At 41.0% G+C, this 72,089-nt stretch overlaps 1 protein-coding gene across 1 annotated transcript; it reads right to left on the reverse strand.

The window, feature by feature from the left end:
• Window positions 1-12,240: 12,240 nt before the first annotated feature.
• Window positions 12,241-58,007, reverse strand: Rala (RAS like proto-oncogene A). The gene is made up of 5 exons (XM_051168087.1): window positions 57,889-58,007; window positions 23,595-23,744; window positions 20,115-20,323; window positions 18,502-18,676; window positions 12,241-12,640 (listed from the first exon to the last, which is right to left on the reverse strand). The coding sequence occupies exons 2-5, from the start codon at window positions 23,706-23,708 to the stop codon at window positions 12,518-12,520; spliced, it is 621 nt and encodes a 206-aa protein (XP_051024044.1). The 5' UTR covers window positions 23,709-23,744; window positions 57,889-58,007; the 3' UTR covers window positions 12,241-12,517.
• Between the last annotated feature and the right edge of the window lie 14,082 nt (window positions 58,008-72,089).

Consider the following 72,089-nt stretch of genomic DNA (forward strand, 5'->3'; position numbering starts at 1 on the left):
TCTTTTGACATTGCTGGTCTGGAATTATACCCTGTGTTCTCTTTAAGTTGGAGTTTCCCTTCTAGTGTTTTCTTTAGGGCTGGATTTGGAGAGAGATATTGCTTAAATTTGATTTTATCATGTAATGTCTCATTTTCTCCATCTATTGTGATTGGATGTTTTGTTGGTAATAGTAATCTGGGTTGGCCTCTGTGGTCTCTTAGAATCTGTAGAACACTGTGTGGGGCGCCTCTGAGAAGTCACAGGTTACTCTAATAGGTCTACCTTTATGTTACTTGGTCTTCCTCCCTTGTAGCTATAATAATCTTTCTTCGCTGTTTAGTTTCTCTATGGTTTGTGTTTTTATTATTATGTGCCAAGGGTACTTCCTTTACCAGTTCAGCCTATTTGGTTTTATGTTTCTTGAGCATTGATTAGGCATTTTCTTCATTAAGTTATGAACATTTTCTTTTATGATTTTGTTGAAGGTATTTTCTGTGCCTTTGACCTGCATTTCTTCTTCTTCCTCCATTCCTATTATTTGTAGACTCAGTCTTTTCATAATGTCCCAGATTCCCTGGATGTCTTCTGCCAGGAGTGTTTTAGAGTTAACATTTTTATTGACTCAGGTATCCAGTTCTTCTCAGGTATCATGTCATCAGTTTCTGAGATTCTTTCTTCCATATCTTATATTCTGTTGGTAAAATTTGCTTCCATGGTTCCTGTTTGAATTCCTTACATTTTATTTCCAGATTTCCTTCCATGTGGGCTTTCTTTATTGATTCTAATTCCACTTTCAGGTCTTGAATGATTTTATTCACTTCCTCCCACTGTTTGTGTTAGCAAAGGTTACTTTAAGAGTTTTATTCATTTCCTCTGTATGAGATTCTATCATATAAATAAAGACTGGTGGTGTTTTTGTCTTTGTTTGTTTGTTTGTTTTCTTCAATTATGTTGGAATATTCAGGGCCTGTTGTGGTAGGGTTGCTGAGCTCTAGTGGAGACATATTGTCCTGGATATTATTGGTTTTGTTTTTGCACTGGTGTCTAGACATCTCCGATTGGAAAGATTGTAATTCTAGGTGCTGATATCTGGTCTTGTCTTTGTTGGGTATGTGTTTTGCTCTTTGGTTTCTCTTTGCTTTCTGGTTCTTAGAAAAGTGTGGTGGCGTGTGCTGTCTGTAGGTCCTGATAGGTGTGGGTACTGGGGCTTCCAGGTAAAATATGTTTCTGAGTGTTGAGACCTGAGACTTAGGAATTGGGACAACTTGGGGTTAGCAGAGGATCGTTACAAGAGGAAAGAAACAGGCTGTTCCACCAGGATCTGCTTAGTTAGTCCCCTGGGAATGGGGCCAGAGAGTATGAAGAGGCCACAGAAGAAGGTCTGTCCTAGATCTGGGCATGAGACTTGGAGGGACGGAGGGAGAGGTGAAGATCTGCAGTTAGCCTACCCACTTCCCTGGCCGGAGTGGCCTGTGTGTCCCCAGGGGGTGCCTGCTGGAGTTGGTGGTGGTGGGGGGCTGGAATAAAGCAGGGAGTAGGGGGAAAGAATTTTGAGGGGTAGGTCTGTGTGGAGATGGGTACAGGAATGGAAGGGAGGCTGCGGCAGATGTTCTGCTGCAAAGCTGGCATGATACTGGGGCATTAATTTGGAGGAGCAGAGGGAGAGGTGAAGATCTGCCCTTGGTTTACCTGCTTCCCTGGCAGGAGTGGCTATGTGCACCCAGGGAATCTCAGCCTGCTTTCTTATAGAACCCAGGACCACCAGCCCAGGACCGCACCATCCACAATGGGCTGGGCCCTCTTCCATCAGTCACTAAATAGGAAGATGTCTTGCAGCCAGGTCTTAGGAGAAGCATTTTCTCAATTGAGCTTTCCTGCTTCCAGTAACTACGGCTTCTGTCAAGTTGACATAAGACTAGCCAGCACACCCCTAGAACCTCGGAGACTTTGGACAGCTTAATTTTAGCTCTTGTCTCCTGAGGATTGTCACAGACTCAGGAAAGACACAGGAGGCAAGGTGGGTTGTTACCAGTGTCAGTCTATTAATGGGGACGTGTGTTTTCTGTTTCATGTCACCAGCTGGGGAAGCCAGGAGAAGGAATGCTCTTCATAATCTGCAACTTTTCTGTCAATCTAAATTTATTACAAAACAAAAACTTATGAGGAACTTCAACATACAATTAAATATGCACTGTGAATGGCATTTAGATCCTGATTCAAACAAACCAGCTGTGAAGAGAGTGTGGGGGTAGGAAGGAGAAAACAACATATGTTTTAAGACAGACCGGGTAATGGTAAGGAATAATATTAAGGCCTGGTTTTCTTTCTTTGTTCCTTCCTTCCTTCCGTGTGTGTGTGTGTGTGCACGTGCGTGCGTGTGTGTGGTGGTGGCGGCTAGTTTTTAATGTTAACTTGACATAACGTAGGGTCTTCTGGGATGAAGGAATTTTTTGTTTGTTTTTGTTTTTGAGACATGGTTTCTCTGTATAGCCTTGGCTGTCGGGGATCATTTTGAAGATCAGGCTGGCCTCGAACTCACAGAGATCCTCCTGCCTATGCCTCCCCGAGTGCTGGGATTAAAGGTGTGCACCACCATGCCTGGCTGGAAGAAGGAATCTTAATTGAGAAAATGTCTCTGCAGGATTGGCTTGTAGGCAAGTCTGTAAGACATTTTCTTGATTTCTGGTTGATGTGGGAGGCTCCAGCCCATTGTGGGTGGGGCCACACTCCTGTACAGCTCATCCTGGGTATATAAGAGGGCAGGCTGAATAAGCCACGAAGAGCAAGCTGACAAGCAGAGCTCCTCCATGGCTTCTGTTGCAGTTCTTGCCCAGGCTGGCCTCAGCGATGGAACATGCCTGAGAGATGTAAGCTGGAACAAACTCTTTCATGGTGTTTATCACAGTAATAAAAACCAAATGAAGACAAGAAGATTCAACCCAGGGCCTCCCACTGGAAAGGCTAGAACTGCATCATTGATCTCTGCCACGACCCTATCCTCTTGTTCTTTGGTTCTATTGTTACAAAATACCCAGAGAGAAACAAAACAAACAATGAAAGCATTTATTGGTAAATTTATAATTCTTTCAGGCTATCTTAAAATGCTCCTCAAAAGTATAGTTGGGGAAAAGGATGGGAAAGATGAACAGAATGCTGGTACTTCCTGACACTGGGTCAAGCTTACTGTGCTTCTCTCTAGTTCTACAGTGGTTAAGATTTCCACAGTATGGCTGCTGATGTAGCTCAGTGGTGAAGTTCCTGTGGCATCTTCAAAGCCCTGATTCCATCACTAGTACCACAAACACACAAAAGAAACTTTTTTTCTTTCTTTCTTTTTATTTTTTTTAAAAAGATTTATTTATTTATTACTCATACAATGCTCTACCTGCTTGTACCCATATATAGGCCAGAAGAGGGCACCAGATCACATTACAGATGGCTGTGAGCCACCATGTGGTTGCTGAGAATTGAACTCAGGACCTCTGGAAGGGCAGTCAGTGCTCTTAACCGCTGAGCCATCTCTCCAGCCCTCTTTCTTTTTTATTAATTAAGTTATTTATTTACTTTACATTCCAATCACAACTTTTCTCTCCTCCCCTCCCAGCCCCCCCCCCCACATTCCCCTTCCTCCCCTTCTCAGAAAATGGAAGGTCTCTTACAGATATCAATCAGCCTTGGCGTATCAAGTTGCAGTAGGCCTTGGCACATCTCCTATGGAGACTAGACAAAGCAGCCCAGTTAGGGGAAAGGGATGCAAAGGCAGGCAGTGTAGTCAGAGATAGGCCCCTCTTCTGCTGTTAGGAGTCTCACATGAAGACTCAGCTGCACAACTGTTACATATGTACATACGTGCAGAGGTCCTAGGTCTATCTCAGGCATGCTCTTTGGTTGGCAATTCAGTCTCTATGAGCCCCTATGGGCCCAGGTTTGTTGAGTCTGCCATTTTTGTTTTTGTTTTTGTGGTGTCCTTCCTCCCCTCTTCCACAGGATCCCCTAAGCTCTGCCTAATGTTTGACTGTGGGTCCCAGCATCTGTTTCTGTCATTTTCTTGGTGAAGCCTCTCTGATGACAGCTATGCTAGGCTCCTGTCTGCAAGTATAGCAGAATATCGTTATTGGTATCATGGGTGGGCTCCCCCCATGGGTCTCAAACTGGGCCAGTCATTGGTTGGCCCTTCCCTCAAATTCTGTTCCATCTTTTACCCCTGCACATCTTGCAGGCAGAACAAATTGTGGGTCTAAGCTTTTGTGGCTGGGTTGATGTCCCAATGCCTCCATTGGAAGTCTTGCCTGGTTAAATAGCAAGAGCCGATCTGTTAAAGTTCATGATTTGTTGGCTCTGGACTTTGCACTCTTTCTTGGTATGTTTTCTCATCTCAGTGGCACTTGAGATGATTTACATTGTGAAGTTTTTATTTTCTCATCTCTTCAGGAAGCATGTCCTGTTTACTGTTCTATCTCTGAACTGACCCTGCTCACTCTGACAGACGCATTTGCGTCCATATTTGGGTGGTGCCATGACATGATAAGGGTAAAAGCCATAAGCCTGTAATCCCAGCACTCAAGAGCCGAGGCCAGAAGATCGGGAGTTCAAAGCTGGCTTGTGATACACAGAGATTATCTTTGTGCTGTTTTTCTGAAACAGGTAAAGCTCTGGGGGCTTCTGAGGAAACAGTGATCACTCACTTGAAGGAGAGATAAACCTGTTTTTGTTATGATCCCAAGTGTGGGATCGGCATGGTCTTGTGAGAGAACAGGTGATGTTAATCCACTAGAAGACCAACCACCTCATGCAGGAGTTTGATTGTTGCTAGCTGAAAAGATCCTGTGAACAGACTCTGGGAGGAGTTATATAAGTGAGCCAAAAACTGGAGGCGAGGCTCTTTGGAGACTTCAGATAGTTTTGGCTGTTCATCACTCAACTTCAAGAAGCCCCTAGAGAGAACCGCTCAAGGAAGGCTTTGGGGAATCCGGCTCCTGCTGAGGTTCTGGTTACTCCAGGTTCCAGCAGAAGAAATCCTGCTGACTACGTTAGGAGAATCGTTCATCGGAACTGATATCCTTATGGTTTTGTTATTGTGTTCTTTAAGCCTCTTTTCATATTTCAGTTAGTCGGGTAATAAGTGATGTATGCTCGGTTAATAAGTTGTAATAAAATATATTGGTTAAGAAAACTGAGCTTACATTTACTGAAAGCTTTGATCTGACCGGTGAGAAGTCATGACCATCATTCCTCACCTAAGATGCTCTTGGATCAAGAATTGACTCAATTAGCACAAAACAAGGAAAAGGCTGTGACCCCCTCCAGGATGTCCATAAAGAAAGAATCTTCTACACTGGACAATACAATGGCTCCAGCTGAGGGCAATGGATGCAGGCTTGGGATGTATGCTTGTCTAGCCGGAACAAGGTTTCTGTTTAGCGCTACAGAACAAAACAACACCCCTACCTTAAACAAAACAAAAAATCAGCTGGGCAGTAGGGGTGCACACCTTTAATGCCAGTAGAAGGCCCAGGCAGGCAGATCTCTGTGAGTTCGAGGCTAGCCTTGTTTATGAGCTCCAGGACAGCCAGTTCTACACAAAGAGAAACCTTTTGTCTGGGGATTAAAAAAAAAAAAAAAAAAAAAAAAAGCAACAGAAAAGCCAAGTTCCCCTCCCCTTGCTGTGGTCTGTGCATGCTCACATTCCAGGTGACATCCAGAGGCCCAGATGTCTCCTCAGCATAATCATTGCTAACAGTTTGGGGCAACTAGCCTGCATGTCTATTTTTAGCATAAAATTTCTTTGAAGTCAGGAAGCAGATGTTGCCTCAAATCCAGTGGCTGGAACCACTGGGTGTCTGATCCAACCAATAGCAACGAGTTTTCCAGTTTGCTTAGACAATCAAGCATGATAATGATGCCACCCCCCACCCCCGCTGGATGGCAGGTGTGGGGGTAGGGGGTGAAGGGGGTGGAGGGAGAGTATGGGGAGTTCTACCTTCGGTTTCAATTTAGTAAAATTGTGTCTGCCTGGGAGGAAAAGAGGATAGTAAGGAAATAAACTCAGGAAACAAATGGTGTTTGCCAAAGAGAAAGGAAAAAGGGCTTTCCTGTCAGCAAGCCCAGATCAGGAGACTGTCCTGAACTGGGAAAGGCCCCAAAGAACCAAAGTGATGGAAATGCAGGCAAGGAAACAAGGAGTCTGGCAGAGAGAGCTGGCAGTCTCGGCTCCATTAAACCCAGGGAGCCTCCATCACTGGCTTCCGGCAGCTGCTGTATCGTTACCGCAGGTTTGGTATAGCTTCCAGCCATGAGGCTCCTTTGGATGACCTTCGATCCAGCAGGGTAATCTAAGTAACCCAATCACATCTCAGTGTTCTTTTCGCCAGGTAAGAGGAGCTCATTTTCAGGTGGCTACACATTTCTAAAGTCACATGTTAATTCTCAGAAAAAAGGGAAACGGTTGAACAGCCTAAGCAAAAGGAGCCATGATCCGACCTGCAGCTCAGTCTCGCTGCTGTCGCCAGCAGGCATGTGGCTCAGAGAGGGACAGCCTAGCTTACCGGGTGAGTCCCCAGGACAGGGAGACACCTTGTCTCCAAACACACGGTAGATGCCCCCTGACACCCCTGAGGTTGTCCTCTGGCCTTCGCATGCATGTGCATGCACATGTGCACCTATACAGACATGCACCTATACACACGAATGCGCGCACACACACACACACACACACACACACACACACACACACACACACAGAATAAAGGTAGTAAAGAGAGAGGGTCTATACCTGACTAGGAAAGCTGTGGACTAGCTTTCATAGTACCAGAAGGTGCTTTGGGGACCACCAAATTGGGGAAGCAGTCAGTAGTCCCACCCAGCTGTGATACTGTGAATCACAATGACCAGTGTCTTAGCCACTGTGGCTATGGCTGTGAAGAGACACCATGGCCACTCTCATAAGAAAGGCATTTAATTGGGGCTGGCATATAGTTACGCAGGCTTAGTCCATTATCCTGTGGCCTGGAAGCATGACAGCACACAGGCAGACATGGTAGCTGAGAGTTCTGTATCTAGGGCTATAGGCAGCAGGCAGAGCAAAACACTGAACCTGGCTTGAGCTTTTGAGACCTGAAAAGCTCCCCCAGTGTGTCACCCCCAGTGACACACTTCCTCCTAATAGTGCCACTTCCAATGGGCCAAGCACTCAAACATATATTCTATGGGGGCCAAACCTATTCAAACCAGCACAATCTCCATTTTCTCATGTTTTCCTTGAGGCCTTTGGTGAGGCTAAGATAGGAGCTAATTGCTCTGCCCATGTATCCATCCAGCTCTATCTCTATTATCTACTCTAGTTGGCATGGCATACTTATCTTTAAATCGTTTTTTCTTGGTATTTAAATAAGTATATAGGAGCTAACTGCCCATCCATCCATCCATCCATCCATCCATCCATCTATCCATCCATCTGTCTTTCTCTATTATGTATCTACTCTAGTTGGTGTGACATACCTATTTTTAAATCTTTTTCTTGGTATTTAGATAGGTATATGTTTTCCTGAGTTTTTTTTTTTTTTTTTTTTTTTTAATATGCCAGGCTCTCAGCCTCTCAGTAAGAACTCCTGGACTTGAATGAGTCCAGGTATCTGGTACTGTAGCTGTGTACAGTTTAAAATTGGTATACGGTAGTTGTGCATATTTAAAGGATACAGGATGTCATTGCCTATAACCAGGCATACTTCTAGGCCAGGTGACACATTTTTCATTCATTTCTGTTGGAAATATTAAAAATCCTGGCTAATGCCTATTAGTTCAATTAATTGTTGTCGACCGTTGCTATCGCATTGTGTCTTAAACATTAAGTTACTCTTCCTAATTATGGCCTGTATCCACTAACCATCCTCTCCGCATCCCCTCCCTCACACTTCCCTGACTCTGATAACCATTTCCTCCCTCTTAGAGATTAACTGACTACCAGCGATCGGCTACCAGTGGCTGCATCTCTGACCTATCCTTCCTGGCTGCTCTAGGGAACCAGGGTTTCCTGGTCTCTGCAGCTTACTTCTTTTTCTTTTTTCTTTCTTTTTTTTTTCTTTTTTTTTTTTTTTTTTGGTGGTTTTTTGAGACAGGGTTTCTCTGTGTAGCCTTGGCTGTCCTGGACTCACTTGGTAGACCAGGCTGGCCTCAAACTCACAGAGATCCACCTGCCTCTGCCTCCCGAGTGCTGGGATTATAGGCATGTGCCACCATGCTCGGCTTGCGCCTTACTTCTTTCTGAGGGTTTCTCTCAGTGCTAAAGCAGAAAACTTAAGTCTCTAGATGGTTCAACTAGTTTTCTAGTCTCCCCACCCCTTTTTATTTTCAACATGCCAAATAAAATAAGTAGATGCCAGTTCTCTAGTTATTTCATAGTTTAATCAGTGTTAAATGGTGTCACACAGAAACTCTAAAGGGGGAAATTAATTTTAACAGTTTAAGGGGCACTGGAAAAATTAGTATACATGCCAGCTCTGCTTTCAGTTGGAGCTTTCACTGTCATTGGTTGGCTTAAACACTCTGTCCTTAGGTGGCTGGCTTAAACACCCTGTTCTTAGGTGTAAACCTGCTTCCAAGTACTTACATGCCTTAGGTGTTTTTCTTTGGAGCTTACAATAAAAGTTGTCCGGCTACCAGATTAACCATGTAAATTATCATGGCTGGAGGCTTCTCTTAAATAGATTTTTGGGGACACAGCTCAGTAGGTAGAATGCTTGCCTTGCATGCAAGATGAGGACCTACATTTGATTCCCAACACCACAAAAACACCCAAACAAAAAGTTAAACCCCTCGCACCCTTTCTCATGCCTAGAAAAGGACCTCAGTGCTGATGGATGACTAAAAGCCCCTTCCTCACCCCTTCACCTCACCTTACCTCCCCCCCTCTCAACCTATACCCCTGCTCACATAGCTCTGTAACAGCTGGAGTTTAGGACTAAGAAATACTTTTGCTAAAGTATTGTAGGACGAAGGCTCAGTGCTGCTGCTTTACTGAAGTGGAGGGGACAGGGAGCACAAGGTCTCACTTCAGGCTGAGCTGGGCACAGCGTTCCCCGCCCAGCGGGATAGCACCCAGGATGCAAGGAGCAGCTTTTCTGTTCCCAAAGCAACATTTGCCAGATTTCTAAAGACAATTCTGGGGAATCTCGGGTGCTTCCCACTTCAGTGGCCTTGAAATGAATTATATGTATTCTCAGCTCCATGATGTGTCTTTCCTAATGAAGTGGTTAAGAATATAAACTGGGGTGGGGGAGGGCTGGGGAGGTTAGCACAGTTGTCAGGGTGCTTGCCCGTGTATGCATGAGCTCTTGGATTTGACCCCCAGCATTCTATAAATTTGGCACATGCTTACAATCCAGGCACTTGTGAGGCAGGAGAATCACATGTTTGTCATCCTTTTCTATGCCCAATTCCTCATGTGCAAAGTAAACAGTAATAAGGGCAACTATTTCAGCAGAATAAGTTAAATTTAAATATACAAGGTTAGTACTTTACTTGAAGGGTATGTCATGTTTGCTACTATTAAATAGATTAATAATAAAGATTAAGAAGAAGCCAGGCATGGTGGTACATACTTTTAATGCCAGCACTCAGGAGGCAGAGGCAGGTGGATCACTAAATTCAAGGCCAGTCTGGTCTACTAATTGAGTCTAGGACAGGCAGGGCTGTTACACAGAGAAACCCTGTCTCGAAAAACTTAAAAAAAAAATTAAGGAGAGGTATGTTTAATCTCAGCTCTCTTCTCTTCACATTCTCTCGTTGTGTGTGGGGTGTATAGGCACTTCCTTTAGTAGCAATTGATGGGATTGTCTCTAACCCAGTTTCCCTTCACTGGCATATTCTCAGCAGTAACACCCAGAAAGGGCTCGCTAGAGACCTGGTGGCACTCAAGAGGAAGGATAGCAGGCTACCAAGAAGAGACTTGATACCCTATGAGCATATACAGGGGGAGGAGGTCCCCCTCAGTCACAGTCATAGGGGAGAGGAGTAAGGGGAAAATGGGAGGGAGGGAGGAATGGGAGGATACAAGGGAGGGGATAACCATTGAGATGTAATATGAATAAATTAAAAAAAAAAAAACCCTACTACTGAAAACTGAAGGCATGCACTGAGGGGGTTTACTGACACGTTCTTGACTCCTGAAGGTTTCAAAGAGCCTTGCGATGTCTCACACTGGATGGGAATTTCAGAGTGCTTTGATAGTTCACCCCTCAGGTTCACTAAGACAACCTGAGTTATAGTGATACTCTGGAGTTTACTGTAAGCAGACAGGGTCAGCACTCAGTGTCATGTTTTGAGGTGTTTCAGTGTGGCTCTACTGTAAACGCAGACCTTCCACCACTGCTTTCGAATTTAAGTATTTAGACAAAGCGCTCTTCTAACTCAAAGTCTAGTCCACAGTTAGTGGCCTTGATATACCAGGAGCTACCCAATGCGAAAGGTAACAGCAAAGCCGTCTTTGGAATGTTCTGATTAGAAAAAGTACAAAATCTGCCATCTGTTCAAAGCATCTGAAGGCAAAGGCAGTTGAGATTCTCCAAACAGCACAGAGCCCATATGCCACCAACTGTCACAGGAGTCTCCCATCCTGAGCAGTGCCTTAAAGCTGAACACCTCCAAATCCTCAATATCCAGCTGTTGGGAAATCTCTGCTCAAGATGTCCGAGGTGATAAAGTGAAAACACCATACCATGAACATCAATTAACACCACAAACATTTTTTAAAAAGGAAGTTTATTGGTCTTTAAATGGCTCAAATTGCAAATAAATGAACCGGGTAGTGGCATCAGCCTAGGACATGTGATGCATCTGTCAGCTGGCTTCATAGCACCTGGTACTCCGGAGAGGGAAAGGTCTCAAAGCAAATTGCAATGTTAGTGGTTAGGACCCCGGCTCAACAAGACTGCAATGAGTGTGCGCAGCCGTGCGGGGCCTGCTGACTGGGCTTACACAGGGAACTCTAATTTTGCACATGGCCTAGCCCGTAAAAATATTAAATCAAACCCTTTAAGGACAACTATTTATGATAAGCTGAATGTAATATCTAGACAGCAGAGTCCCTGACTGTCTCTGATAACTTCATGTACACACTTGTTTCCTGGAATGCCTGAGCGTCTCTTTGACCTTATGAAATTAGGACTGTGCAACAAGATAAACTGTTTAACCAAGTGTCTTAGCCCCACAGAGGAAAAGAAAAATCTAATAGTGGTTTACTTCCCATTGAAACTATGTTCCTCCTAACAGCATGCTTGAATTCTTGCAGCGGAAACATCACAGCCTGACATGTGGTCAGTGTGGGTCATACTTGTTCGACCGTTCATGTTAGGAAAGAAAGATACAGTATTCATTATGAACATGAAGAGACTACAAAGACTCCTCCTATCGCCCAAACTATAACCCATGAGTACACATTTAGAACTGACAGGCGGCAAGCATCCTTCCTCAGGTGTCCTAGTGCAAACCACATGAGCTCTCCTGGGGTCTTCTCTAAGCTCTGCTTCCAGGAGATTACACTTCAATGTGCAGCACTTGCAGAAAGTGATTACTGGGGACCAGCATCCTATGTAAAAGGAGCATTCGCTCAGACTTAATTGGTACTGACACCCATAACCTAAAATCATCATGAAAATATGCTGGCCTTTTATCTTTGACCACCTTATAGTTTATTAAAACCAGCGAAGGAGCTCTGGACCTCTGAGGACCAGAGTATGGCACACATCTTTAATTTGGTCAGACTCCTAGCAGATGGACATTTCTCAGGAATCTTCCTTGTAGCTCCACACTGCCTGGCAAGATAAGACTTTCTGTTACCAGCCACGTGAGCAGTAGCCCCGGAGTGCTGGTGAGAACACACCCGGAGTGATGGAACTGGATTGTTTTTCAGTTTCTAAATTAAGGCATATTAAAAATGTCCATGTACAAGTTCACACCTTTTTTCTAAGTTAATCACCATGTAATTAATATGCAGATTCACAGATGAATTACTCTCAGTTTTACTATATGCAACAACCATGCCAGCAACTTCTTCTAGATTTGCATAACAGCAGTTTAAAAAGTGGTACAGTTAACTATCATGTTCACAATTGTCATTCTTCAAGGCAGTAGAAGTCCAAGTCATTTCAAAATAATATAAAATTTAAGCTTTATGATAAACACCAGAGGAAATGGCCACTCCTCCCACCCCCACCCAATCTCACCTCTTGATTAACAGTTCAAGAAAGACTGCCCCCGCTCCAACAAAACAAAACAAAACAAAACAAGCTTACACGCTACATTCAGGACTGTGATAAATGTAGGCAATTATGAAATAAGTTGAACTCAGCTTCCTGGTGAAGCCACACAATTTCTTTTTTAAGTGAGTTTGACTTCCAGTGCAGTTCCAATTCATGCTTTTAGTGATACATAACAATTTCCAAAATGTTAAAGTAATTTCAGTCAATTGAGCCTCCAATGGCAATGCTTATAAATTATATTTATTAGTATGGTCAGGATAAGAAAGGAGTTTGGGCTTTGATTATAAAATGCAGCATCTTTCTCTGATTCTCTTGGCTAAACTTTTCCTCTTCTTTTTTCCATTCTTTTCTTTGCTGTCTTCCATCTTTCTGGCTCGAATTTCCCTCATTAAATCAAAAAATACCTAGAAATAAGAAAGTAGGGTGAATAAAATGAGCAACAGCATTTTGCAACAAAGAACTCAGTGCTTATGTATCAAAGCAGCAAACCTTTGGGACGGAAGAGTAATGTCTTTGAGCCCTTTCCCCCACCGTCCCAGGGCCCAGCACAGGAGGGCAAGTGCTCAGCCACAGAGATCCCTGCCCCAAGAGGGCTTGTTGGCAATACAAGCAAAGGAGAAAACACAGGTAAGTTGGAGACTTGAGGCAAACAGCAGCTTTTCTGAATGGCACATACTTCTTGGTAAATTGTACAACAAACCCCATCTATTTATTGTAATTTTCAAGATTCAAATGAAAACAGTGCATAAAGTAATGATAGAGCCCAAGATAAAACTCACAGGATTACATGACCCACTTTTGAAAGGTTACTGTTATTTTGTGTGTATGAGTGTTTTGTCTATATGTATGTATGCTGTGCACCAAGGGTGTGCCCATGCCTGACGTGGTGTTCTTGATGGCTGAGCGGTCATGTGAGTGCTGGGCACTGAGTCTGGGACTTCTGCAAGAGCAGCTGGTGTTTTTAACAGCTGAGCCATTTCTCCAGACCACATAAATATATTTTTTGAGCACTCTGTGATCAACAATTATATTTTGCTAATTTATATTTAGTGATTATGTTTGTAATTTAAAAATTAACAGAGTAGTTGAGATACTAAATTTCGATTATAAACCTTTTTTTCTCTAACAAAAAAAAAAGCTCTAGAAAAATGTAATAAGCAAAGTGTGAGAGGGGAGGGTAACTCTCACAGCCCATATTCTTTTTTTTTTTTTTTACAGCCCACATTCTTACACTGCTTGGTTTTTAGAGTCTTGCTGCCCTGAACTCACCAGCTGCCTGTCTAAGCTTCACCAATGTTTACATTTTCTCCAGAAATTCAGTTACTACTTATAGAATTAAAAAACCCAACTTCAATAAGATTAGAAACAAACATGACAAAGACTACAATGTCCGACATGCTTATCTTAATATGCCTTCAGCTCTCAAGGGAAAGACTGGCAAACTGCAAGGTGTAGACCTATGGAGAGGGGTGCTTGTGTGGCAGGAGTGCAGACATGTACATATGCTTGCACGAGCAAAAATGAAGCAATCAAATGAACGACTGACTAGCTTATTGGGAGCACTATTTTCAAGAGCAACAGAAAGAAACTGTAATTGCTGGGCACCTATGAATATCTTGTAACTAATTCCTATAGGAAAATTAAATTTTGTACACTAAGACCATAAATAAAACATAAAAATCATTAAAAACTGGAAACAATGACTATATTCCTAGTTGATGACACAAACATGTCATGGTCATTATTTCATAATCTTTAGAAGACAGTATATGGAAAACTCACCTTAGATGTTAAAGATAAAAACAAAAGCCCAACAACAATATATACAAATATAATGCCTACCATACAAGAGGTTCCAGGCATGATCCTGAGTAACACACACTCTCATATATGTGCACATACACATATATGTATCCAGAACCTCAGCAACAACAAAAACGAAGCTCAGCAAGTCTTATGAGTCCCTCTGTGGCTTACTGTGAAGGTAACTCACACATACACTGCAGGACCACACAAATGCTGCTCTTAGAAGCCAGGATTCCAGAGTGAGTGTCATCTCAAAGAGGTAAGGATTTGTATAGTAAATCTGAATGGGTAATAACCATGTGAATTCACGAGCTTTTCCACTATTAAAAAGAAAAGATTCTTGCCATTGTTCAATGAAGAACCACAGAGTGATAATAACTGAAAAGCAGTGAGAAAATATTCTCAGGTTGAGGCTGCTGTCATAGTCTACCAAATGGAACCAAGGATTCTTGGGCCAATAGTTATTTTTGAGCTGGTGCAAGAAACATAAAATTTAGAGGAGAAAGTGAGGGTGCTATAAATGCTAACGGCTCAATAGCTACAGGAGTGAATGATTAAAAGGGTAGATTCTGGAGTGGGAGCATTCAGTGTTGACTTCTCCCAGGGATTTTGGAAACTTCTGCTTCCAGTTCAGATGGGCCAGCTCAGCAGGAGGTCTTCACGAGAGCCCTCCAGTGCTGGTCTCTACTGCAGACAGACTCAGCACATTATGAGAAGGATGTATAAGAAGGCTTACATTTCTAACAAGTAATGACATTAAAAAACTACCAAAACTAGAAAACATGGTAGGAAATACTTAATGTTGGCATCAGCTAGCGCGATGAATTAAGTCCTGTTTCAAGTGCCAACTAAAGGAAACATCAACGAGGGAAGAGGGACAAAGAACCTACAGCCAGCACTCCCCGCCGCAGAACTGTCAGCTTCTTTCCCACAGTTTCCTCCCCTTCCTCCCTTCTTGTTCTCCTGGGTCCGTCCTCTTTTCTCATTTTAGGGCAACCCAGTACTTATGCAATTTGGCTTTCTAATTCTACACTAACGACCAGAGGAAATACCTTTACGAATAAGTCAAAATAAAGCCAGACAAAACAAACCCACATGCTTATGCCAGACTCAAATAATTTTTTTTATCTGTAGCTGAAAAATAAAAACTGCCTTTACTAGTATTTCCACTTTTAAGTATTTAGTCATACCACAGACTATATTAAAATTTCAAAAGAACTAAGTAAGGAGTTATTATAAAAACCAATACAGAAAAAATACATGTATGTATGCATGTGTGTGTGGCTGGCTTAGAGTGGCTGAAAGCTCTAAGAAACCCATACAATTTAGAAATCACAAAATAAAACACTAAAAGCTGACAGCATAACTCTGTACTTTTTCCATGGTCGAAGATAAAGTGTGCCACAAGAAGACATGCTGCAGATTAGGGGACAACAGTGACAACAAGTAAAGTAGATGAGGATTAATGCTATTACCATAAAGTAGACACAAATCAAAAATTACGAATGCCATTAGATACATTTCAGAATTGGCATAAGATTGACAATTGCTCAATCAATCAATCAATCAGTCAAAGCATGTGCAGTCATATTGGTAATCAGGGTTCACCATTTTCTTGGAAGTTCTAAGGGCTTTTTTAATTGGGTTGATAAGGCTGTCTGAAGATGGTTTCTTATAAAGATGGTGGAACACCAGGGCACTCTTATGGTGGACATTTTGTCATCACAGTTTAAAAAGAAGCCTTGCATTTTTCTAAGCACCTACAGAAAGTTCAGTGCAGCGCTGTTTGTAGTAAAAAAACAAAAAACAAAACAACAACAACAAAACACCTTGTGGCTGTTGGGGGTGAGATGGCTCTGCAGCTAATAGCACTTTTTCCTTTTAATGGTTGGGTTCAGTATAAGGACTCATCACGATTTAAAACAAGTCTGTTATTGGACACATGCAGTTCTAGTCTTTTCTATCTATAAATGCCATTTCAATGACTACCATTTAAACATATCTATGTGTGTATAATTTCCCCTAAAATATTTAATTATTTATTCAATACTTTTATATTTATTTGCTTTACATTTTTCATACACTATTTTGATGATATTCTTCCTCTCCTGCAGGTCCTCCTCGTCTTTCCCACCTCCCTACCCATCCTACTTTATTTTTTCTTTCTCTCTTTCTCAAAACCAAACCAAACCAAACACATAAAGCCACCCAAAGACAAAAAACAAAAATCAAAAAACACCAAAACCACAAACACACACACACACACACACACACACACACACACACACACGCACGCACACACACAGGCACGCAAGAAAGGAAAAACCAAACCAAACCAAACCAAAACCCAAAATCCCCCAAGCCCCAAACCCACTGAATCCTTTTTGTGTCAGACAACTGCCCCTGAGCATGGGACCTGCCCTGGGTGTAGGCTGATACACAGTGAAGTCCACTGGACAAACAGCTTGTTGGTTAGGAGTGGGATTTAGTGCCACTTCCCTTTGTTTATGTTAAGACAAAATATACTTTTAGAATTTGAAGTACTGGGTCACAAATTTGAGAGAGAATTACTATACTCCTCTTCCATAAACATGGAGGCTTTTTCTACATTTCTTGCCAAGAATATTCTTTCATTTTTTTTTTCCCAATGAGATAGGCTAAAAAATATGACATGATATTTTAAAATAGTACTTCTGTTTTTAAAGTAGGACTAAACTCCTACTTAAGCTTAGAGCTATCTACATTGTTTTCCGGTAATGCATTTGGGCTGCTTTCTTGCTGCAGTGCTGGTGGTCTTCTCTCTCTCCCATGAGAGCCTGACCCCAGCGCCATGTCCTCTGAGGTCAGCACATGACTAGCACACGGCTGTGACAGCGCAGCTCTTCTCTGTGGACTGCTACTATTTGCCTCTCTTCCCCTCCCCCCTTCGTCCCAGTCACTTTTAGTGTGTTCACAAGTGCTTAAGACAATTAGGAAGAAAGATATACGTGAGTATACTTTATAAGTACTTTATAGAAAATCAATACAGTATTTGGAACAGAAATATTATAGGACTTACTGTGTGCCAAGTACTCAAAGGCTAACCACATTACTAAAAAATTCAATAAATATGACACATCATAATATCTATTACAAATAAACAGAAATAACCTTTGGCTTTTTTTATAGCCTCATGCTTTCTGCCTCAATTTTTTCTTTGTGTGTGCATATATTTTTCTTCTTGAGACACGTTCTCATTCTGACTATGTAGACTAGGCTGGCCTTGACCTCACAGGGATCTGCCTGCCTCTGCCTCCCCAGTGTTGGGGTTAAAAGTGCATACTGCCATACATGGCCAACCTTAGGCTTTCTGAATCAGGACTCAGGAAACTTATACCTTTAAGTAGAAGCAGACCAGTCTACAAAACTTGTGGCCATCTACAGCAATGTGAGTTTTCTAGAAATGCACATTCTCAGGCCCCATGGTGAGCTTTAAGCCTGTGTATTTGTTAGGATTAAGGGACAACTGGCCTGCAGTGGGCTTAAGGGGCTCCTCTGGATAGTCACAGTACACAGAGATTGGAGAGTATCTCATTGCAAGTCTCCAAGCACCAGAGCCATCTCAACCCTGAAGGTAACCTCCCTAATCCTGGAAAGGGTTCTATACAGTTCCCAAGTAGGGTCACTATGGAGTGGGATGATAAAAGGGGATGTGGAGGATTTCCCTTTGCACTCGGGGAAACAAAGTCTGAGAATAAACAATCATGGTAGTTAGCGGAGACATCAGAACCCCCTTAACACCCAGAAGGCCCTTCAGAGACCTTACATAACCCTAGGCAGGCGTCAGTTAGGGCAAGCACATTCAGTGCTGGCTTGTTAGGATCTAGACAATTTCTTTTACACTACGCAATCCCGTTAAAATGAAGGCAGTAAGTGGAAGAGGAATGCTGTAGTGTCTTGTATCTGAGAAAGTCAAAGGCAAGGTAAAGTATAAAATTTCTAACATGAGTTGGGTGTGGCAGCACACACCTGTAATTCTAGTACTCAGGGAAGCAGAAGCAGGTGGATCTCTGAGTTTGAGGCCAGCCTAGTCTATAAAGCGAGGCCAGGATAGCCGAGATTTATACAGAAAAACCATGTCTTGAAAAACAAACAAAAAAACCATGTCTTCCTTACGCATTTATTAATGATAAAAATCAGTCTGCCAGGGCTGGTGAAATGGCTCGATTGGTAAAGGTGGTTGCCACCAAGCTGAAGGATGCAAGTTCAAGCCCTGGTAGAAGGAGAAAACAGATCCCTGGGAACTCTCCTCTGACCGCCACAGGTGTCCTTTGGCACCCTCCCACCCTCAGTAATAAAAGCAAACTCAAACACACAAAAATTCACTGTATTAAATCTTAGTTTGGATCCTAGACTCTAGATGAAGTAGGGTAACAGGGCCTTATATACATGGTGCAGTAACAATGAAACCACACTTTACCTTGTCGACGTTGGCGCGAGTTTTAGCAGATGTTTCCACGTAGTTAACATTCCACTGGTCAGCTCTGTTTTTTGCTTCTTCTACAGAAACCTGCCTTTTATCTTCTAAATCTGACTTGTTACCAACCAGGAGAAATGGAACATTCTCATCTTCTTTTACTCTTAAAATCTGCTCCCTAGATAAGTAAAAGCAAGAAGAAATATTAACACAATGCGTATACATTAAAAATCCCAAAATAGGGGCTCAGCAGTCAAGAGAGGATCCAGGGTCAGCTCCCAGCACCCCATGGTAGCTCACAAGTGTTCCTAAGCCCAGCTCCATGGGATCCGATGCCCTCTTCTGATCTCTGGGAACACCAGGCACACATATGGTGCACATACCGACATGTAGGCAAAACAGACTCACACATATAAAATAAAGCTAAAAACAAGTGAACAAGCAAACCCCACAAATAAGTAGCTGCCTGCAACCAAGCACACCTTGTAACAAGTTCATCTGTTACCTGCCATCAATTAATTGAGATACACATTCCCTGAAGTGTGTGTTTTGCCTCCTTGTACATCTATGCATCACGGAGGGATGGGTGGGCATGCACCAACACTTATATAACTTTCCATGTCTCTCAGTTTACAACTTTCCAGGATCTGCCATTTTCTATGCAATAATATATGAAATTCCTTTACAGAAACCAACACACTTAATCTTATAAATCAGTTCATCTTGTGCGTTTTCTCAATTGCATACCTGTGTGTGTGAGGTGGGAGACTGTTTTCTTAGATTCCTTTAATAGCTTGAGATTTTCAAGTCTACAAGTGCTCAGTCACCAGGCTCATCTTTTTTGTGAAGTTCTCCCAATCACTCCCTTTCTGTACCTTCTGTAATGATCACTGCTACTGTTCTCTACCGTCCGCTGGGTTTTGTGTCATGCCTTATACCTATAACTAGGCTGTGTAGACCCTGATTAGCAGACATATTACATGCTTCTTTTGTATCTTGTACAAGGAAACTACTAACACAGAAACAAAAACATGTAAGGAAAGAGCATCTTTGATGATACCCTCAGTACTTTCAAGATTACGCTAGAGACTGTTCGTGCTGATGTCTCTCAGAGTGATGCCAAACTCTGACTGGGTACACAGTAAAGAACATATAGTGCAGAGCACAGCCAAGCATGCTAATCCACAGTGACTGTTATTCTCATTTTATAAATTCAATCTTTAAGATTATTTGTATTTTTAAAATTCTAAACACCTATATTGTAAAAAGAATGGCAAAGTCTCTGTGAGCATGACACAAGTGCTGAGAACCCGACAGGAAATGTGGGGGTATCACTGTATTCCTGTGCTATCACAGCAGTAGAAATGCTTTACTCTTAAAGAGAAACAGTTTAGTAAAGCATAAAGTGCCTCTGGGTACTTGAAGCTACAATGTAGTCTGCCCTAGGGCTGCTGTAAGGCCTGAATATGTATGCATACAGTGGCCAGAGTCACACACTGATATCCCACTGGAAAGACACCATTCGAGACAATAAAAGATTAAGAAGCAAGAAGCTTCTATTATCCCTGTTTCTGGAAAGAACTGTTGTGTGAACAAGAGACTAAGCTCAGCCATACCTGAAGTCAGCTGTGGCTGCAAAGGACTCCATCTCTGTGATGGAGAAGACGCAGAGGAAGCCCTCCCCACTTCGGAAGTAGTTGTCTCTAATGGCGGCGTAGTCCTCCTGCCCCGCGGTGTCTAAGATGTCGATCTGCACCTCCTCGCCATCCAGCACGACCTTCTTCCTGTAGCTGTCTGCTTTGGTAGGCTCATAGTCCTCTACAAACTAGAAAGCAGGAAAGACACATCCAGTTTTTAATTAGTATTTTTTTATTTTTAAAACCATCTTACTTAGAAACCACCACTTTTTACCTGTTCTCCTCAAATTGTAAAAACTGTATCAATTTTCATTTTAATTGGCCAGCTTCTTTATCTGCTAAACACTGGGTTAAAGTCTTACTTATACGCTGTTTACAACTTGAAATTAGTCCATTTTCTTTCTTAGAACACTATACATACAAAAAAACACTACATACACATAATATATTTTAAATCAAATTCAGACTCCCACTCTAGATGAATCCAAAGATACAATATTTTGGTACCAAAATTGTGGAAATAATTTATGTGCCAATATTTAGAGAAGTACCACTAAATCTTTCTTCAAAATGAGACAAGTCAATACATTGTGGACACCACTCTAAAAAAAACTTAACCTTTGAGACCCCAAATTATCTGAGCTTTAAACAGTGCCCCCTCCATTTTCATTATTATGTACATACATTATTTTGCTTAATGTTTCTATCAGTTACTAGACTTTACCTTTGACAGCAGGGGCAATGAACTACTACTTACACAGTTCTATAGATCCTAAGTCTAGAACAGGGAATAGTACATGTGGACCAGTGGCTCTCACCCTTCCTAATGCTGTGACCCTTTAATATGGTTGTGCTGACCCCCCAGCCATAAAATAATTTTTGTTGTTACTGTTATTTTGCTACTGTTATCAGTCATAATGTAAATACCTGTGTTTTCTGATGGCCTTAGGTGATTCCTGTAAAAGGATCATTCAACCCCAAAAGGGGCGGCAATCCATAGGTTGAGAACCATTGTGGTAGAGAGTCACAATAATTACTTAAAACATTACGTTTAAGTAACTGTAGAGATTATCCAACATTCTACCATTTTTTTTTCTAACATTATGCTTAATCATTCATTAAAAGTTAAAACAGTGACAGGGGCTGGAGAGATGGCTCAGCGTTTAGTTAAGAGCAGTGGCTGCCCTTTCAGAAGACCTGAGTTCAATTCCTAGCACCTGCATGGCAGCTTACAACTGTCTGTAGCTCTAGTTCCAAGCAATCTCACACCCTTATACAATATACTTGCAGGCAAAACACCAATGCACATGAAACACAGAAACACAAATAAAGAAATGATTGAAACATTGAGAACCCCACCATCTTGTGGGGGTGAAACCAATGCCTCGTTCTGATCAGCCTTTGCTGAAGTCTCTGGCTAGTATCACTTTTTTCTGTATACCATCAAGGAAAAGAAATATCTTTGCGCACCTCTTCAAGGGCCACTTTTCTTTCTTTCTTTCTTTCTTTTTTTTTTTTTTTTTTTTGCGGGGGTGAGGGGCACATTCTCAGGATAGGCTTCAATATTGTAGGAAAGACAAGAAGCCCTGATCACCACTGGCATTCCCACCTCTGGTTTCAGGGTGGTGACTGCTGAGTACAAGAATATCAGCTGCACCGTGTGGGGTGTGGGCAGCCAGGACAAGATCTCGCTCCTGTGGAGCTACCTCCACAACACCCATGGCTTGATCTTCATAATGGACAGCAGTGACAAGAGGATGTGTGAATAAGGTTCCTGAGGAGCTCATGAGGATGCTAGCTGAGGCTGAGCTCTGGGACGCTATTGTGGTGTGTGCCAACAAGCAGATGCCAACTGGAGCTCCCCAGTGCCACAATTCAGCTGAAATCACACATAAGCTGCGGCTGTACTCTCTACGCCTCAGGAACTGATACATTCAGGTGATCTGTCCCACCAGTAGGGATGGCTCTATAGAGGATCAGACTGGCTGTCTGAACCAGACCCTTCGCCAGCTTCCTCTCATGCTGCAAGTGTGACTCCACGGTCCTGAGTGCCAGAGCTGTCTCAGGGGTTGGTCATGTGTATGTACAGTCTACATCAGGTTCATATTTAATGTAAGTAGTTTCTGTTTCTATACAGACAGTTTCTGGAACTCCTCTGCCATATTACTTAGACTTTCCATTCTGAAAAGAGAATCAACTCTGTTAATACTAAGGAGGGATCTGGGTGTCAGGGCGCCAATTCCCAGAGCCAACAGGCTGTAGACCAAAGTCAGAGTCCTTTTTGGTTTTCAACCCAAACTCAAGAGCATTTAAAAAAAAAAAAAAAAAAAAAAAAAGCAAGACAAGAACACTTCAACACACAGAGGGTGCAAATGCCTGGATAAGTTTTGCAGTAACAGCCTAGATTGGCTATTACTGTTTGAGAACAAACCACCATCAGTTGCATGACCCCATCTGCGACCCTGTGACCTGAATGTGTTTGGGTCACCTGCATTCCACAGCTTGCTTGTACTTGTGGTCATAGTCACCCAGGAGTGGGCTGGCAGCCACGGGGTGCAGGGCCTGGCCTTGTCCTTGGCTGGAGAGAGGCTGAGTCAGATGGCACACCGCATTCCCACCTTGATCTTGGGCTTACTTGGCCATGCTGGTGGCAGGTTAGGAGCTGGTCCAAGTTGAGAGGGTAGGTCACTCCAGCCCAGCATCCTCGAGCACCTATCTCCATGTTTGAAGCAGCTGCCTCTCTTAGTTTGCCACGGTCTGATCTGCCATCCAGAGATGACTCTATTATTATTATTTTTTTTCTTTTGTGCTTTACTAAATACTGACGAACTGGTGCTGCTCAATTTGCCTTGGGGAGACTTCAGAACTGGTTTACTTGGTATTGTGCAGCATCTTACTGCTTTTGGTACATAATTAGTAATCAGCTGTTTTGTGTACTTGTTTTTAGTTGTCACTTTGACAAGTACTGTAATTATAGTTATTAGAATGAAGTCTCTTAACTATTTTAAAAAAGTTAAAACATGAATGTTCTTATTTTGGTTTCCTGGCTGGCAGGAAAGGGACTAAAGATGGGCATGGTGGCTCAGGCCTGTAATCTTGCCATGTGGAATGCTGAGGCACACACACTGCCCTCAGTATGGGCTGTGGAGTGAGACCATCTCAAATCCCCACCCAAAAAGGGGAAGGAAGGACTAATACAAATATTAGTTTGAGAGAAGACTAGATATGAAATCAACAGTACAGAAAATATAAATGAGTAAATACATCAGCACTACTTTGGCCTCTCTCTTGAGTTTCTGACTTGTAATATTAAGTAGGTACAAATATTGGCTCTGAACTTAAAAGTAGAAAAAAATTATTAGGAGCTTTCAAGGATTGAAAGAATCTGACCAAATAACACTAAAATTAAGCTAGAGGAACACTCTCTTCAAGCCCAACCTTTGTGAAGCTGGCACTTACCTCATCGTACATGAACTGCAGAGTCAGGGCAGACTTGCCCACACCACCACTGCCCACCATGATGACTTTGTGTAAGGCCAACGAATTCTGACCCTTGGGCTTATTTGCAGCCATCCTGTTTCCCAGAGTCTTCAGAGGATTAAGAAGAATCTAAACCAAATAAAAGAAGGGAGGACTTGGTATACTCCTTAGAACTCCAGTGGAGCAAAGAAACAATGTGCACAGGATTGAAGACACCAGCGTTCTCTGCAGTGACAGTAAGCAGAGTACATGCTCTCCATCAGAGAGTGCCATAGCAATGGACACGTCACTGACTCAAGGATATTTCTCTCCTAATAGATTCTGTAATGAGCTTTGAGCAAATGTAAAATTCCCAGGACAATCTCAAGCTGATGATGACAGAGTACCAGTTACACTGGAGTCTCTTCACACAGAGCATGAAAACAGGCTAAAGGGTCACTTTGTTTTCATGTTAATTCTTATGGGCAAACACTTAAAGAAATGTTCCTCACCTTCGACACAAAATTTGTCCTGCCTACAAGATATGCAGGAACAAAGATGGAGCAAAGACTGAGGAAATGGCCAACCAAAGACTACCCCATGGGAGAAAACCACTTCCTGACACTATTACTGTTACTTTGCTATGCTTGCAGACAGGAGCCTAGCATAACTCCCTGAGGCGGTTCACCCAGCAGCTGATGGAAACATTAGATAGAGCTTTGGCAGTCCTGTAGAAGAGATGGGAGAATGATTGAGAGATCCGGAGGGGTCAAGGCCTCCACAAGAAGCCCTACAGAGTGAACTAACCTAGGTCTGTGGGGGCTCACAGAGATGGATCTACCAACTGAAGAGCATGAATGAACCGGTACTAGGTCCCCGGCACATATGGAGCAGATGCACCGTTGACCTGGGGTCCTCTCTGACTCTGATGCATGCCTTTGGACCCCATTCCTCTAGCTGGGCTGCCTGCAGTGACTTAGTGTGCCAGGGCAGGATGGTACCCATGGGGACCTCCCCCTTCTCTAAGGGAAAGGAGAGGAGAGAATGGGAGGGAGGAGCGTGAGAGGAGGGACTGGAGGAGAGGAGGGAGCTGCCATCACGATGTAAAGTGAATACACAAATAAGTTAATTAATGGAGAGAGAAAAAGGAATGTTTCTCCTAATTTCTGTATGAAACAAGGACTGCCATTTGCATTAAGGATCTCCTTGGAAAGGCTTGCTGTAAGGGAAGAAACCTCATTCCAACAATTGATAACAGACTTACAAATAGGATTCCAGCAGCGCATAACTCAACAACCATGCAATGGGATGTCTGTGGGTTTTGGAGTAATCAGTATAACTTGACTGCTTTAATGTAGCATGTGCTTCTTTTCTTTACAAAACTCATTTGTCTTACTATATTAAGGCTCACAACATGGAGTGCAGATGCTTACAGATGCTGTGGTGGTGATGGGTGCTAACGGCACACAGTTGCCTTTGGCCAGGGTGGTACCAGGGTACCAGAGGAAAAACAGGCTGCAAAGTCACAGCCAACGCTGAGTGTATAGGGCAGCTCAAGCAAGGGCTTTGTTAGGCAATCAAGGGATTACAGCTCCCTCCTTAGTACCTCCTCCACATTTTGGTAACAGCTTTGCTTAGCAGCAGCTCACAAACCTATCCCTCTCTGCCCACCTCTCTGTGCCCTGTGTCTCAGCTCAGCTCAGCTCAGTCAAACCTTCTCTGGTTTCCTTCTGTTCTGGAAACACTCTTCTCTGCTTTCCACCTTTGCCAACAAGCTTCCTGTTTACCCAGCTACCTCCTCTCAGTTTTGGGGTCTCAGCCCAAACCCTGAGTGTAAGTCAGGCTTTCCTTTTCTCTACGATCCTAGGAGGCAGCTGATGCTCTCCTTTTATCACCCTCACCACAATCTGCAACTGCCTAAGTGTGTTGTTGTTCAGCATGGGTTTCCTCGGGTACAGTGTGCCAGAAGCCAATGACTGCAGGCCTCCATATGTATTTGGAAATGTATTTTTAACTTCATTATTAACACATAAGAGCATGCACACATGATGTCAGAATGTAGGTATACCCATGCCACGGTGGACATGTGGAAGATCGAAACTGGCTACCAGATTGCTTGGCCATATTGCTTTGGGCCTGTTGCAGGGAACAAAGTAGAGAATGTGTAGTGAACTGAAGACTTGTGCATCCATTAAGGTCAGGAAGCAAAGACCAAAAGGAGAGGGATGGGGGTTCTAATATTCCTTTCAGAGGCATGCCCCAAGGACCCAACCCCCTTCTGCTAGGTCACAGCTCCTAAGCAGTCTACCATTGCCCAATCAAGCTTTCATGTCTAAGACACGAACTATAATAACTGATCCAGATGTTGTTTTATTTGGCAAACCTCTGAAGTCGCTTTGTACCAGAATATTAAATATATTAGAAAGAGATAATTCCAGTAGTCCAAAGTACAATGAAAAAAAGAAAGGAGTGTGTGGAGATGAAAGGATAAAAGCAGGGAGCTGGATGAGTTTAACAGACAGTAAGACTGCCTTCTCTGAAGAGGGTGGGGCCTTGCAGACATGGCGTACGGAGCACCATCAACTAAACATGAAGGAGCTGGCATGCTCTGAAGATAGGAAAAGCTCATGAAGGTGAAGTCTGCTAAGTGCCTGACAGCAGCTGAGGTGGGACTGAAAGGGAGGCAGAGGCAGGGTCTCAGAGAGCAATCAAAGTCACGGCAAGGTGCCTGGATTGTACTGGGAGTACACCAAGAAGAGCGTAGACATTCTAGGCAGGAGCACGCCATAATTTCATGTGAGGGTTTAAAACGGTTGTCCTGACTGATATGTGCAGAACTGGTGGCAAAAGTGAAGAGCTAAACATATTTGGGAAAACGTGGGAGGTGAAGGCAGGGGACTCAGTCAACAGTTGAAGGCTTGGCTACATTGGAGCTCAAGGTTAGCCTGGACTACAGGGGACCCTGTCTCATCCCCACTCCCTACTCCTCAGACAAAAAGACTTGATAATACAGGGGTTGATCTTAGCTGTACATACAAGGGAGAAGAGAAGCATGGGTTGCAATGCAGGCAGCAGCAGACACTATTGCAATGCTGGTTCTGCCCTCTCAACTATTCTCTGGAGTTAATTCTATGTATACCAGGGACAATAACATTTACTGAGTACTCACTAAGTGCCAGGCATCGATCTGAGTACACTGTGCATGATACCTCGATCTGAGTACACTGTACACGATACCTCGGCCTAGTTCATTTATAGGCAACCCTATGGTATATGCACTGTTTTAATATCCAATGGCAGATGAGTTACGTGAGTTGCAAAGGTGACATGCTCCAATTAGGGCAGCCTGGCCTTTCTAATCACCTTGCTGTCTAGGGCATTTGCAAGAATAACTGACAGTCATGTGGATTTGGCTGGGTGGAGGAAAACAAGACAAACTTTTAAGCTTTTGGCTTAGAAGTGATACTACTACCAAAGATGGGGCAAGCCTAGGAAGAAATATGTCTGGGAAAGAGATCTCAAGCATTACTCAGGCGCGCCCTCTAGGGACCTGGAGGTCAATCTGCAGTTCAAGGTAAGAGAAACAGAGACATAAATTTAAATATCAGTTTTAAGATAACATCTAAAGACACAAAACTGAACAAGCTCTCTCAGGGACAAGCTGGAGATAAGAGATGAGAAGTCAGGAGAGGTGAGAGCCCAGAGCTAACTTAGTAGGCTGGCTTGACTCCTGCTGAGTTAGAAGGGTGCACTGAGACAAGAGGTAAACACAGAATCGTTTATAGCAAGGTGGGGGCAGTTCTAGTGACTAGGGGAAGACTCAATATCAAGGAGGTGAGATGGGGTAAGGTGAGGAAAAAGTGCAGAAATGGAATTTTTCTTTGACAATGGAGAAATAGAGTCCTGGTGTTACCAGGAACTAAGTTTGTCATTTAGTTGCCTTTTAGTATTAGTAAAGGACGTGTCTGTATGGTAATCATCAAAAAAGGGATAAATTCGATGATGCAGAAAAAGGCCAGCTCTAGTATCTAAGGCCTCTAATGGGACCCAGAACGTAACAGGGGCAGGGGCATCTCTCCCAATGTAATGGGTGATAAGGCCAAGAAAGAACGAGGGTACAAATAAAGACTGCACATGGATTTAGTGAGTTCTTCAGTTAATTGTTTTTACATTTCTTTCTTTTTATTTTTTATTTTTTTGAGACAAGGTTTCTCTATGTTGCCTTGGCTGTCCTGGACTCACTTTGTAGACCAGGCTGGCCTCAAACTCACAGAGATCCACCTGCCTCTGCCTCCCTGAGTGCTGGGATTACAGGCGTGTACCACCATGCTTGGCTCTTTTTACATTTATTCAGTGGAATAGATCATACAGATAGTAAGAGAATGAGAATTCAAAAGCAAGCTTGGCTAGTTGACCAATAGAATAGAATGTCTGGAAACTGATGTAAATACATACTGTGATACTGTGCAACAGAGGTGGCACATTACACGCAGGGGTAAGGATAATAACGATGCAACAAATGATCTTAGGACATTTAGCAAATCATCTCAAAAAGAAAAAATGCCAAGTTTATTACACTATATAGCTAAACAAGTTAAAAACTGAGATGAATCAGACAAAAAAATTGCTTTCATAATCTTAGTATAGGGAGGTGGAACTATAAAACTGTGGAAATACCTATCAACTCATTTTTACAGATGAAAGATACGTTTTAGGCTGGTTGTGACAGAACATGCTATAGTTCCAGCATGTGGGACACTGAGGCAGGAGGACTGCAACCTTAAGACGAGCCTAGAGTACATACAAGACCTTATCTCAATACACTAATAAAAGTAAAAGTTATAGTAATAGTTTCCTAATGCAAGAGTTACTGTAAGTAAAATCAATATAGGGAACTGTGGAAAATGAAATGGAATGGTTCTATATAAGTTTAAGGGAAATGCAACTAAAACTATATTGGGATACCAGTTTTACTCATTAGATATATTCTTTCAAAGTCCAGCAAACTTTACCTTTTTGATCTATTTTTATATGGTCAATAAAATTAAAAGTCGCTTTATGTTTATGAAGGGTTGTAAACAAACCAAATCATGATTTTGCAACAGAGAACACAGTCTGAAAGCCTAAAATACTACTGGCATTTTACAGAAATACTTGCCTATCTGAGTCCAAGTCATTTTATGTCTTCTCAGGTTCGCACCAGACCCCAGCCCACTCTGCTTCCAGATGCACACAGAGCCCACAGGACACAACAGCTTTGTGTAGACCCAGGAGCAGATCCGGATTCAGTAAGCAACCCTTCCTCCACCTGAGACCCCAGTGGGCTTCACCTCCAAAGTTGGCCGCCACTGTTTCTCCAGCAGTTAAGAGACCCTGCTCCCGAGGCTGGCCTCTGGCCTTGGCTGGGCTCCCTTGAGACACCCCAAAGCCACCCAGCAAGCCACCCTGCCTTGTGATTCCAGTTTGGGAGGGCTAAAACTCATACTAAAAGGCAACAACACCCTGAATCCAGATAATCACAAACACAAATAATCAATAAAGCAAGACAACATGTCCCATCTCAATCACCAGTTTCATAGTAATGTCCCCTCTTGTAGATGAAGTTCAAGACACAGAATTCAAACGAACTATTATAAACATCTTCAGCTAGTTTAACGCATTTAAAGAAACAATAAACATCTAAACTTAAACAAGACAGGAAAGAAAATACAAGTAAATAGCTGAGTAAAATAATGAAGATAACAGATGTGAAAGTTAAGTGCAAAAAAGAGAAACACTAAAGAAAACTCACACTGAGTTGAAGCAAGGGAAACAAACAAACAAACAAACAAACAAAAACAAAACCCTGCAGTGGAATGCCTTGCCAGCAGCATGGATCATGTGAGGACAGCATACTAAGGCTTTAGGAGTAGATACAGAAACTGGACCGCTCAGTCAAAGAGAATGATAAGTTAAAACACACTACTGGAATATGGATGAATTTTGAAATAGTATGAAAACCAAATTTATGAATTATGGGCATAAAAGGAGACAAATTCCAGGCTAAACATTTAGTTAATGTTTTCAATAAAATCATATTGAAAAAAATACGTATCTAAAGAAAGAGATATCCATCTAAGCAGAAGAGGTTCATAGAAAACACACACACACACACACACACACACACACACACACACACACACACACACGCAGAAAGGAAATTGCCCATCCACAATAGTTAAAACAGCAAAAACAAATACTAAAGTTTGTTTGAAAAGCTGCAAGAGAGAAGGTCCAAATCACATATAAAGGCAGACCCATCAAAATAACAGCTAATTATTTGATGAAAACTTTAAAAGCCAGATGTATTCCAAGTTTTGGAAGACATGATTACCAACCAGACTGTTACACCCTATAAAGATAATTCAATTAAGTTGTAGGAGACATAACATTTTCTATGACATAAACAGACTAAAGGAAAAAATGACTACTCAGCTAGCTCTATAAAGGATCTGGGAAGAAATACTTTGGACTAAAGAAAGGGATATACATGCCCAAGATGGCAGAGGAAGAATAAATAATTCTAAAATTAGTAATCAAAAAAGGCCTAAGAAAACAGTTCAAAATCAACAAAATGAAAAGTATAAAAACACGTTTCAATACTATAAATATTAATAGCCCCAATTTCCTAAAAAAAAAAAAAAAAAAGACACAGACTAGAAGAGTGGGTTAGAAAACAAGACTCATCTTTTGGCAAACTCTAAGAAACACACTCAGGATGTTAAGATAGAAAAGGATACTCTAAGCACACGGATCTACAAAGCAAGCAGGGTTAATTATTCTTCTGTAAGACAAAATAGGCTCTAAAACTAGTTAGCAGAGAAAGGTCATTTTATACTTATTAAAGGAACAATCCATCAAAAGAACAGTATAATTCCATGCATCAAACAGGTACAATTTCATAAAACAAATATTACTATATGCAAACCCCAGGTTAACCCAAATTAACCCCAGATTTCAATACTTAACTGTCACCAAGATAGGTTACCTGCACAAGAGAAGGGGAGGTTGTGGGGGAGCTAAAAGAGAAAAGAGAAAAGGGGGAGGATAAGAATAAAATAAAACTGGGGCTGGAGAGATGGCTCAGAGGTTAAGAGCACTCTCTGCTCTTCCAGAGGTCCTGAGTTCAATTCCCAGCAACCACAAGGTAGCTCACAACCAACTATAATGAGATCTGATGCCCTCTTCTGGCATGCAAGTATACACGCAAATAGAGCACTCATATATTAAATAAGTAAATCTTTAAAGAGAAAAAAAAAAATTAAATGAAACCATAAATCACCCAGACCTAACAGACAGGTACAGAACATTCTACCTAAATGCACATATCTGCAAAAGCTCAGTGGACCTCTACCAATGCTCTCAGGATATAAAGCAAGCCTTAATAAACATAGAAATACTGAAGTAGCTAGGCAGTGTAGTACAGTTTTAATCCCAGCACTTGGGAGGCAGAGACAGGTGGACCTCTGTGATTTAGAGGCCAGCCTCGTCTACAGACTGAGCTCCAGGACAGCCAAAGCTACACAGAGAAACCCTGTTCCGAACCCCACCCCAAAGTTGAAATAACATCCTGTTTTCTACATGATCACAATAGAGTATCACCAGCAGGAGAAACCACAGAATGTACACAGGCTCAAAGACAAAAAGCTCATTACTGGATAATATATGGGTCGCTTGGAAACTAAAAAAATTCTTAGAACTGTATGAAAATGAAAGCATAACATGCTAAAATCTATGAGATATAATAAAGGCAGCCCTAGGAGCATAATGACACACCTGAAGGCCTTAGAAAAAGAACAACAAACTCTCAAACTAGTATATGAGAAATAAAATTGGAGCAGAAATTAGAGAAACAAACAACAACAACAACAACAACAACAAAAAACAAAGAATGAATAAAATGAAAAGGTGGCTGTTTAAAAGATTAAACTACCAACCTCCAACCAAATTATTCAAAAATTAATTAACAAAATTAGAAATGAAAGGACAGATATTACACTAGAAACAAACAAACAAACAAAATCAGAAAATTACAAGGATACATTTAAAGGACAAAAAACAAGGCTCTCTATATCAACATGAGCAAAACTCACCTGAACTCCCAGAGACGAGGCAGCATGCACAGGGCCTGCATGGATCTGCACCAAGTCCTCTACTTATATATTATGGCTTCCAGTTTAGTGTTTTAATGAAACTCCTGTGTATGAACTTGTGGGTCTCTGATTCTTGTGCTTTCTCTTGAGCTCTTTTCTTTCTGTTTATTTTGTCCAAATGTGATAGTTTTTGTTTAACTTACTATATGTTGTTTTGTTGTGTTTTATTACTAGCCCCTGGAAGCCTGCTTATTTGCTAAGGAGACAGAAAGGGGGTGGGTCTGGATGGGAGGAGAGGTGGGAGAAACTGGGAGGAGTAGGAGAGAGACTGTATTCAGGATATGTTACGTGAAGGAAAGAGTTTTCACTATGCAGGACAGCCAGAGCTACAGAGAGAGAGACCCTTGTCCAAAAAGAAAAAAGAAAAGGAGAAAAAGCGGGGAAGGAGAGCGATATTAAGATACAATTCTTTTTTATCTAATTCCTCAAAGACACATGACCATTGCCTTTTGGGTCTAAGTTACTTTACTTAATATTGTGTGTTCTAGTCTAACTCCAAGGTCACTGAAAGACGCTCTCTCAAAGAAATGGGATTTTAAAAAGCTACTTTATCTTTTTATTACATACAATAAAACTGAAGAAATGTGGTAGCATACTATAAACCAAACCCTTCATTTTTCATATGAGGAAACAGAAGCCGCAGAAGACTTAGTCACCTGAAGAAGATCCAGGGAGCTGTGGTAGAATGGTGGTTCTCTACCTTCCTAATGGTCCTCATGCTGTGTGACCCCCACCCAGAAAATTACTTTTTGCTCCTTCATCATTGTAATTTTATCTGATATGCAGGATATCTGATTGAGAACCTCGATGGTACAATTAAGCCCAGACCTGACACAGGATTCAAGGCAGGCTGATATAGTAATTGGACCCTGAATTGATAGTTTCCATAGTCACTAACCTGTCATACTACAAAACTGCGTTTAAGCTGCAGCAGGACTGGCCAGCAAGTAACTTAGTGGTTTCTTACTGAGGGGGCTTCGGACACACCTGGCTGCAGTGGGAGCTTTCTGAAGACAAAGGCTTGTTTTAGTAGACGCCTTAGCAGCTGCATTCCATCGCCAGGGACTCGGCAGCTGCTCTTACATCACCTTTCTCTTCCCCAGTATTTGCTGATCATGAATCAGTACCTGCCTTCTAACTAATCCAAGTGGGCCAGCCTTGACTCTAAGGGCTTAAAAAGAAGAAAATAAAAGAGTAAAGCTCTTTACACGCTCTTTTACGAGAGTGCAAGCATGAACAGATGAAGCCTGGGTTTGTTGAAATCAAGTAGAATAAATCTTTAGGCCTAGTTATAGTTGTTATTGTCATAAACCAAAGGAATAATCAGAACTAAGAAAGATTAAGTGATGCTGAATTTTGAATTGCTAGTTACATTTCAGTCGACAGGACGCAACTATAATGAAGCATGGGGCTAAAAAAGACGGCCGAATAAGGGGTGTTTTGACTTTGACCCTCAGAAACATCTATGGACTAAGGACAATATCAAAGGGACTACAAAGCCTCTTCTGTGAATACTGCCTGCACTGTAACCGAGGGTAAATCTACCTTGTAAAAAAGTGAATCTTGATCACAGGTTAAGATACTAATTCCTACTACCACCTTCCACTACTCTTTTTTTCATTCCTAACATCTTAAATGTTGTGTGTTAATCCTGATGTATTTTGCAATTACTGCTAATGATATTTGGGTCAACCACCAAAATGGATTTGTAGACAGCTGAATACTGGTATCAAAAATAAGCTCTGTTAGGACTGACATGACAACTTGGTATACTCTAATTTACAATACATCATTTTCCAAATGTTACATTTAGATAGGAAAAGAAAGCTTTCATTATCAAAACTTGAGCTGTTGTTACTCTTGTATACTTTAGAATTTTATTTGCAACAGGTTTACAGAAATATACTATGTAGTAAGAAACAGCACATGTTTATACATTTGGACACTATAATCTCTTTTTTCCCCTATATTTCTTTTCTATAACAGATTAGTTGAGTATTTTCTAGTTACATAAAATGAAGTTATGCAATATGTACTGCCTTCTTCTTTTAAATTGGTTTCTTAAAAATTAAAAAAAATGCAAGCCGGGTGTAGTAGTGCACGCCTTTAATCCCAGCACTCGGGAGGCAGAGGCAGGTGGATCGCTGTGAGTTTGAGGCCAGCCTGGTCTACTAAGCGAGTCCAAGGCAGCCAAGGCTAATACACAGAGAGGCCCTGTCTCAACAAAAAACAAAACAAAACAAAACAAAACAAAACAAAAAACACTAAGAAAATTAATTGCTTGTCTGGAAAGCATGGATATACAGAAACCAACAAACAAAATTGTAAAAACTACACATATTTATAGGACAATATACACAGTTTTGTTTGGCTTCTTTGATTCAGCATAACTTTGAGAGCCATTCCTGTTGCTTGTATCAAGAGTCCATTTCCTTTTATTGCTAAGTGGACATACTGTAATTCCTTAACCGTTCACCTTCTGATGGCCATTTCTATTGAAGAGACAAAGAGTAATGAAGTAAAGATGAGCCTTTCAAAAGGGATGCTGAAACAATTAAATACCCATATGTAAACATTAACACACAGCCGTATCTCATACCATATAAACAAGTAACTCTAAGTAGACCATTCTACGTACAAAACTAAACTCATAAATCTGGATGAGAGCATAGGAGTAGGCATGTGACCCTGACTTTGGTAATAACTTATTAACATCAAAAGGAAAATCCATGAAAGAGCAAATGGATGAAGTCACTCTGCCCTTGAAAATACAATTAAGAAAGTTAATAAGATAAGCTATGAAATGGGAGATTTTTACAATTAAAAATTTCTGAGGAAAAGACAAAAATGTGCAGATTTTGTCTTACTGACAAAATCTTTCTAGTTTATTACTGTAAAAATGGAATGAACTGCCTATAAGTGCTCATCAAAGAATTAAGCACAAAAAAATGGGGCAGAAGACTGAACTGGTTAAATTCCTTTTGCTTCTATATACACATTTTGGTTATTTCCAAGATTAAGGCACATTTGCTACAACACTCAATAATAAACACAGCAATAATTTTGTGGTCCATACTGCTCAATCAAGATGTTTTTATTTAAAACAATTGGGGCCGCAGAGGTGGCTCAGTGAGTAAATGTTTGCTGTCCAAATCTGGGGACCTGAGTTTGAATCCCCATCAATCATATGAAAGGCAGGCAAGGGCTGTCGCCGCAGCAACCCTGTGCTGCAGAAGGACAGGAAGATGCTGTGTCAGGAACCCTATCTTGCCCCTGCCTCCCACCTCAGACAGGGCTTCTCTGTGTAGCCTTCCTTGGCTGTCCCAAAACCCATTCTATATACCATGTTGTCCTTGAACTCATGGATATCCTCCTGCTTCTGCCCCCCAAATGCTGGCATTAAAGAAGCATTCCACCACTGCCCAGCTAAGAGAGATCCTATTTTTTGAGAATAAAGTAGAGAGTGACAGAAGAAGACACCGACGTCTTCTCCTGGCTTCCACACACATGAGCATGGGTATCTACACTTGCCCACATGTGCACACAAAAATCAAAGTTTTTTTTTTTCCCTCAAAGTGCATGCCTATAACCCTTGAGGACCGTGAGTTTTAGGCAACCTTGGACTACAACCAAGACAGTCTCAAAAAAGAGGGGCAGAAGGAGAAGGAGAGGGAGAGAAGAGAAGAAAAAGAAAACTTCCTTTTTTTTTTTTTTTTGAGTTTGGTAAAGTGAATTTGCCCATAATGGAAAAGAAAGCAATTTAAACAGAGCTGAGTTGCACAGCTTTCCTTCTTCCTGCCTGCTTTCCAGGCGGTTAATTCCTCAGTTGTTTCCCAGCATCCTAGATTGGATTTCTATCAGTGCTTCTCACAGTGTAATCAGGATTTCCTGGTACAGCTCTGTTTTAATTTATCTAGTGCATTTTTTGTAAAGGAAACTACACACACTCACATTTGGACCAGAGACAACACTAGGAAACAACCTTGAAGAATAGTTTTTTTAATAGTGATAAAACTGAGTTATACGTCAAGACTAACAGGAATGCTCCTTAGAATTCTTCGTTAAGAGTGTGGGATGTAAGCCAGGCCTGGTGGTGCACACCTGTAATCCCAGCACTCAGGGAGGCAAAGGCAGGCAGATCTCTGCGAGTTCGAAGCCAGCCTGGTCTACAAAGCAAGTAGACCAAGTACAGCCAAGGCTGCACAGAGAAACCCAATCTTGAAAACCCGAGAGTCTGGGATGCAGCTCAGAGGTAAAATGACTGCCTAGAATGTGTAAGGAAGGCCCTGGCCCAATTCCCTATTCTCATCCCCAGAAACTCTAACTGGAGGGCTGGGCAGAGGAGGAAGACCGAGCAAGTCAAGGCCCATGAGTCAGACTGCTCCCAGTCTGTACATGCGTATGGAGGACAAACAAGGTATGGAAGCTCTGCTAGCTTTCATAAGGATGTTCCCCAAAATGCCCCTCCTACACGACAGAATTGTCAGAGACAATCCTGCTAGGTTAAGCCAACTTGTATGCAATTTCCTTAATGAACTAATATAAGCACATCAAGTTTATACTACAATGGGATTCTATTTTCTGATATGGCAATCATCAATTCAAATCCCTAGCAAGTGATGTTTCTCTAACAAAGCCTTTCTCTTTATTTTATATAGGTAACTGGAGACTTAGAAGTTTATGGAACATTACAATTGTATAGTTCATATCCAGCAAAGCAGCCTATGTGACATTTATAGTGACTGTGCTGTTTTGAAATTATCTCAGTGTATGAATATCCCAGTTCTCGTTGAGAACTCGACAAATCCTCAACTTAGAGGTTCTATTATGTGCCTGTTAAAAAAATATATTCTATACCCTTGGCAAGGCTACTGCTGAATGTGTATTTGATTTATTATTGAGAATTGGTATTTGGAAGAATAGGATGGCATTCAGAATCATGATTGTGCCTAGGGAATTAATATTTGTATATTGTAGCACTCATAAAAAAGGATTTAATTATGGAAAGCCATACAATGATGACAAAAGGCATTTAGTAATGATGTTGAGAACTGGGTAATAAGAGACAGGCATAGTGGCACACAACTAAAACCCTAGGACCTAGACACAGGAGAGTCTTAAATTCAAAGCCTGGGCTATACATAGTAAGACACTGTCTCAAAAAACAAAGCTCTGAATGTTAGTGCAAATTTTCAAAAAATGCAAAGGCAGCTGTGGTGGTCCGAATGGCCCTCACCAGCTCACATTTGAATACTTGGTCCCCAGTTTGTGGGCTGTTTAGGAAGGATGAGAAGGTGTGGCCTTGATGAAGGTGTGACCCAGGCGCAGGCTTTGCCATTCCCAGTGTACCCACTCTGCCTCCTGCTTGCAGATCTGCATGTGAGCTCTCGGCCATGCCTGCCAACATGCATTTGCTCAGTCATCATGGTCTCTAACCCTCTCAAATTGTAAGCCATTAAACACATTTTTGTAAGTTGCCTTCATTATGGTGCTTTGTGACAGCAATAGAAAAGTAACTAGGACAGAAACTGGTACCAGGAAGTGGGTCTTGCTGTGACAGACTTGACCATGTGGTTTCCCTAGACAAATCTGGAAGACTTTGGGACTTTGGACTAGAAAAGTGGCTAAATGCGATTAGCAGAGCTTAATGGGCCATCATAGTGTAAGCCTGTAAGACAGAAGTCCCAAGAGCAACACAGGCAGCAGAACTTAGTAGTGCTGTCCATGTTGTTCCGGCTTTAGTCATGAGAACCCAAGAGAAAGAGAAAACGTGGACTCTTCTTCTGTAGTTAAGGCGCGCTGTTGAGCGTAGATGTGCAGTGGGGGAACCCCTCCACGTAGGCCCTGAGAGACCATTATGTGAAACTAGGAAAGTGAAGCCTGGATTCTGTTGGAGACTCTAAAATGTCAGAAGGACATCTGTGTTACATCTGCCAAGGAGAGCTGCACATAAGCAGCGGAACCAGCCTGAGAGATGTACACTGCAGGCAGCAAAGCCAGGAGGACAGAGCCATCTAAGCAGCCCTTTGACATCCAACAAGGAACTACAAAATTCAGAATTTGCCCTGTTGTGTTTTCGTCTTACTTTCTTCTCCACTTAGGAATAGTAATGTATACTCAGTGCCACTGTATGTTGGAAGTATGTAATTTCCTGTTTTAATTATCATAGGCAGTTACAGTTAAGAAACTGCCTTGAACCTCAGAAGAGACTTTGGACATTAATAAAAGTGATGAGACTGTGAAAGACTATGGGGACTTTTGAAGTTGGATTAAATGCATTTTGCATTATGATATGGCCAGAAGCCTATGGGGCCAGGCAGTGTAATGTGGTTTAAATGAGAATGGTGCCCATAGGTGGACTGTTCGAATACTTGGACCCATTGGTGGACTGTTTAGAAAGGATTAGGAGGAGTGGCCTTGATGGAAGATATATGCCATGATTTGAGTTTTGTAAGTCTCTTGCCATTCCCAGAATGCTTCCTCTGCCTCCTGCTCTTTGCTATTCCTGCCATCATGCCTTGCCTCCACCATCTTGGATTCTAATCCTCAGAAATTGTAAGCCTAATTAAACACTTTCTTTTATAAGTTACCTTCTTGGTCAGAGTGCTTATCACATCAACAGAAAAGTAACTAATACAGAAGTTTGCAAATAGCATTTATATAGGAACCTTATTTTTAACATAAAAATACAAGTGAAAAATCAGCAAAATAAAATTTCAGTAAAAATAACCTGACTAGTTATACACACAACATGTTTAATTTCCGGGACATTTTGGTTATCTGAATTCCAGTTTTCTACCATGAATGTTACTCACAAAATCAGAGGGGAGAAAAAGAAAAAGAAAAAAATTTGTGAAAACGAAAAGAATTTACAACTGTTTATGACTGTAATGTAACTAAACAGTCATAAATAACTACTCTGGGAATTACAGAAACATTGGTCAGATGGCAATGCTGAGAGAACACAACTTAAAAGAATTTTATTAGCATTCGATTAGGCCAGTATAGGTAATGGTCCCTAAGAAGGTTCCCAAGCAACGTTAGACTAGGGCTGGGCTGGCATGTGTGACCAATACAGTCCAATTGAGATCAAGGCGTGTCATTTCTAGGACATAGTTTTAAAGGACAAACGTGTTTGTACTCTGGCTGTTCTTTCACTGTTTCATTTGGGGGAAAGCATGTTGTGAGTAGTTCTATGGAGTCCCCAGCCTCCTGTGAACAGCATAGAAACTAGGGAGCAGAGTCTCAGGACCTGAGGTCCTGAGTGCTACCTGATGAGACACTGAGTTAGAACAGCATAGCTAAGCAGGCATTAGACTCCTGACTCACAGAAGGGGTGAGAGAAATGAATGTGTGCTGTTCCAAGCAGCAAAGATTGGGGTGATTTTAGTCTAGCAATATATAACTATACAGCTAGTTTACAATTTTGGAGGCTGTTGTGATTTGGATTAAAATGTCCTTTAAAACCTCATGTCTAGGTGGGCAGTGGTGGCAAACGCCTTTAATCCCAGCACTCAGGAGGCAGAGGCAGGTGGATCTCTGGGAGTTCACGGCTACACAGAGAAACCCTGTCTTGAAAAACCAAAACCAACCAAACAAAAAACCCTCCTGTCCTGAAGGCTTGAGTCCCAATACAATAGTTAGAGGACACCTTTTGTTTGCTAGGTAACTGGATTGGAACTCCAATCTCATCAATACATTATCCACCATATGGAGTCACAGCTAAATAGACCACTGGGGAGGGGCTGATGGGAACCTGAGGAGACAAGGTCTTGTTCCTCATTCCCTTTCTCTTTCCCTGCCCTAGCCCTTCCTTGGCCTGTCCCCAGGAGCTGAGTGGCTCTAGTTTGCTATGTACTCCATGCCATGACACTCAGCTTCGCAAGGGCCCAGAAACATTTTTCCTCCTTTTACATTAAATTGTTTTTTTTCCCCCCTGCATTTTGTCATGCAGAAGGAAGCTAACAGAGACTAAGGACTTTCCAGGAACCCACCTTAGGAAAAGTACGTAGGCTGCAAGCTAGTTTGCTCTAAATTCAATTCAGATTTCTTACATTTTGATCCAAACAAAAGATACTTGAATACATTCTTGAAAAAATTCCGTTCCTTTATCTGATTTCTGCTTCTTTGCCTCCTCACTTGTACTTCAACCTCTATTCCTCAGCTACTATGAACCTAGAGCCAGCAAGCTTTCTAGCAAACACTGAAAGCTTTGAAGCAGCATCTACTTAAGTCTGCCACTGGGACTCCAAAGCAGTCACTGACAATACCTAAGTGAAAGAGCATGGCTGTAGTCCAATAAAACTTTTATTCTAAAACCTGGCAGTGGGGTGGACTTGGCTCTCTGCCCCTTTTATAAATGACCTTGGTAACCCTAATGCGTCCACTTATACAGCAGATCCCATTCACTGCAGCTAATTAAACAGACATCACTCCACAAAACTGTCTTCTTGTCATTCATCATTTTGTTTCTCTATGTAGGCTTTGCCATCCTGGAACTTTCTCTGTAGACCAGGCTGGCCTTGAACTCAGGGATCCATCTGCCTCTAGGCAGCCTCTGCCTCCCTAGTGCTGGGATGAAGGCATGGACACATCCTCACTTCATCTTAAAGAACAGAAACTAGTCAGCTCTACTTCTGTGTTTTGAATTCATCAGTGCGTTTCTCTCACTGTTTCCCAACCTCTTCTTACGGACATCAAGAATCACCACTAACACTAATGGTCAATTTTCAATCTTCATTATTCTTCACTTGTTGATAGCCGTTGACCAAAACAATTATTTCCCTCTTTATAAACAATTTCCTTGAAAACATTTTTGCTTTTACTCATGTATGTGTGTTTCTATGGGTGTGGGTGCTCCTGGAGGCCAGAGGAAGGTGCTGGATCCCTGGACCTGGAGTTACAGGTAGTTGTGAGCTGCCTGACATAGCTGCTAGGAATTGTGCTCTGGTTCTCTGGAAGGCAGCAAACTCTTATAGCCACTGAACCTTCTTGTAAGCCCCTCATAAACTATTAAAAACAAACAAACAAACAACGTGATTTCCTTGTTTTCTTTTTTAAAAAAGTATTTCTCTGGGTCGGTAGAAATCCCATTTTGGGAGGGTTCTAACTTCATGACCTAATTACCTTCCCAAAGCTCCATCTTCTAAACCTATCATATTAGAAATTAAGAGATCAATATATGAATATTGGGGATATGTGAACATGCAGTCCATTGCAAACATGTCCAAGGCCACACAGCTAACAGATGTCTAAGCTGGAATTAAAATATGGAGCTAAAATCCCAAAACTACACCAATGCAAGTTTTCGTTCTAGGAAATAATGAATTGGAATAGCCATAGACACCTACAGAATTCTTTGAGCAGAGATAACTAACTAGACTAACAAGTTTACAAAAATCATCTTGAATCATACAAAGACTATTCACAGGGCAAGATTCTTAAGAGCAGAGTCAATATAAATTTCTTCCTAGATGAAACTGTCTCGTAAGTCAATAGAAATGCTTAGAGTTCTCAATCCACACTGATATCCCTGCTTGTTTTTAAAGGAAATGACACTAAAATCTGAGGAAGAATCCTACTGTCTTCTACTATTTTATAGTAGTCATCAAAATGTTTTGTAAAGCAGGAACTAGACAGATGTAAACAAGACTCCTAAGACTGTACACGGAGTTATCTATCTTGCCTCAAAATTCAATATTACCAGTTAAAGATCTGAGGTGATAGAACCCATCTGTTTCCAACTGCTACTGTGGACAGTCATATGCTTGAAATGACTAAAATAACCTGTTCTTTCTCCTACTAGATTCCAAATTTCAGTGGATGGCATTACCATTCAGTTATGTTGAGGTACCCACACCACAAACAGGAAGTTACTCTTGCTGTTTCTTATTAACTCCGCATGTGTAAGTCATTCCCAATCCTTTGCATCATGCCTCAAATCCAGCCACAACTGTACTTAGCTGGAGTTACTCTAAGGATGCTATCCCAGGACAACCTGGTTTTAAGATCTTTTACTCATGTGGCTTGTTGGCAGGAGACCTCAGTTCCTTGCCACTTGGGTCTCTCCCCTGGGCTACTTAAAGGCCATGATGGTATGACAGCTGGCTTCCTCCAGACTGGGTTATCTAAGAAGGCCAAGCAGAAGCTTCACTGCTTTTAAGCCTTTGAAGTCACATTGTAATATTATTTTTCAATAGTCTTTGGCTCTGCAGGTTTTCCATTATTTATTGTGAAAGGAATCACACAGGATTTAAACATTAAGAAACAAAGCTATTTGGTGGACATCTTGGAATTAGCTATCACAAACAACTTTACTAGAAAACTAGGAAACATTGCTCAGAAACCTAAATAATAATAATAACTTAGATTGTTAATGATTAGAGCATAGTGACGGTTAACATCACCAATTTGACCATCTCTAGGCATACTGGTGAGAGATTATGGAGACCAGGTTACCTTTGGGCATGCCTGTGAAGAACTCCTTAGACTTGGTTGACTAAGGTGGGAAGGTGCAACTTAACTGAGGGTGGTAAATAAAATTATAAAATTCTACTGAATTAAAAAGGAGAATTGAGTTGAGCACAAGAATCCTTCTCCCTCTGCTTCCTTACTGTAGACGCAATACGACCAGCTTCATTAAGCTCTTGCTTTCCATGGTGAACCGCTCCTTTGAAGGGTGAATCCAAATAAACTCTTCCTTAATCTGTGCTGTCAAGGTACTTATCACAGCAATGACACAAGTAACAAAGACAAACTCTCATACTGTAGAGATTCCATTCCTATCCCAATTCATCCATAGAATCAATGTGGAAATCAGTCAGTCAGTTTTAAAATTTGAAAACACTAAGCTCTAAGTGCCCAAGACAATACTGAAGAATAGAAGTGAAGAGTGCAGGGTTCAAAGGCTAGGCCCTGTTCTGTTCTGTTCAACAAGCAAGACTTGCACTGTGGTCCACATACTGTTTTCTCCACTGCAAGGCTGCTCTTTAAAGATTCTATACATTTAGTATAGATAGAAACAGAAAGAACAACCAATGGAGTCTTTTTTTTTCCTGGTCTTTTTCAAGACAGGGTTTCTCTGTGTAGTGTGGCTGTCCTGGACTCACTTTGTAGACCAGGCTGGCCTAGAACTCACAGTGATCCACCTGCCTCTGTCTCCCGAGTGCTGGGATTAAAGGTATGCACCACCACCGCCCGGCTTACCAATAGAGCCTTAAAAAACAAAACAAACAAACAAACAAACAAACAAAAAACCACTCAGTCGTTGTCATTTTTCTCTTTCTCGCTTCATTTATGAAGCCATAATGCCAATTCACCCCAGTTTGGGTATGAAGAAAATGCACTTAATAACAACTTTCATTTCAACATATGTTCAGTTTGCTTAAAAAGGAAAAGTCCTTTCTGAACTGTTGTGCCTTCACTTCCCACACCTGGACAAAGTCACAAAATGAGTTTTATTAACTAATATAACAAAAAGGCCACAAAAAGAAAGCTGTCGTTTACCCATGGCCTAGTAACTGTAATATAAGCAATAGTGTTTTTCGTGTGTGTGTTCAGTTCTAAATCCTAATGATATTAAAGTTACAATTATGACTACAATATTTCTAACCAAAAGGCATTTAAGGTTCAGAATTCACCAAAGGTTTGGTTATATTACACTTAATGTATTAATATAATGAAAACAGCAGCAAGTAATTTATGGATCTCTGACATTTTTTTTTTGGCAGTGTGTGTGTGTGTGTGTGTGTGTTTTCAAGACAAGGTTTCTCTGTCTCGAGGCTGGCCTCAAACTCAGATCACCTGCCTCTGTCTCCCAAATGCTAGGCTTACAGGAGTGTGCTATCACCACTACCTGGCCAAACAAATTCTTCAATTTAATAGCACAGTTCTTTAAAAAATTCTGGATGGCCAAAGACCAGCATGATGAAATTTTGTTCTAGTTTGCTTTCTGTTGCTGTACCAAACGACTTTGACCAAAAGTAATTGAGGGGAGAAAGGGATAATTTCATCTTATACTAACAGGTCATAGCCCTTCATGAGCGGAATTGGGTAGGGACTCAAGACAGAAACATTCAAGCAGGAAGTGAAACAAACATATTGCTCACTGGCTTGCTCTAAGGCTCATGCTCAGCTACATTTCTTACACACCCCAGACACATCTGCCTAAGAAGGGTATCACTCAACAGTGGGCGGAACCCTCAAATATCAATTAGTAATCAAGAAAATGTCCCACAGACATGCCCATAGGCCAATTTGATGGAGGAGGGGATTTTTAACTGAGGTTCCCTGTTCCCAGCAGGTGTGTGGACCATCAAGATTAGCCATCATGCATATAAACCTGTTCTTATGGGCACTTTCCCTGGATTCAATAATTCTGGAATATGGAATTCTGAATGCTTCTACTAGTGTTATACAGCACTTCTGTCTTTTGCCTCCCTTTCATTCATGGCCCCTACTGAATACTACTGCTTATATGCCTGCCCACACTCAGTAGTTTTCTTTTACTCCTAAATTATGTGGAAACCACTAGCAAGCATACGCTGGTGAGGTATGGTGGTCCAATGACTTTCTCAAGCATCAACTGAATAACAACCTGTACCACTGGGGCCTTGGCAATATTACTCTGGATGCTGAAAAATATTTTTTGATAAAAAGAGAGAAGGAAGGAAGGAAGGTAGGTAGACTTTACATCTTAATGATGCAGTCTTAAACCTTAGTGGTTTTCTACCACGTGGTGTGTGTTTGGATAAATAAATGAAACACTGAATCCAAAATTGCCTGCTCAGGGCCTAACCACAGAAGGTAGTCTATAGATTCTAGAGACTATATTTGGGCTCTAAAATTTAAGCTTTGAATAAGTATATGTTAATTACAATATTTTTAAAAACTAGGATGTTACAAACTAAAGAGATGAATTGGTGGAGCATGTGGGAAGCACCAGTTTTATAACTACCGTTTCCATTAGTTGAGTAAGGTATATGGCATGGCCAATGGCTACTTTCAAGTCTGTTATGAGATGTACAGTTTAACAAGTCCTCAAATGTGTAATCCAGAAAGCCAAAGAACAAAGAGCAGCCTCAAGATCATGTTTCAGCTCAAAACAAGGACATATTTTATAATGAAACGTTCCCACATGGAGCGTGCTCACAGCACCATTGTAGATGTGTTTAACAATGGCTAGTGGCTTGGGGTACAGATATGGGGGAACTCAGGAAATGTCTCTCTGACCTAAGGGTTTTTGTTGCTGCTTTGTTTTGTTTTTAGCTGAAGGTAGCAATCAAGAGATAGAAACCAAGGGGCAGCTCTCCACCCACCTCTTTTTTGCCAAGAGACAGGATAAATCTTCACTGAGTGGATTCTAGACTCCATCAAAGAAATTCGTAAGCCTTACTCCCATAGTGTCTTCCCATGCACACCGCCTTCCCAGTTTCTTGTCCCTGAAAGTCTAAAACATGTTTTTTTGGGGGGCGGGAGGGAGGAGGGCAGGAGTAGGAGGGTTCTGTATTTTTCCACAAACACATTCTTTGTTGAAGATGCTACATTAGCCACTATTCTTTGCTGAGCTGTCTTCTTATGATGTGTGTCACATACATTAATAAACTTTTCCTCCTATAAACATCTTTTGTTAGAGAACTCAAGACAGTGAAGTACTAAGACTTTCTCCTGCCGGTGGAGAACTATACTAGATGACCTTTCAAATCCCTCTTACATGCTGAAAATAAGTCTTGAAAGATAGTATATGAAAGAAATGCAAAACCCACATAGTATCAACTCCATGAACAACTAGTTGTATTACTGATTCAGGATTTAGAGAAAAAAAATCTGGTTTGAGCAGGAAAATCAGCTACATCAACAGTCCTCATCATTGTCACCAAACCTATCACACACCCAGTCATGAAAATGAACTGGGAACATCTTTCTTTTAAAACTCTTTTTAAAGGTGACTCCTGTAACATATGGACACCAACACAGCTTGCGAACCCCACGTCAGTGAATGTATAAGGGCAGCAAACTAATTACAAAAGGTCGAGTCCAACAATCTGCAGGAGTACAGGGACTCCAACACCCTCTCAGCCCTACTCAGAGAGCTAGAGAGAGAAGAGAAAGAATGGCTAGAAGCAGACATTGTCTCACCTTCACCTCCTAGGGAGCTGGGGAATCACTGCAGGTTTTATCTTAAACCATGTATTACAGGTATTTCAAAAAAGTGCTACTCATAAACTCTGATCAGAGCCAAAATTAATCAGGTAACAAACATGTTTTTATTTGTAAATAATTCTTAATTAACCAATCGTCTACTCACTACAGAATGATGCTACACACTAAGAGAGGCACACATATGATTTTTCTGTGTATCATCTTGTCCTCTTAGAGAGGGAGTTAACAATCCACTCCTCACTCAATCACAACAAACCAAATCAAGAGCTAGATTTGTGGCTGAGTAATAGACATGCAAAGGAACTAAGAAAAGCCTATTTTTACTCCAACCCCCAAAGCACCCTCATGGTTAACATCATTACAGAATGCCAGCACTCTCCAACTAAATCCTTCACACAAAAGACACATATCTAATGAAAAGCTACTGTTCTCAATCTCTCTCTCTCTCTCTCATATAGAACACACACAAAATTTAGTAATAATAAGGTATCAACCCAATTGAAAAAAGGAAAAAGACTGGATTAGTCACTTCACTAAAGCAGTTATATGAATGGCCTCTATGTACATACAGAGACACTTAACACCAAGGTCATCACAGACAGGCAAATTAATCACAAGGAGGGCTAGGGATGTAGCTCAGTCTGAAGATGGCTTGCCTTGCAAAGCACAAAGCCCTGGGACAATCTTCAGTACCACATAAGTGGCCATGAACACATGTATTCTCAGCACCTGGGAGGTGGAGACACAACACAACCACACCAACGCCATGAGATTATCGTTTTATAGCTATTAGAATGGACATATAATACAAAATGACAACAAAACAAGCTATACCCATGGCTGGCAAACATGTTCTTACGGCTGAGCCCTCAAACTGAAGTCCTCAAATGCTGGAGGTGGGAATGAAAAAATAAAATAGTATGTTGCTAATTTAGAAGACAGCCTGGCAGTTTCATAAAAAGTTAAGCAACTCAGCAATTATACACCTGGGTATATACCAAGAGAATGAAAATATATTTTTATAAAGACTTTTACATGAACAGTCACAACAAGATTATTTAATATAAAAATCCATAGAAATAAACCAGATATCCATCAACTGGTGAATGGATGAGCAAAACATAGTAATATATCTACAGGATGAAATACAACTCATCAATAAAAATGGAAAAACTACTAATACATGCTACAAAACTAACAAGCCATAAAAACATGCCAAGTTGGAAAAGAAAAAAGAAAAAAAAAAAAGAAAACCAGTACAAAAGACACCACATATTATATGATTCAGTATTTATAGTCTGTCCAGGAAGAGCAAGGGAAATTCCTAGAAAAGAATATAAAACAGTTGAGATGTAGTATGAATAAATTAATAAAATTACATTTAAAAAAGAATATAAAACAGTAGTTGCCTAGTTCTGGGCAATGGGCATAGGGGCTAACTTGGGCATACAGAATCTTAGCAATTCAGGCTAGGGGTGGGGAGCCTTGACTGGTAAAACACTTGCCTTGCAAGTGTGAGGACCAGAGTCTGATCCCAAGAAATATACAAACGCCAGACATTATGGGGGCACTGGTAATTCTAGTGCGCGGAAGTGGAAACGGGGATCACTGGGCTCCCAGGCCAAGAAGAGACACTATATCAGAGGAGTTCCTGAGGTTGACATCTGATGGCCTCACACACATGGACTCCCCGCACATGCATGTACCCCCTCCACACATACATAAAAAAGAATCTTATCAAAGTTTAAAACCTATGCTTCAAAGATGTTTTAATATTATGTTATGGCAATGCTTTCACAATTCAGGAAGTTACTAAAAATCAAATAAACTTTAAGTGGATAAATGTTATGTCATGTAAATAAATAAAAACAAATTAATAAAAGTTGATGGATCAGGGATACAATTCATTCTAAAAGATAAGGGAATAAAAACATAATTGGGAAAGAGAAATCATAAACTCTAACTGGAACCTAAGACAAGGGAAAAACAGCTATTAAAAACATTAGGAGACAGACAGTACTGCGGAAGCATTATTAAGTTTCTTAGACTTTAGAATATAGAAGTTATGTAGAAAACTGCCTTTATGCTCAGAAGATGCAGCAAAAGAACAAAGAGATTCACTTCTCCATTTACTTTGAAACAGCTAGTCAATGAATTAATCAACAAATAAACAAGAGCCCCTTAACTTTGGAAAGAAAGGGAAATGTAGCCAAGGAAAACCAGGACTGGCATGCAGGGCACCTGCTCAGCAGGCATGCAACTCTGGGTTCAGTCCCCAGCACCACACTGAATAGACGGATGGATGAATGAATACATTTTAAAAATTAACAATCAGTGGATAGTGAATACAGGTGTGGGTTTGTACGTATTCAATGTGCTGCTCTTCTAACAGTTCTGTAGGAGTGAAAAGATTTAAATAAAGCATTCCAAATGGAACTCTCATTTGTCGCTTTATATTAGTTTTACTTTTAGTTCTCAACATCTTGAGTGATGTGGTTAAAACACATTTGTGACCACACCTGGCTTCCCAGTTGATCTTTATTAAATTAGTTTTACATCCATCTATCTATCTATCTATCTATCTATCATCTCTCTCTCTCTCTGTGTGTGTGTGTGTGTGTGTGTGTGTGTGAGAGAGAGAGAGAGAGAGAGAGAGAGAGAGAGAGAGAGAGAGAGAGAGAGAGAGACACAGAGAGAGAGATGTGTAAGTGTGGAAATTGATTCTCTTCTTCCACCATGTTGGTTCTGTAGATGAAATGCACGTTGTCAGACTTGGCATCTTTACTCACAGAGCCTTCTCATTAGCCCTCACTGAATCTTTATATGGAACAAACAGGAGATATAGATAGTCCTATCTATATAGGCATAGTAGCATGGTTACACGTACAATTCCAGTACTGTCCCAAAAAGAAAAAAAAAGTCAAATAACATCATGTATACATAATTAGTTAAGTTCTATGGTGGTTTAAATAGGGATGGCTCCGTAAACTCATGTGTTTGAATGCTTGGCTATACAAAGTGGCACCATTAGGAAGTGTGCTTGGAGTAGATGTTGCCTTGCTGGAGGAAGCATGTCACTGTGGGGATGGGCTTTGAGGTAGTATATTCTCAAGCTTGGCCCAGTGTGACACAGTCTCTTGCTGCTACCTGAGGATCAAGATGTAGAACTCCCCGCTACCTCTCGAGCATCATGGCGGCACACAGGCAAACATGCTTCCCACGATGATAATGGACAAGCCTCTGAACTGTAAGCTAGCCCCCCAACTTAATGGTTTCCTTTGTAAGAGTTGCTGTGATCAAGATGTCTCTTCCCAGCAATAAAACCCAAACTAAAACAAGTTTCATGCTTAAATATTTAGTCATAATATATACTTAGATTATATAACATGAAGCAGTACTATTTTTGACTACTCTAGCCATAACTTGGGCTTTGCAGTTTTGTAACCAACAATACACTATTTACTTAAGAGACACAGCCAGTATTCTCTATGAATACTCTTAACTTTCTAATTTGTCTTGCTACTTGCTAATCCACAAATTCTAACAATGTACTTTAATAATTTAAAATTTTAATAGTGGCACCAGAAAGATGGCTTGGCAGTTAAGGCTGTTCATTGCTTTCCCAAAGGACAGAAGTTCAGTTCCCAACATCTATGTCAGGCAGCTTAAAACCACCTGTAACTCAAGCTCCAAGGGACTCAACGCCCTCTTTGGCCTATTTGAGAGCGCGCGCGCGCGCGCGCACACACACACACACACACACACACACAGCAGTTAAATTCACAGACATAGATACATCACATACGTATATTCATACATACAAACATACATACATACATACATGTTAAAGTTTCAATAGTATGAACCTCATCAAAAATGCTAATGTAAAACATAAATCTTGCTAGTGAACAAAAAAGGAAGTTTAATTAAAAGTTCACATAATTCTTATAATAAAGCATTCTTAGCCTTTGACTTTAAATTAAGCCAAGTAAGAAGAAAAGACATGATATGCTAAAATATAGATTACATTACATACACAGGACTGCTTAGACAAAGCACCCTTGCAGATGAAAGAATACAGAAATTATATCTACTACAGCAGCTATGAGAAAAACTTGGACAACAACAAGTGTTTATACAGATGAAATAAAACTGGGAACACATTGCTAGTTCTTCCATATTTTCACCAAATTGAACAGGCACATTAGGGGATATTCTGACCAATCCTCAAAATGCTAACAAAGTCAGTGGGTACAGTTCAGTGGAAAGACACTAACATAAGCCCTCAAGCAGAAGCACTCACGTAGCAATCAACTAATGAATGGATAAACAGCATAGTCACACAATGGATTATTCAACCATACAAAAATGAAGTATTCATATATGCTACAATGCAGAGAACCCTGAAAAAACACTATGTTAATCTAAGTAGCGAGATATAAAAGGCCATCTATGGAAGCCTAACACATCTGGAATAGGCAAGTTTGTAAAGACATGAAGTACAGGCACCAAGGGCTGCAAGGCAGGATGAATCGCAATGATATCTATCAGATGGGCACTACTTTCTCCTTAGGAGGCAATGAAAGTATTCTAGAATGAGTGATAAAGGTAACACAACTCTTTGATTATACTAATAAGAAACTTTAAAAAGGATGAGTTTATGGTAGATGAATTACATTTCAATAATGCTTTTAAAAATAATTAGTACTTTATTGCAGGAAAAGGGAGCAAAAGAACATAAAAGGACTAATCAGAGAAAAGCAAATCAAATAACCAATAAATATACAAGTTTCAAACAATGTAACAAGACAAATATAAAAAAAGGACTGAATTTTCTGAACTTAAAAAAAAAAAAAAGCAAGAATAAGAAGAGACCAGTTTTTCACTCATTTGGGACTAAGCAAACAACAAATAACAAAATTAGCAAATAATAAATAAGGTAAGGGACAGAGAGACACATCTAATTGTAGCACACAGACAGGAGAATCAGGGAGACCTGAGAGACTAGTAGGGCCGTGGGAAAGGTAGCAATTATCAAGCACTAAGTGATCACAGCTGGTGTCCCAGAAACCTAAAGCCTCAGAAGACAGAGATTTTCTTTCACAGACTGAATGTCTTAGGGAAAAAAGATGAGTCAGCGAGGTGATACATGCCTGCAATCCTAGCATAACCAAGGCAGGCCTCACAAATTCCAGGCTAGATGTCTTGAAAAACAAAGGGGCCATCACACTTCTTAAAAAAAAAAAAAAAAAAAAAAAGGAAATAAAACGTATAAGGACACAGATTTCTCTGGCTAGAGGGCAGTGGAGAGGATGAAAAAGATAAAGAAGATAAAAAAAGAAAAAGAAGTTACTCCAAACTCTGTACTAGGACAGCAACATGTGCCAAAGAGTGAGACCTGAGGTAACCCAAAGTAAGAAGTTCTCCAACCACACCCAAGTCAAATCCCAGGCCAGTGAGGCAGTTAGAAGCAGAGAAAAATGGCTGCACAGGTCACAGGAGAGCAGAGGTGCACAGCAGGCATGGACCAAGATGTCTGGTAAGATGCTATGACCTAGGACACAGATATTATTAACACCCTGACAGCACTCCTAGGATAGTAAGGATAAAGAGGCCAGTGCAGGGACATCTAGGGACAAGTTCTACAGCCTGAGGTCCAAGAAAATAACTGCCTACCATCCTCTGGGGGAGGAAAGATTTAAACAACAGACAATGGGATATGGACTGAACAGAGAGTCACACATAGACCTATATAATCTTGAATTTGCAAGAATCTATTCACTGACTGTGGTGTACCTTCAGTAGTGAGCACCTGCTTAGCATATGCAAGGTCCTAGGTTCAATCCCCATCATCAAACAAGCAAACAAAAAGTTATTCTAGTGAGACATAGTATGTACTAAATAAATATAAATACCTACAATCCCAGTATTTGTGTGGTAGTGGCAAGATCAGAAGTTCAAGGTCATTCTTAACTACATAGCAACTCCAGGTCTACTTGAGCTACATGAGATCCTGACTCAAAACAAAATAAAACAAAACAGGAAATATGTTTTCCATATGAACTACACAATGATGAAATAAACACACTCTTCACAGTTGTGGAAGACGGAGCACTGGTGTGTACTGTCTATTGTTATGAGCAGAATGTCTGCAGCATGCTGGACCAACAACTGATTTCACATCTACACATCATTATAAGCAGAGGGCTGGGCCTGCGTAACTGAAGAAAGTATAACCTCATAGCCAGATGATGCAGGCCCTTGGATAATTTTGTCTAGAACTACCCCATACCAGCATACTCTGAGTTATCCCTGGATACACTCATCAGATTACACATCAGCTTTGCTATATGCGCTAAAGAACCAATGATGCAAGCCAGAGCCACAGCAGGATAAAGTGAGCTTAAGCTCAGGAGGCTGGGAGAAGACAACAGTAACGTCTATAAGAATGCCACAGAGAAGCAGGAATAAACAGGATAGATTTGTGAACTGGGAAACCACCAGGCAGTTTTAACCTTGCTCACCATAGTACTCTGTTGCTCCCCTTAGGAAACTCAAGCTTGAGTGCCTCTCAACATATCTGTCTATAGTGAAATCTCTTTTAAAGAGACACTGGAGAACTGCAATCTTTGAATTGCATATCCATAATCATATTAATACCCAGGTACAATGTATGCATCTACATAGCCACTTAATACTGTTCTAGAGAGACCAGCTAAAGTAATTAGACAACTTTAAAAATGTGAACATGGAGAAGAAGGAATAAATTGTATTTTTAAAAGTTTTTTAAATTTAATTTTGCTTTATTTGCATTGGTTGAGGCCATTAGATCCCTTGGACCTGGAATTACAGACAGTTGTTGAGCTGCCATGTAGGTGCTGAGAATTTAACCTGGGTCCTTTGCAAAAGCAGACAGTGCCCTTAGTCACCGAGTCATCTCTCTAGCCCCCAAGAAGTTGTATTTATAGATGATGTGACAATATCTGGAAAGCCTAAAAGAAAACAGTGTAAAGTAACTTAGAAAGAATTTGGTAAAGCATTAGGAAAATGAGCAGAAATCAACAGTATTTATCTGCATAACTAACAATCAGTTTGAAAATGTATCTAAAAAAAGAATGAAAATAAAATATGACTAAATTTGACAAGAAACATACAAAAGTTGTAATAAAAAACATAAGTCAGTTCTCACAGACATAAAAATAAGCAAGAAAATAAAGACATTGCTTGTTCTATATTAATGTTAAAATGTCACAGTACCATCAAGATGTCAACTGCTCCTAAGTAAATTTATTATGCATAAATTAATGCATAAGAATTGCAACAGAGTCAGGAAAATTGATGATAAAATTCCCAAGGAAAAAAAAATACACCAGAAGAACCAGAGAAACACTGAAGAGAAGCGGCTGCAATGGGTGGGCTGGCAGGGGGAGGGGCTGGCGGGGTGGGGGGCTGGCGGGGGGAGGGGGTCACCCAGTCAAACAGTACAGCAGACCTCAATGTGATATAAACATCTGTGACTAGAGTGTTGGCACAGGCACAGCCCTGGTCAGAAAAGCCAACAGAATAAAACACAGCCAACTTGAAACAACATGTGCCAAATGAACAAAATATTGGTTTTCATCAATGGCACTGACTAACAACATTGGTATTTGAAGGTGGTAATTAAATTCATTTATCACACCATATACAGAAATATGCCCCATGTGGAACTAAACATGAGATGTACAACTGTACAGTAAGAAAGTATGAATTCCTGTACAATCTAAGTGCATAGAGAAGCTTTCGATGATTAAACTCCAGAGGAAATAAGTTTAAGATGAATACAGTTAATTTAATTAATGGCAAAAACAACATAAGTAACACCAAAGGATGGCTAAATATTTTAACATCTGTCAAAATTAAAAGCTAGTGTTCTTTAAAAAAAAAAAGTTGAAAAGATGAAGGAAAAATACCAGGAAAAATTGTGTACAAAACCATGCTAATAACAATAATAAAATGTTCTTAAGCATATTTTAAAAAGTATTCCATTCACTCATAATAAGAGAAATACAAAAGAAAACTCCACTAAGAGCAAGCCCGGTGGTACACACCTGGAGTTCAGTACTCAGGAGAGTCCAACAAAACTTGAAATAAGCTGATGAGAGCATTCTCCAAAATGTCCTAAGTATAGAATAGAGGTCACGGAAGCAGAGTCTCCCCTCACCCAGCAAACTAAGACAGTCTCCTTACTTCAACTTACAGTCGTCCTGACTGTTAAAAAATGACACAGAGATCTTGTGGCTTAGATGCCCACCATCATAATCTTTGTGGAAATGTGATTTTATCTATCTTCACATGGCATCTGAAGTCAAGGTCATTTCATAGTCTTTGGTTTGACTGTCCATAATTGTACTGTGAAACCCTGATACAGTTTCAAAACTGAATCAAACAATAGAATCGGAACTCAGAGTTAAGGAAGTTATGTATGTCAAGTGTTCTGTATCTAATATAGGACACAGTGTGGAGCTTTCAAGAAAGTAGCATAACGTTTCATTTCTACATGACTTACTGGCACTTTTTCCCCTTCAGCTTTTCAAGGTTTTGTTTTTGCTTTTTGCATTCAAGAATATTTATTTTAACCTAGACAGTGGTGGCACACACCTTTAATCCCAGTACTAAGGAGGCAGAGGCAGGTGGATCTCTGAGGTCAAGACTAGCCTGGTCTACAGAGTGAGTTCCAGGACAGCCAGGGCTATACATACAGAGAAACCTTGTCTCAATCCCCCACCCCCTCCCCCCCAAAAAAAAGAAAGAAAGAAAAAAGTTTAATGGTTTGTACAGACTACTCTCTTGACTTGGGGAGATAAACCTTCATTTCCATCTATGATTAATCCAGTGATGAAAATTTTCCTTTTAAATTGTTCTCAAGTTTCAAAAAGTAAACATGGAACACTGTTCCCCCGTGGAGCTAGAGAAGGTGCCATGTTACTTGGAGTGACAGCCTCTCCTTCCCCGTCTTTTAAACCAATGGATGGACTTGATTTAATGACTAAGCCCATTAAAAAAAAATAATTTTTAAACAGCAGGGGAAAGGCAATGAGACCTATAAGAACAGAGTTTTGCAACTCCGCTTGTTTCTTTAAACATTCCTTCTACTGTCCTACCCTTATCCCACCTACATTAGTGGAAGAAAGAACAAGAAAACAAACATGATTCTAAACAGGATGCAAGAACAATGTCCAGCCATTTATCATCTTGACATGCATACACAGACTGTGTGTGTGTGTGTGTGTGTGTGTGTGTGTGTGTGTGTGTGTGTGTGTGTGTGTGTAGGGGGGAGGGAGGGGGCCTCTTGGCCAGGGTCACTAGTGGCTTCAGGCCAAACTTCATGGCTAAGAGTGGTGAGAGCAGTATCTGTTTTCTGGAAGCTCAGTTCAGTCTGAATCACCTTTCCCTTGACTTAGGATTAGCTGAAATTTTCAGTGCTCTTAGAGATTGTTACTGTACTTTTTTCTTTTTCTTTCTTCTTTTCTAGATAGGGTTTCTCTGTGTTGCCTTGACTGTCCTGAGCTCAATTTGTTGACCAGGCTCACAGAGATCCCAGGTGCTGGGATTACAGGAGTGTGCCACCGTGCCTGGCTGTTACTGTACTTTTAAATCTTAGCTCTACTGCATGCTAGCAAGCTAGCTTGTGAGTAGAGATACTGTAGAGATAAGACATATGAGTGGTACTGGTCTCATTACAATTCTCTTAGCACAGTGCTTGATGGGCAATCAATATATAAGAACTATCACTACCAAGATGGTTGTTGAATTAAAGGGAAATACAACTTCTATATAATAATGTTATGAAACCAAAGGCTTTTCTCTCCTTAATCTAAGAGTTATGTTTTATGAAACAATGGAAACTGTTTACTACCTCAAGATTATAATCTCTTCCCCAGTTAACATTTACAGCTTCTTGCTCCAGTATTTGTAAAATGTCTATCCTTGTCACTCATTTATGAAAAAATACAAGAACCTATTAGTTTGGTGGACCTATATATAAAAAGTGATATTGGTACATTTATTTGAGCTCTGTGGAAATAGTGCTTAGAAAACCAGTACAGGGACACCATACACTACAAGAAGAAGATATCAGCAATTTGTCCTTATTTGGACATCCCTAAACTGAGAATAATGCAAACAACGATAGGCCAGAATATTCCCTTCAAAATGGTGAGCAAGATTCTTTCCTATAATTAGCCTCCCCACCCTGAAAACCCTAGAAAAGGTGTTGTAATGAAATAGTACTTAAAAATAAATGTTACACACAACTGCACACTCAGCAGGCAGAGAACATGTGGATCTCAGAACAGACACATGGAAGTGCCTGCTGGTAAAGGACAACAAGGTCACATCGGGGTGTCAGAAGACTTCATGTATCCAGGGCAAAAAACGAGCCCCTCTGAGCAATCCTACGCTGCACCTTGCTCCTAAACAGCAGCGCTACCTCTCAACTTCCTCTTTTTGATTAAGACTGGGTATGGTTATCAACTCCAAGCATACATTTGGCTGCCTTTTGCCAGAAATCTCTTCCTTCTAAGTCTGGATATACTTTAGACGTAAACACGAAACAATGAAATATAAATTATTACACTGTCTAATCACAATCCCTAAGATTTTTAACCTTTCCCAGGACAGAGTTGTGAAGAGCAAACTCTTCCTGACTTGCTCTTTGATCTTCTGGAGAACATGAAGACAAAGCAAATCCTTATGTTCCTGCGAATTTCAAAGGAACAAAACTGTACTCTCGTGAGACTGTCCGGGGCCTTGCTAGAGACTGGGTCTAGTACCCATTGCTTGCTAGAGTACCTACTGTCATTGAGCGACACCCGCAGCTGAAATCAATTGCTCTGGAGAGTGACTATGAGGTGAACTACACATCCATTCAGTCAGTGAAGAAATGTGGGTAATTTCTGAGCACTTTACATGGAAACAAAGAGGAAGATGAGATGGCTCCTACTCTGAAAAAAATTATGCTATAGAAACATATTAAGGGTCACAAAAATCATTTACAAGAATATTGTATCAACAGATACAAACAGCATAAGCCAATAAGATATTCTTAGACATAGTAACATAAGCTAAAAGAAATGCCCTCTATGCTGTTTTGTAATGAATTTGTTTCCAAATTTTGGGAACGTGACCAAAGCTGTATTTACAGGAAAACAATTTACAGAAATAAAGGTTCTCCCTGCACACATACCCAAACTGCAAATTGGGTGCTTTCCAGCTTGACAGGTAGGGCGTGGCACCAGAGTTCTCATAGTAGCTCAAAGACACTTGGCTGAGCTCTCACAAGTCTGGACATTCTGGTTTCAAAGCAAAGGCCAGTTAATGCCTTAATTTTCCCCAAGTCCCCCAACAACACAGCCAGCCACCACACCCGCCTACTCAAACACACATATACCTAGCTAAAGAACACAAATCCTATCTTCTACTGGACACCTTTCAGGAACTTCGGGCGGAAGATAAGCCCATCGCACAATATATACCTACATTGCCTTCCTCTTCTAGAGGCTAAACCTGTACAAGAAGAGCCCACGAGCATTCAGCCGGACGCGGAGCGTCTAAAGACTTCAGACTGAAAAAGCTATTCCTTTAACCGAGACTGGCGGAGAAGCTAGAAAAGCAGATGCTCTGTACCGGCAAGGGGTGGATTGAAAGCGAGGGAGGACAAGGGCGGAGTGCGGCGCAGGGACTGCGGCTGCGGCGGCCCCAGGTCGCAGGCACCGCCCGGGCGCGGCCCTAGGAGCCACCGGCGCGAAGCAGGTGACCTTCGGGAGAGGCCGCCCGCTGTCTGGGCGCAGTCCGGTTCCAGCCCAGGCGACCGGCGGGACAAGCAATCTCGGCGGCCGCGGGCCTTGCCCGTCGGACACACCCCCGCCGCGGCCCGGCCTCCCCGACCGGCGGGCGCTCACCTGCACCGCGAGCCGCTCGCCCCGCCTGCTCTTGGGCCTCGGCTGCGCCGATCAAACCGCGCTCGGCGTTGCTTTCGGAGTTCCGCGCGGGGCGCGGCAGGAGGAGTCGGGAGGGCGGCTTGGGCGGCTTGGGCGGCGGCGGAGGAGGACTCCGGCGCTCCGCTCTGGGGAGACCCACCCTCCTCCCGGCCGCTCTGCAGCAGCCGCCGCAGATCACTTCCGGGGCGCGGGGGTGCTGGGCGGGGCGCCGGACGGCACTTCCTGTCCTCGGGGCGGTGTAGGCCGAGGCTACCGGGAACAAAGGCTCTCCTGGCACGGGCGAGGCGCAGTGGGATAGCTTCCCTGCGGCCCTTCGATGATCCTCTGCGGCCGCGAGGCACAGTCACCCTGCCCCCCAAGGCCCGGCCGCGGTTCCCGTCGTCTCCCCAGTTTACGGAGGGGCTCCTGGGGAAAGTCGGGGAGGGGGAGGCCGCCATCTTGCTCCTGGGGGCTGCTAGGTTCTGTAGCAGGCGTTTTCCAGAGTGTATCCTGGTCGCTTGTCCTAGTTGGAGGATCTCGGTGGTTAGTTACCCTGGACTGGAGAACTGGCCTCTGCGGATGGGCTTCGGGTTCCTCTTGGAGGAGCCTAGGGTCCCCTTCGACACTAGATATGACACTCAGATAAGGCGGTAGCCCCATGACACACTGATTTCATGTCTTAATAGTTTAACTGAACCAACTGTTTTCTTTAAACCCTCTCATAAGTTCGAAATAGTTTGCCTGCGTCTGTTAACTGCCACGCAGTCTTCCCTGGACTTTAAAATTCTCGTTTCCCTTGGCCCCAGATTGAGAACCGGAATGCCCTCTCAGTCAAATGTGCAATCAAAGAAAACGAATAATTGTGTTTGAAAGTGTGTATGAAGGGAAGACTTGATGACTTTACTAACAGTAGGTTAGAGTTTTGAGGACCTTTTCCCGCAGAACAGGGACCACTCGTTCGTCGAGAAGGCTTAGCTGCACTTAGATGTCTTAAAGTTTAACCTGGGCTGCTGAGAAACATGGGGCTGCAGAAGGAGCCTCAAGTCATGAGCTTTCTTTTGTGCTGGGTCATGTACATTCTGGGAGTAGAATGGCTAGATAGATTAAAATTTAAGCTGTCTGTTTGTTAAGTGGAGACCAGATTAGTGGGGGTGTTAAGTAGAACAGCAAGCAGAGTAGACAGCGAACCACCGCAGAAGAGAGGAAGGAGAAGGATCTTCGTGGCTGTAGTGGTGGCCATCTAAACGAAATGATTTCCTAAGTGATGAAGACGTATGAGCTGAGAATTGTTTGCTAGGCAGCTGGTGGGTAGGAGAATGGAAGTGAGTGTTTGCTTCTGGGGAGATGCCGGGGGAAAGGTGTACTTTGTGTGCGCAGTTTTTAGTGTCTTGAGGCAGTGTCATTTATCCCAGGCTGACCTCCTATTGGTCGCGTAATTGAGGAGGGACCTTGAACTTCAGACCCTCCTAACCACACCTCCCTGGTAATAACACCATGGGAATTTCAAGGGTTTCATGCCTAGGCAGCAAACACTCTACTAACCGAGCTATAAAGGTGTGCTTTACTAAAGAGTTAAAGAACGGTGGCTGTGGGTTATGGTTATGGGAGAAGGGTTTCTTTAGTTTGAAACAAGTGATGGTACCTAATGGCAGTTGCTGTGTGATAGGCTCAGTGGTCTGGGTGAAGTTGGAGGAGCTGAAGTTAGAAACACCACAGATTTCTATTACCACCCTTCACTGAGCACAATTTCAAACCCTTTCCTCCCGTCTCTCTCTACTTGAGAAAAAAATTTAAATACTAATACACCTCCCTATCCATAGGCACTTTAATATTCTAATATTATTCTAATGACTCTAAAGGTGAGGCACGAGTCAGGGCGAATCCTCATATAGTATCACAAACCCAAGTGAAATAATATCCGATGGTATTTGTAAAATATTTTTAATAATTGATAAGCGCTTACACTAGTCAGAGATCAAGGGTTGAGGACAGTGGACTTCACAAATAGCTTCTGAATGGAGAACAGTAGAAACACTATCAAAGACTACCTCATATTCATCAGGTGGTCTAGCCAGTGCTTAGCTGCTCACAGCTATGTTAACCTTGCATGATGGCAGAAATTAATCGGTTCATTTTGAACAGGAGCTTCAGAGAGCTGCAAGTAACAAAACCATATATACAGCAGCCAGCCAAAACCAAATTACTAGTTTTTACTCTGTTATATGCCTGTAGAGTATCGGTTTTGAGTACGTGGTGATAAATCCATTTACCTTTAGTTCTTAGATTACGTAAGTGCATTTTCTCAATTTTCTCAAAGACATTTAGGTGTTTTCAACAACCAAATAGATGTATGTAGTGGCTCAGGCTGTAATCCTAGCATTTAGGAACCTGAGGCAGAGGATTATGGTAAATTTGAGACCGTCTTAGGCTACATAGTGAGCCCTTCTTAAAAAACAAAACAAAAACAAAAAAACCTTTATGAGCTAAGAATGAGAACAACTTACTGGAGTTTTGTTTTGTTTTCTTTTGTTTTGTTTGCCATTGCTCTTCCCCTGCCAACCCCAGAGACAGAGTATCGTGTAACCCAGGCTAATCTCAACTTTCTACATAGCCAAAAATGACCTTGAAGCACTGATCTGGGACCACAGTCATTTGTCACTCCACCTGCCTTGGGTACTTCTTGTTGTCCGCCATATGGCCCTAGCAAAGTTACTTAACCTTTCAGTGCCTTAGTTTCTCTGCTTATGAAAGAAAGGCAATAACTTTCTACTAGTCTGCCTCGAGGAGACGATGTAGAAAGTAACAGTATTATAAACTCTCTCCAAGAATTTAAATGAGGAGGGGCAGTGGTGGTGCCTTTAATCCTAGTAGAGGCAGGTAGATTTCTCAGTTCCAGGACAGCTCAGGCTACTTGGAGAAACCCTGCCTTGAAAAACAAAAACAAAACAGAACAAACAAAAATAAGAGCAAAAAAGACTGTAAATGAAAGGGCACCAATAAGTATATATTACTAGTGAACTACTATTAGCTAGAACTCAAGAACATCACTGATGTCAAGGAGGACACATTCATTACTAAATTTGCTTCATGGGCAAATCAAAGAACATGAAAGATCTTTTTGAACAGGCTTAGATTTTCTCCTGAAATTCTGAATTTCAAATTTACTTTTGTTATTTATGAGTCAAATATTATACATTTACATGTAATGTAATAAAAATTGGAATGCTTTAGTAGATAGTTCATGGCTATTCATAGCTTATATATGGTTTAAGGAAAATACAAATTAAGTGCGATTTTATGGGGCATATCAGCATTATTGACTAGCCACTGTAATCATCTGAGATTTTGTGTTTAAAATATTGCTCATGCTTCCATGGAATAATAGGAATACATATTCACCTACACACTTATCTGAACCCTAATGTGAGCATTTCAGTGAACCTGACATTTGTATTACTGATTAGTCAAATGTATAGTGACAAGTAGAGTCCTGTGAAGTTTGTCCAGGGTTTAACACTTGATGGGTATTAGATTCATAGTATCAGCATTTCTTCAGGGAACGATTCATGCATTATAAACATTAGAAATATTCTTGGCTAAATAATGCATACCTATCTATGTGTTTATTATATGTCAATTTGTAAAAGTAGATGAAGATACATTAACTATACATCTTGAAATATCAATAAATTTAAAAAACCCTAAGATGTATTGATAGCTAAATAGAAAAGTGGTTAGTTAATAGTTTGTCACCATTAGTGAAACAAGCCAGAGTACATGTTTAAGTAGTGTTATAGTTATGAACAGGAAAAGTTAACATTTGTGATTCATTTTGTCTGCATAACACCTTCTGAGATATTTTTGGTTGTTCTAAGAAGTTGGTCCAGAAGCTTTAACAGCATGCCTAAGTGCTCAAATCTATATAATTTTCAAATAATAGAGTCAGACTTACTCTATATAATGGTTGGTTTTAATGTCAGCTTGTCACAAATTAGAATCACCTGAGCAGGGAGTGTCACCTGAAAAAATGTCCTGATTGCTTTGACTGATGTGGAAAGACCCACCCTGGTTGTGGGTCACACTTTCTGGTGGCAGTCCAGATAAATGCAGAAGGAAAATCACCATGTGTTCTGCTAGCTTGGCTTTCCCTCTTGCTGAGTTAATTTGCCCCATTGCAGCTGCTGTTGACTCCTTTGGAATAAGCATTTCCAAACTTTCATCACTGACTAGGGACCAGGGGCTCCCCAAGAACCTTCCAGGCTACCAGTGCCTAGAAAATCCAACTAATGCTTCTGAGGCTCTGAATTTCACTGTTCCTTCTAATACTTCCTCTCATGTTCAGCTAGATATGACAGTTATTGGAAGGAGATTTTTGTCTTCTGAGTATTTCTATCTTATTGCTGAATGCTTACAGAATCTCTAAAATTCAGCAAAACTTAGATTTTTAAACTTAGACTATAATTGTGGGTTTATGGCTGTATCTTTGCCAGCCTGAAGATAAGCACTTTGTTTTACTTATCTTTGTATTCTTCATGGGTATACTTTCTAAGTACTCAGAAATATCTTTAATAACAAATAAAAAGCACATTGTATTTAGTTGAATGGGAAAGAAAAGCCTAATTTTGCTTTAAAAACTTCAAGAGGTATGTCTGTGTCCAGATTTCCTATAAATTGAGTTTAAGATTTTCTATTGCTGCAATAAAATACGATGATCAAAAGTGGGAAGTGTCTTAGTTACTGTTCTGTTGCTATGAACAGACACCATGACCAAGGCAACTCTTATAATAGAATGCATTTTATTTGGGACTTGCTTATAGTTTCAGAGGGTTAGTTCATCATCAAAATGGCAGCAGGCAGGCAGGCAGGCAGGCATAATGCTGCAGAGGTAGCTGCGAGCAAGAGGCAGGGAAGGCAAGGAGACTTCCCCAATGACACACCTCCAACAGGGACACACATCCTAATCCTTCCAAACAGGTCATCAACTTGGGACTAAGCATGCAAATATATAAGCCTATGGGGAGCATTCTTATTAAAACCACCATAAAAGGAAGGGGTTTATTTCATCTTAAACTTTCCATGGTCCATTATAAAGGAAGTTGCAGTAGGAACTCAAGGCAGGAACAGAAGCAGAGGCCTCGGGGTAATGGTACTCCTTCGCTGGTTTCCCATGGATTGCTCAGCTGTCTTCCTTACACAACACCAGACAACTTGCCCTGGGTGGCGCCAACCACAATGGGTTGGGCCCATTCACATCTGTCACTACTTAAGAAAATGTCCCCTCAGGCTCACCAGCAGACCAATTTGGTGGGGGCACTTTGACCCACCAAAAGTCCCTCTCCTCTGATGACTAGCTTTTGTCAAGTTGACAAGACAAAACAAACCAAAACAAAAAACCCTAACCAGAACAGGTAGTTTGTTGTTTTACACTTTTAAATTAGTAGGACTATTGCCCCAGGTTCCAGATTAACCTTTGTTGGTACAATGCCATGGAACTAGGTAAGCTTAAGTAGGGAGTAAGGATGGATATCACGTGATGATGCCGATATGAATGTATCTATCTAGTGTAAGTATTGTAGATGGCCTCATTGATGTGGCCACACAAGTGAGAACAGAAAGAGTTCTGACAACTTGAGACCTTATAACACATTCCTCCATGTCTACACTTGTGGACCACGTATTTCCAGACTTTCTATACAGTTGGAAGGAAAGCTATTCAATGATTACCAATGCAGCTGTACATCAGAGTAACAGAAATTCAGACTCCTTGATTCCCACCCAAAACATAGTTAAAACGTGTTGGGTAAAGTAAAAGGCATTTGCTCCCTCAGGTTTGGAGGAATGGCTAGGTTTTGGAAGCTCTGGTTCCAATTAGGTCTGAGATTGTACAGAGTACTAACCAGAGCCAATAGCTGCCCCCAAACCTCATGAGTCTCAGACTTGGCTGCCTTCTTAGTGTCTGTATGATATTACAGACTGTAGAATCCTTAGAACCATAGTTAATGTGTGGTAAAGATAAGAGAGCAAACACAAGTTTTCATTGTCTCATTCTAGTAGTTACTTTGCTCTGGGTTAAACCAGGTTAAATTTCATCAGATATTATTATTCCCTGTGTAGAAAACTAGTATAAATAAAGGTAGTAACATTCCTTCATTTGTTATGGAAGCTTTTATTTACTTAGATGAAGATGTTTTGTATTGATTATTTTACTATGCTCTGATTTGAAGTTTTGGTGATTGTGTGTGTGTATAGTGTGTGTGTAGTCTGTATGTGCACAGGTTCCCATGCAGCTCAGAATGGCCTTGAACTGACTATGTAGCCAAGGATGGCCTTGAAATCCTGATCTTCCTGTTCCAACTCACCAGTGCTGGTATTACAAGTATTCACTGCCATTCCTAGGGTCCCTTTTCTGATCTATTATGAGTAATGTAATAATATAAAATAAAATTTTGGATCTGTAGTTGTGTAATATTTTGTACTCAGTATGCAGTTAAGGTGCATAAGGCTATTTTACATTATCCTTTTATAATTGTATTAATTATTTAGAAACTATTATTTGCTTAGAATGTTCTTCCAAATGAAATATTTTCCTTAAATAAAATAATAGATACACTTGATTCTGAGTTCTTGCAAATTTCTTCAGTTTTTTAAAATACTGAACATGTTTTATGCTTGCTAATTATAAATAAAATTATGGATTTTATCCCTGGAAATAAAGAACCAAAGTAATGTTTTAAAGTGCTCTTTGATGCATTTTGACAAGGTATGAAAATGACCTTTGTTCAGCATCTGTGTATCTCACATTTGAGAATCACTTTAGCTTTTGTTTCAATTTTATGTTATTTTCCAGGGGTATTTATCACATCTAAGCATCAGGTTCTGATGGGTATGGATGTATATGTGTCAACATAATACCTTCATAGCTTCATACATCTAATTTAAATGAACCTTGTTAAAATGAGTGATTTTATAAACAGATTGGTTTTTCCCAGAGAAATGCAGAAATAAGGACAGAGCAGAAGAGAAAGTATTTATAAAATCTGGATAGATGTAGCCGACAGTGAATTAAATCAGATCAGGGAAGCCAAAAGAAACAAACTCTGTTAAAGAGGAAGCAGCTATTTATGCTCAGAGTCCAGAAAGGGGGATAAGACCACAGCTTGCTGAACACTTACTGTGTTCCAGACCATGTACCAGGTACCTCAGAAAAGAAAGAAGGTCTCAGAATTCCCCTAGTATGTAGGTGGCTTGAATCTTGGGAGTCAAAAAAGATAATAAAGTAGGACACCTGAATAAATTCTATTGCTTTTCTTGGAAACATATAGTTTATTGTAAGAATTCATTGAAAACTTAAGGGTGCATGTGATTGAATATAATGAAGCTAACTTATTGACCATATTCATTCTTTAGGCTTGCTTTCTTTTTTATAGTAAGAGGCCATTTTTTTCAGTGTGTGTTTTGAATTCCAGTTCCTCCTGCCTCTTTTAGAGACCTCCATACGTCAGCTACTCATCTTGTTTGCGTCGTCATTTTTCACTCTGTTCCTTGCCATTTGTATTCTCAGTGCTTTGACGTGTCCCCATCATGCATCTCCTTCCAGCTCCTCCTTGAAATCACCACTTTTTCACTATAGAAGAACTTTGAGCCTTGTCTGTGCTTCCATCTCCTCTTGCTCACCTCTCCGTTACTCTTCAGCCACTTATATTCAGGCTTTCACCCTCAAAACTGCCATGGAACTACTACTTGGTACTTCTTGGTTCTCAGGTTTCAATGACATTGGAAGCTGCTGGTCATTCTTTCTAAAACAATCTTTGCAGGCTTCTCTGGTACTGGACCTCACTCTTTGTTTCCCATCTCCTTAGGTATCTTTGTAGGTCCAAGAACTCTAAGGTGCTGTGTATAGCCTATGCATTCCTCTTGGGTGAGCCTATCTATGCTTGTGGCTTCATTTTTTATGTCTTAAGTCTTTTGTCCTTATATTGAGAATTTCATACATTTAAACTACAATATCCATCCATTTCTCCATCTCCAACTCCTTTCATACACCCATAGCATGCTCACTCCAAATTGTGTGTGTGTGTGTATATATCACTAAGTTCATTTACTGCTGCATCTCTGTATATGGGTATGAGGTTGCCTCCTGGAACATAGGAATCCTATCATTTGGTCATATCCTGAAAAGAAAAATAGGTCCTCAGTGATAGCTGCAACTTAAGTTTATGTACCTCATCTAGACCAGAATTTTGGTTGGCTTGATTTTATGCTGGTCTTGTGAAAGTAACTACAGCCTCAGTGAATTCATAAGTGTGATGGCATTGTTATGTTTAGAAGACGGCACTACATTGCGTTCCTCCCTATCCTGAAGATCTTACGTTCTTTTTACCTCCACTTCTGAGATGTTGCCTAAGCACTCTCTCTGTCTCTGTCTGTCTGTCTGTCTGTCTGTCTGTCTCTCTCTCTCTCTGATATAAATGTCCCATTTAGGGCCAAGCATTTAGGCTCGTTTTCAGTACTTTGACTGAATATACATTGCCCCACTGACTAGTGTCCACTGCAAAAAGTTTTTCTGCCCAAGGTTGAGAGAAGACCAGGTCTATGTGTATAAATATAAATACTTTGTGGCAATTTGACAACATGACCATTTAGCAAAATAACAACAGCAGATTCTATCCTAAGGCCTATGACCTCCCTGGCCATGGGCATTTGACCAGAATTACAGTATTAGGCATGAAATTCCTCACATGGAGCAGGCCTCACATCCAATCAGAAAGCAATTAGTTACTTCATAACAGTCATGCATTATTGTACCAGAGAGCACATCTTTCCTGGAAGATCAGTATTGCAGCTTGCAGGTTCCAGCACTGGATATCCATTGATGTCTTTTCTCTCCCAGAAGTCTGTATAGCCCCTTCTGACACCAGGAAAGCTAGCCACCAGGGAGGGAGTTTCCTGCTCAGTTTGAGATGTATCTATGTCCTGCAGTCAAAGTGCATGGTGTCTTCAGCAATAGGCCATGTACCACGGTGAGTAAACCAGGACAATGGCAGCAGCTGGTGTTCTGGAGAGTTCTGGGACCGCCTAGACTAGTAACTCATTGGAGGTATCCCATGCCTTGTACTTAGTAACTCATGTGTTCTGGGGGTGACATTGTTCACCCATGCGAGGTACTTCTGTTGAAACTTTTTAAGTTTTGTTTTGAAATTAGTTTATCAACTAGTGGAATTCTATAAGGCTATCTCATATATCCTTTATTTTAATTAGTGTATCTATTACCCCTTTTAATTCTTAATCCTTTAACCCACAGTATTCTTCATTCATCTTTCATTTTACATATATTTATTTTCCCTCCAATTACTTTTTAAAACTGGGTTGTGAGGCTTCCACAGGGCACTGGTAAGCTTGCTGCCCACATATGTATCCTCTACCTGTTGTCTCTTGGGTGTTTTAAAGGCATTCAACTCAAATGCAGCATATTCAAACTGAATCACCAAACTCTAAAATGTGAAATTACCCTTTGAATTTTTATTTCTTCAATATCCACTCAACTCTCAAATCTCCCTCCTTGCTATATCTCAAAGCTATTCATTCCACTCTGTTTCTATAGTCATTTTCTTAGTTCAAGCTGTTATTACCTCCCTATTATTACTGCTGTATAAAATCTAATCTTAGCCATGCAACCACCAGAGTCTGGAGAAAATATGCTCTTCTTAAATTTCTTGAATACTTCCATTAATCTCAGGATAGTTGGAGATGCCTTTTTTTTTTTTTTTTTTAACTAGAGAGGCCAAGAACTGCATATGCTTTGTGTACTGCTATTAATAACCATATTGATCAAGTACTGATTTTGTCTAAGATAAATGAACTATAGGAAAATATTTGAAATTTAAGTTCCCTCTATATTAAAATAATCTGGGGTATACTAAAGTAAGTGAAAATTTCAAAATCTCAGTGGCTTTAACCTCATGCTTTTACATGATACATGTATAGTGCGTTGGGTTTGCTGTTCATCATAATTACGAACTCTGCCTTTAGAGGCACCATAATGCCCACAACAGAAGACCTGTCAAATATTGATCTTGATTTGAAGTTGCTTACTTCCACTCATGTACTATTCCTGTTCAAAGTGGACAAGCAAACCATATGCCCATATGGAAAGGGAAACAAAGATTTGTATGTAGCCCAGTGATACAGCCTTCCCAGGGTATTTAATTAATACAGTCACTTCTAGTTGCATTTGACATGAATCCAGCTCAGTCCCACTTAAAGAATGAGAAAAACATCCCTTGATTTAAAAAGAGAAAAATGGAAATAGTGCATAGCTTTGAAGTAATTATATCAATGAAAATGCCGGATGCATCTAGACTTCACTTATGGGAACCAAGACTGCTCAAGTCTTGTCTTTTTTCTGCAAGTTTGCTTCGGCCTCTATCACAGAGTGGCTGGCTATCCATAGTGCTACTCCCAAGCCTTGTACTTACTGACTCCTACCTTGCCAGGGAAGGCTATATTTTTGTCATTCTTTTTCCAGTTTTCTTAATAAATCTGGGTGATAGGAGTTAGACATATATTTCTGGACAAAACTATTTGTGAACCAGGTAATAGAGTCAGAGAACAAATTCAATCATCCACACCTCAAGAATGGAGGGTTGTGATGGCTAATTTTATGTATCGATTTGGCTAGACTGTAGCCAGTTCTTAACCAAACTCTGATGTAGATGTTTCTGTGAAGGCAATGTACATGTCACTGCTGTTTACAATTGGCAGTCCAAATAGACTACATTCAGTAGCATGGACACATGTTGGCAGTAGGAAATCTTATGTAAATCATTCTGAAACAAGAAAGTATACCTTCAGCTCATAAAGATGACAAAAAGGATTATATCCTATAATTATGCAGAAATGTAGGTTATTTTGGATTGTTTTAGTGCTATTTTGTTATTCTATCTTCCCCTAAAGCTCAATAGAAAATCTTGGGCACACCCTTATGTGTATGCATAAATCTAACAGCTAAGATGAAGACTGTATCCCACCATCTGCTGTGCTTCATCTTAGCAAACTCACCAGGGTGGAGTCAATTTGAACAGCACAGAAGAACCCAGTTCACTTTTTCCTTTTGTTCTTCAAGGAGCCACAGAGAATCACTGTCAAAGAGAAGGAGCTTAGCATTCTATGTTCCCTTTGTATTTGCATGAAACTTCCAGTGATACAGGGAAATTTAGCCATAAGTGGGTGTTTAATATACCAGCACTCTTCAGCTTGCCAAAAATTTGTAAAATGAGAGTTAAAAAAAAATCTAAATCCAAATGTCTCTGTAGATTTAAAGTGCATACTTAAAAAATACAGTCTATATTTCCCACCCTTCTCCTTCTGACTTGTGATAAAACTTTCTCTTTGGGAGCTTACGGTGGGTGAGGGAATAGAGGAAGATGTCACAAAGGAGAAAAATAAGAGAGCAATAAGTTGATATTAGAATGAAGTTTTAAAATTGTAGACTTAAGAGATGATACAGATAAGTTTTCAAAAATATTTACCATGACCTCCAGTATTCTCTCAGCTTTCCATTAAAAAAGAACATGATAGTTAAGAATAAATCAATAAAAATGAAGAGAAACTACAATCCTAGTCATATCTTTTTTTCCTGCCACCACCAAGTAGGGCACCAAGCCTGGTTCACACATCTACTGCTCTGGCCCAGTCTGAAAAGGCCCACCTATGCTGTGCCCAATATATCCTAAAATAAGAAATAGTGGATTCTATTCATCCCTAAATCTAAGAATAATAATATATAGGACATTTATCATTTATCTATACAAACTCAAGAAATTATTCACTCTGAGAGAAATCATTAGCTTATGTATTAGATTTCTCCAGAGAAACAGGACCAATTTTGCATGGATGAGTTGAGGGCAGGGAGGATAAAGACTCCAATGTTCTGGTGTTAACCAGCTTTGTATTGAAGTTCTTGTAACGGTAGTCTTAGCAACAGTAAGGGCCCATGGTTTAATAGGATATCAGCATCAAGAAGAGCAGAAAATTGGAGAAAAGACGGGCCACAGCAGGACAGGGGGAGAAGTTAACTAGAGATGAAAACAAAATTCATTATACACACGTATTGACTTGTCAAAGAATTGTTGAAATATAGAGAGAGGGAGAGGAGGGAGGGAGAGGAGAGAGACAGACAGAGAGACTGAGGGAGACTGAGGGAGACCAAGGGAGACAGAGAGAGCTTAGCTTAGCTCCAGGTCTGGCAAGAGGTGTTTGCTCTTCCTTGAGGGAGGTCATCACTTTTTCATTCTGTAATTTGGAGGGGAGCCACACCCCACGATGGAAATCAGTCTACTTCACTCCTGATCCAAATGTTAATCTTAGCCATAAACAACCGCAAGCAGACATACATGCAATATCTATTAACACAACAATCCTGAAATACAGTGTGTTCTTTGACACTCAGTGTCAGTGGTGGTCACACAGCACACCCATTAGTAATCCCTTGTGATTCAGGTAAAGATGACAGGTCTGAATATTCCCTGGCTTAAGCCAATCAAGGAGTTGTGTTCTGGGAAGACTTATCTAAAGAGATACCAGTAAAAGGCCTCTGGGCATTCTGTGACTGTGTTGCTAGGCACTTTATAACCACTTGGATATGAGGCGAAAATGTTAAGAGAACATATGAGAAAGCCAATGTCCTTGGTGTCAACCATCCCTTTATATCCCTGTTCTTTTCCTATAGTCACCATGATGTGATATGACAACTCCTTTGTTGTTGCAGACAAGTTGAATCACAAGGTTCCATCGCTGACAAAGGCATATAAATAGATAGATTCTGCCCTTACATATTTCAACATTATGTTAATCCGGATCTCACAATTGGTAGGAAATCCAGTATTTCTTTCTTTGTGGCTGATTTTTCCAAAGCCAAGTTCCTGATACTGAATTCTTGAGGCCTAGGCTGACCCAGTCATGGAAGATTTCTTTTGTTCAACTAAAAACCAACTCATATTACACATACAAAGTTGTGTGTGTGTGCATTTAATTTTACTGAAGACAATAGGTATATTCACAAAATAATAGTTCCCCATGAGGAACTCCATAGTCATCACTATTGCACCAGCGCACACACCTTGCCTGATAGCTCATAGGGTCCACAGCTGGGTAAGACTGTTGGCAACTTTTTTCCTCTAGTAGACTACATCTTCATAGCTCTACGAAAGCTAACCAATATGGAAGAAGCTTCCAGTTCACTTCCATCTGCATTTGTCTATGCTTTAAACCCAAAACATGTGGTATCCTCAGAAATAACGTCTTACCACCTGGCTCTGGTGGGCAACAAAGACTAGTGATATTAGCCTGCATTATTTTGGTGACCTCAGAATCTTCCTAAAAACTCATGGAGGGTTCCCAGCAGGCACTGGGATTGTAATGTAGTAACATGGCTTCAGGGAGTAGTAGCATTATCCACCCATGCATGCTACATTCATTAAAACTCTTGCTTTGATATCATTTAAGAACTATTATGTACTAGTTAGTTTCCATATGACTTTTCACACATCTTCTTTTCCAGCTCTCTACCTTCATCTCTGCTTTGCTTTTCCACCCTCCTTGCTCTCCTCCTCTATGTCCATGTGACAAATGTTCTACTATTCCCCAAGAGGAGGATACTTCAAGGCAGCATAACATCTGGCCTATAGCATGGTTATTATTCTATTTAATAAGGTTTATAATGAGAAGCTGAAGCAGGAGAAATGGAAACTGTCCAGTTTGATAACAAAGAGAGAATGAGAGAGTTTGAAGTTACAGAAAAGCAGTGAGGGGATGCAGTGAAACCATATAAGAGAAACTGCAGACTTTTCACTGGTTAATTAGTAAGACTATTCTGGGGTCAGGACCTCACTCATCAAGGGCTCCAGTTTATACAACTACAAATCCTTCTGAAATGGAAGAAATTGAACAGAGAACACCACACTGAAAGTGTTTCCTGTTTTAAAAACCAACCAATCAACAAGAAATCCCAACCAGTTAGGGAGTTGTTTTCCTAGGTTTGGTTGCTAAGGCACATGGAAGCCCCTACAGCTGTACCAGGAGACCAGACTGTATCTGGAGCTGTTGGTCGAATTTAACAGTGTCATCTATGTAGTTTTATAGACATGCAAAATTGAAGAGTTACAGGATCATGAAGGTTTGTAATA

The sequence above is a fragment of the Acomys russatus genome, chromosome 3 (assembly GCF_903995435.1).
Source record: "Acomys russatus chromosome 3, mAcoRus1.1, whole genome shotgun sequence".
Lineage (NCBI taxonomy): Eukaryota > Metazoa > Chordata > Mammalia > Rodentia > Muridae > Acomys > Acomys russatus.

Excerpts from the sequence above, each read along its gene's own strand:
- Rala (XM_051168087.1), bottom strand. The coding sequence starts at position 23,708 with ATGGCTGCAAATAAGCCCAAGGGTCAGAATTCGTTGGCCTTACACAAA. Across the intron at positions 20,324-23,594 it reads TGCAGTTCATGTACGATGAG|TTTGTAGAGGACTATGAGCC; the intron begins GTAAGTGCCAGC and ends CCTGCTTTCTAG. Across the intron at positions 18,677-20,114 it reads GCAGCCACAGCTGACTTCAG|GGAGCAGATTTTAAGAGTAA; the intron begins GTATGGCTGAGC and ends TTACTTATCTAG.